Genomic DNA, 66,436 nt, shown 5'->3' with positions numbered 1-66,436 from the left:
GAAAAGCTGAAGTTGTTGGTTGTTCCAGCTTCATTGATCTTATTCTTAGTAGTACTGACTTTTGTGGGGTCATGGATATTTGAAGTCTTTGTGTCATGGGGGACTTTACATTGAGGGTTGTCACCGAAAGCATTGCCTAAATTACTTCCAAAAACAAAAGTGGAATTACCATCAAGAACAGAATCTACATTATCCCCTTGCTTCTTTAAGTGATCAGAGCTTCCTGCTCCTTGACTCTTCATAATGTTCGTTTCATCATCAACTTTCATGTTTCCCTTGAAGCTGGATTTTTTTTCATTATGAGTTCCAATATGAAAGATTCCATTGACTTTGTTGTTTCCAAATATTACTCCACTATCTACATTCCTATTAGCACTTTCAGGTGCTAACTTGTCAACCTTCTCTTTGGATTTTTGTTTTCCAATACTCGAATCTGTCTGAAAATCTCTATGATTGGCAGAAAACACAAATCCCAGATTTTCAAATTTTTTGCTATCTGATGTATTGTTCTCCTCTGTCTTTAGGTTGCTATTCATCGAGGGTGCAGCTTCACCTGATCCTTTTGATCCCAAATTTAAGAATGACATTGAATTGACCAGATGGAAATCAGGCATAGTTTTGAAGTTATTGACCTTCATAAACCCATCAATACCTGAGCTTCTAACTGTTCCACTAGATTCACTATCATCTAGATGCAATCCTACACCTTCACGCCCATGTTCATGCCCAATATTGCTTGAATTCGAGTTCAGTACACCATTATTCATATTCGCACCAAACAAAATATCCACACCATTAAGTTTTCCAAACTTATTAGAGCCTCTTTCACTAGCTTTTCTATTGTCCCCCATTTCATCATCAGCTCCAAAAACAAAATTTAAATCACCAGACTGAAAATTATTTCCACTCTTCTGTACCTTTTCTGCACCCATCTTGTTTCCTAATTGATTATTATTAGTAACTCCCATGGTAAACCGCATTAGATTAAAATCCAAAACCTCACCGTCACGCTGTCGTTCATCATTCCCATCACATCCCGTTTTCCCTAAACTCGAGCTTAACACTGAACCACTAGTAGTCGCATTGAACACGAAACCAGTAGTATCACGTGTACTATTATCAGATTTTTTACTCACTGGACCGTTACAGCTTGATTGTTTCTTCACTTTTACGTGTTTCCTCCTCGAAGAACGAACAGTGGTCGCTTCCGCTGCCGCCGCGTCATTTGAACAATCAAAGTCAAGTTTACTAGAATTCATGAGATTGAAACTATTATTGAATATACCTGAATCAGTAAAATGTCCCTGAGCGCTAGGGTTAGGGTTCTGGAAATACGAACGCTGTGTGGAGGACGATGATGGGGATAAAAAATCTTCGACTGCCGGTGACATGGAAATAATGCTACGATCTCGAAAGTAAACGAAAAAAATCAATCGGTGCGCCGCCGCCGGTGGCGAGGTTGAAGCGATGGGCGGTGAGTTAATCTGAGTTTAGCTTTTCTTCTTTTCCCCACCTGAACAATTGAATAGCTACCAATACTCGCTCTGTTTTAAAGAAAGTAAAAGGAGGGAATTCGAGGGTTATCGAGAGGCATTATAATTTACAAATGTTTTCGAATTACTTCTATAACCATTTTCGATATTTACTAATTAAAACATCGTAAATATACACAAAACAATTATCAAGTTTTTAACATACTCATTTTAATCATCTGATTATTTTGATTCATAATTATAATTCAAAGAAGAATTGTTCCAATCCATTTCCCAGTGTTCAATAAATTTACTTTGATTTGTATTTTTCAATTTTAGGGTTGAAATCAATTAGATTTGGACAAAGGAATCAGATTTGTTTATACTTAAAACTGTATTATGGTAAATGTAAAACTATTTACTACGTTTAGGATAGTTCTATGTGTCACTTTTTTTTTTACATTACACGTTTACATCCGGAATTTGTTTGAGGTGTCCACGTTACCTCATTATTACTTGTTGGTGTAGGTTTTCCAGTTTAAAAATGAGTTTTTCGGCTAAAGATGAATTTTTCGATCAAATCTCTAGTTAAACACTCAAAAACTCATGAACACACACACATTGGCGGATCCTTTAAGGGCCAGGAGGCCATGGCCTCCCAGGTTTTTGGCATAACATTTAACATCATAAGAGGAATATAAACTAAATTTTCAGAATTTCAAAGCCAAATCATAAAATGAAAACCAATCCGAACTATAAAAACAAAGTTTTAGCAAATCATAACAATAGTTGAGGTATTATTGGAATTTCTGTAACATCGAATTCTTATAAAAAAATAAAGGGTTAATGTCATAAAAATTATCAAGTTTTCAGGGTTTTGTCGGTTTTGCCCAAAGTTGAAATTTATGTCCGTTTTTACCCAAACATTTTCGAAAAAATGTTCGGTTTTACCCTTTTACCGGTGATAACAGGTTTTCCAGGTTACCATTATATTAAATTCGCAAAAAAAAACCCTTAAATTTATCTTTTTTTGCGTTTTTACCCTTAAGTTTATAAATTTTTTTACACTTTTATCCTAAGTATATTTTTTTCATAATATACATATTCATATGATTTTTCTGCTTGAATACGTATAATATGAAAAAAAAAATACATAGGGTAAAAGTGTAAATTATAAACTTAAGGGTAAAAACGTAAATAAAACTGTAAACTTAAGGGTTTTTTTTGCGAAGTTAATATAATGGTAACCTGTTATCACCGGTAAAAGGGTAAAACCGAACATTTTTTGGAAAATGTTAGGGTAAAAACGGACATATAATTCAACTTTGGGCAAAACCGACAAAACCCTAAACACTTGAGGGTTTTTATGACATTTGCCCAAAAATAAAAATCCTAACAAATTTTGGAATCTACCAAAATTTCTATATAATCTAGAAAAATTTTAAAACCAAATCTCAAACCTTTATAAACTCAGAAAACCTAACATATGGACTTTGTCTCTAGTCACCGCCTAGGGTTCTTGTTGTCACTCGTTCGACGGCGACAATATTGTTTGACGGAAATTGTCCCTCCCATCACCGGTTGAAGTCGAAGTCACTAAGGTCTTGCCAGTCGGCCTTGTGGATCGATGTATGTCCTACTATCAACTAATTCTTGCATATTCACTCACTCTAGCCATATCTCTATTTCTTTCTTTTAGAGTGTGTTTTTTATATGAAATTGATATTTCTTGTTTCTGTTTTGAAGCTACCATTTTTCTCTTTCTATATGCAAAAAGCTTTGGGAACATAAGAAAGACTTAGAGTATTGGCCTAATACCTTCCCCAAACATGTATATATTCAATTAATATATTTACTTATTTACTCGTTAGCTGTTAGCTGATATAAACTTTTGATTTTATTGGACTGCCTTCTAGATTATAAATTTGTTTGGAAATAAATAAACTATGAGATTATTAAGTTTGTTTATTTTTAGGTTGTAATCGTCTATGTTCATTAGGATTATGACATGTGATTTAATAAATAATTCATGCTTTTTAATTTTGATGTACTCATCTTTTCGATTGTTCATTAGGATTATGACATGTGATTTAATAAATAATTCATGCTTTTTAATTTTGATGTACTCATCTTTTCGATTATTAAATTGTTTGGAGATAAACAAAAACAGAAGCAAATTAATAGGTTTTGTTAGAATAAAAAATCATAATATAAAGACTTTCAAAAAACAATTATAAAATATATTTTTTCTCATATTATTATCAAAAACCTATATTTTAATTATCTTAACATTAATAAATTTTATGTATATTATAATTTGTCATACAAATTAATTTATTTCTAGATGCGTTATATATTATCCGGTCCCTCCTATTCTAATGCTCGTGTTCCGCCCATGCACACACGCATTCATGAACCCCATATTTGATGAATACACACACAAAAAAATCAAATATGTTGATTGGTTTTCAGTTGAACACATTCAAAAATAAATTTATGAACTCCATATCTGATGAAAACGCACGAACAAAATCAGATCGAGTTCTCGGGTTCTCAAGTTTAGTTATTAATCTGAAAGCTATGAACGAACAAACTCTTCTAAAAGTTATGAACGGAAATCATAAACCCAAGAGACAAAGATCTAAAATGAAATCATTCATGTGTTCATGTGTTTGAACGAATATTTGAAACGATTTCTAGTGTTTTTTTTCGATATCTACCATGGATGTGTTAAAAAAAAAAAAAAAACAAAACTCAGAGAGAAGAGAGAGGTTAGCAAACCGGAGTTCATCTTCATATGAAACTCGACAAATTAGTATTTGTGTGTTTTTTTATTAGTTTGATTTACGAAAAACTTTACAGATGAACACCTTAAATGAGACATATGGGCGGGTGGATGTGAAAATGTGTGTTTTTTTCTCTCCGGTTGAACATACATGATCACCTTAAATCGAAAAATTGTAAACTCAAATCTCTATGTTTTTTTTCTTACTTCGATTTCTGGAAACTTGAATCTATGGGTTTTCTAACTTCGAGCTCTCAGTTTGATGTAGGTTTTCTAACTTCTAACTTATCATGGATTCATGGGTTTGAGTTTCTTGAGATTTGTTTAGATTACTAGGTTTGAAAATAATAAATGTGTTTTTCTAAACATAATGAAGATGAAGATTAAGAATCCTATTGCTGAAAAAATCATGTTTTGTCAGATTGATCGGAGTTTCTAGGGAGTTGCCAAGGACACCAGAAAATTCTTTTTGTGGCCGGAAACCTACACCAACATATCATAAGGACGTAATGTGGACAATTCAAACAAATTCACTGGTGTAATGTGCAAAAAAAAAATACAAGAATGACTAAACGTATACAAAACGTAAACACTATATACATTTTTAATTCACTGGTGTCATGTGTTCATGTGTTTGAACGAATATTTGAAACGATTTCTAGTGTTTTTTTTCGATATCTACCATGGATGTGTTAAAAAAAAAAAAAAACAAAACTCAGAGAGAAGAGAGAGGTTAGCAAACCGGAGTTCATCTTCATATGAAACTCGACAAATTAGTATTTGTGTGTTTTTTTATTAGTTTGATTTACGAAAAACTTTACAGATGAACACCTTAAATGTATACAAAACGTAAACAAATTCACTGGTGTCATGTGTTCATGTGTTTGAACGAATATTTTAAACGATTTCTAGTGTTTTTTTTCGATATCTACCATGGATGTGTTAAAAAAAAAAAAAACAAAACTCAGAGAGAAGAGAGAGGTTAGCAAACCGGAGTTCATCTTCATATGAAACTCGACAAATTAGTATTTGTGTGTTTTTTTATTAGTTTGATTTACGAAAAACTTTACAGATGAACACCTTAAATGAGACATATGGGCGGGTGGATGTGAAAATGTGTGTTTTTTTCTCTCCGGTTGAACATACATGAACACCTTAAATCGAAAAATTGTAAACTCAAATCTCTATGTTTTTTTTCTTACTTCGATTTCTGGAAACTTGAATCTATGGGTTTTCTAACTTCGAGCTCTCAGTTTGATGTAGGTTTTCTAACTTCTAACTTATCATGGATTCATGGGTTTGAGTTTCTTGAGAATTGTTTAGATTACTAGGTTTGAAAATAATAAATGTGTTTTTCTAAACATAATGAAGATGAAGATTAAGAATCCTATTGCTGAAAAAATCATGTTTTGTCAGATTGATCGGAGTTTCTAGGGAGTTGCCAAGGACACCAGAAAATTCTTTTTGTGGCCGGAAACCTACACCAACATATCATAAGGACGTAATGTGGACAATTCAAACAAATTCACTGGTGTAATGTGCAAAAAAAAAAAAATACAAGAATGACTAAACGTATACAAAACGTAAACACTATATACATTTTTAATTCATTGTCAAATATTATTAATAATTTTGAAAACATACATCCAAAAAGTTGGCAAACCATTTGATGATAAGTATTGCGAACTAATTATGAATTGTTAGTAAGATTAAAGCAAACAAATCAACAAATAATATTAAGAATTATATGTGTATTAAATAATATGTTCAAATATTATTACTTGTTTACCAACCTTCGACTGAAAATCAGTTCGATCACTCATTGTCATATCTAATTGTAAGAAAGGTAAAATGTGAAGTCACATTATCAGGCGAATTAAAAAACGAGATAGAGAAAGCAATCACAACCTGAAATTGGAGATCATGTGTGCTAATTACATTGAATTAGTCATGTCCTTAAATGTTTTTACTATATGGTATATAAAGGGTCATATTGTAGTGGACGCGTGTCTTAGTTCAAATTCAAAAAAAAAATCGTGAAAGTTATTCGAATTTAAATTTAAACATGGAGGTTATCTGATCCCTGGAGATTTCCTAGAGGTTATCCATGAATAAAAGCCCCTCAGCCTACCATGCAGCGTATGATTAAATTGCAAACCTTACGTCTCGCGTCTTCAGTCCGGCTAGGCTCACGTATGGATTTGGCACATTCATTAATCCTCACAAAAGCCTTTGAATATTTAAGGCAAATTAAGTCTTATAAAGCCATAAAAGTTTCTTCCTCCTTCCACTGATGTGATATAATAGGAAACTTGTTGATTAACATTTAATCTCATTTGATTTCCAACATTTTGTAGATTAGTATTTAAAACAATTTTGTTTTGTTTTCCACCATGACGGGGTATGGCACATGTTACTTATACTCCATGTATGTAAGAAGCCTCTTGTAAGGTATATAATTATATATCAATTAGGTTAATAAGATTCAAGTTTACTCTTACACACTTGAATGGAACCAAGTACTCTTAAGAAAAAATGGTTAGTTCACATGATAAGTTAATTATAGCTCCAAGAAACCCAAATCTCGTTATCACGCTCATAATGAAAAGTAATCCACTTATTTTGCTAGTAATCCTTGCGAGGGTTTCACAATTGCTTTGTTATCAAACAAGTCATGTGATATATCATTCCCATTAATATGCAATTAACCACTTAGTAGTTAAGAGACCGTTTAAATTATTATATGAATTAAAAAAGGAAAAAAAAAATGTAACATCCCGTTTAAAATAAATAAAATTAAATAAATAAATAAACCCTAAAACCCTAAGATGTATTTTATATTTTTATTTTATTTTAGCCCTAAATTCATAATAAGTTATCAGAGTGTTAGCCATAAAGAGTTAAATGTTATAATTTCTGGAATTTGGGGTCTATTTTGTAACAATTGGACTTGAAATGTAAAGAATTTCGTGGAGCAAGGGTTGTTTGGTAATTAGTGGATTTGATTTGAAAATGAATTGTGAAGGAGGGACTAAAAGTGTAAGAAAGGGGCTTGAGTTTGAAGTTGGAGACGGGACTTAAACATGTTCCCATCCACCCTCTTGCTACTTGGTTTGTAACACTCATAAAATTCGAGCAAATTTAAAACTTTTTAAATCATTTGAAATCATTCAATTATTACGATTTGTTTTAAAAATAGTTTATACATCAGAGTTCCCAGAAATCATGATCGTCAATCGAGGAAGTGTACGGTCACGCATTCGCCTACCCGCGGCCATCCGTTGAACCTGAAACAATAAACTGAAACTGTAAGCCCGAAAGCTTAGTGAGTTACCCCCAAAATACTGATACACATACAGTCCACAACAATATCAGCAATATCATAACATAACAAACTGAACAACATGCGATGGGTCCATAACTTTACAGGCTAGATTACCCTTGGGCCGACAGTGTGAGTCTGGATTGCCTTCTGGGCCCACAGCTCACATCTGGATCGCCACCGAGCCCACAGTACGAGTCTGGCATGCCCTACCCGACCCTCAGCTCATATCTAGAATGCTCCCGAGTCCTCAGTATGAGTATGGCATGCCTTGCCCGACCCTCAGCTCATATCTGGAATACTTTAGGGTTTGTTGGCTACCGCACGGAGCAGTACAACCTCAACCCATCCCACATAACATGTCGACATATAACATAACTAATGCGCATACATATAATCATACAGTATCACAGGTAATCCTACAGATCTACTCGACTAGCATATCAACCGGCATACATCACTAACTCAAACCCAACGTATCAATAACTACTAGGATATCAAATCCAATGGGTCGGCCTTGGTGCCTTAGACCCCTTAGTATAGTGAGGATAACTCACATTGCAATGTCGGACGGAACCACAAAATCACGCTCCCAAAACACTACCCCAAACTCTAACACCTATAACCATCAATAATCCAATTCATAAATATCCACGTACCAATTATACTCAAAAGTCAAAACGGTCAACCCTTGGTCAAAGTCAAAGTCAACTATCAAGGTCAACAGTCCATGTTGACCTCAACTCGTCGAGTACCCTTAGCTACTCGTCGAGTTCCTTGCATAACTTGCCAACTCGCCGAGTCACCATGCCACTTGCTGAGCCTAAGGCAATCTTCATCGGACTCGCCGAATTGTTCATCCAACCCGTTGAGTTCATGACCATCTTCATATGACTCGCCGAGTCTACTATGCGACTCGTCGAGTCCCTTCAGTCCTTCATCCATACAGATGCTTTTTAAGCCATGCCAAGGCTCCATACTACAGATCCAAGTTCCCAAGGCATGCTTATGACGTAAAGTTGCAAACTTTACGTGCATGCAAGGCTCTAATGACTCAAAATGCCTAAACCAAGCTTCAAATGGGGTTTTACACTTAAGGAGGGGTTCATGCTTGCCAATGTTGATAGCTTTATGGACTTACAAATCAAAGAGAGTTCAGTTCTGAAGTTACAACTTAAGATCTGAGCTCATACCCAAGAATAGCTTCATAACCAAGCCAAGAAGCCCTAAACTTCATCCAAAGAGATCTAGAAAGGAATAAGGCCAAAATCATGAATTGATACCTCAAATGAAGCTAGCTAAGATATAATTCAGACCTACAAACATTCTTGCCTCCAACTTCTTGATCTTCAAGCTTCTTGCATCAAGGTCTTCTTTCCAAGCTTGAAATTTACACTAATGTGGAGCACACACACGAATTAGGGTTTCTGGACTCTCAAGGAGCTGCAAAGGAACTAAGGGAGGCTAATGATCCCTTAAATAGGGTGCCAAAACCCAAAAATTAGGGTTTCACCCTCCGGCTCTAACTCGTCGAATCACTCTTCCGACTCGGCGAGTTGGTCACTTAAACACGTGGCCCAAACCCGCTGCTACTCGACAAGTCAGGAAACCAACTCGTCGAGTAGATCTTGAATTCATGATAATTTATAACCATAAATTGGTATTCGAGAATCGGGACGTTACACGGTTACACACATAAACCCTAACCCTAGAAGTGTTCTCCAACCACCACCCTTATCACTCCTCATCTACAGACGTCGCCATCACCTATGTCATCGTCGTGAACCACCGAGCACCACCACGGTTGCTCCCACTGCCGACAACGACGAAGATCGATGCTTAGACGCCGTATCAGTAGGTAGTCGGAAGATCGAGACGTGTGGCCGTTATTGCCTCTCCCCAATAATGGCGCAACTCGTTCCTCTTCCACCCTCTTCGCTTCATATGTTGTTTCATCGGGTTTCGCTATTGCCACTCCGAGCGGCTGTCCCAATTGCCATCATTTTCTAAATGTCGCATACCACCATGAGTGGGTGGTTGTGTGGTGTTTATGTGAAACACCCCAAAAATACAGTCCAAAAGATTCATTTTAAAATCATTTAAGAAAACCATAATTCATCAAACATCACAATAAAGATCACAAGTCATGTATCTCAAATCATCATAACAAAATATTGTATCAAAATCATGTGTCAAAATATCAGAGTGAAAACATCCCAGGTTGAACAAATGGTGTGTGCACTACAATCCTCCCAAGCTCCTCTTTTGAAAACCAAAGTACCTGAAACCAACACTGAAAACTATAAGCACGAAGCTTAGTGAGTTTCCCCAAACTACTACATACCACACACAGTCACATACACATAATCGTGGGCCCTACCCTGTTACATCAGACCCTGCCCGACATCGAGCAAAGCTCGGCATACACATGATCATATCAACTATTACATACGCATAATCAGTCACATAAACATAAACATATAAACATAAATTTGGGCCTTGCCCGCTACATCGGGCCCCGCCCGGCATCCGGCCGCATCGGGCCCCGCCCGACATCGAACAAAAGTCTGGTATACATATAACATATCATCAAGCATATAATATACACATAACATAAACATAACTTGGGCCTAGCCCACTACATCGGGCCTCGTCCGGCATCGAACAAAGTTTGATATATATAAGCATATCAACATATACATATAAACATAAATACATAGCATAAACATATAAACATTCCTAGGTCCCCGCCCAAAATCGGACCGAAATCCGGAAACATACTAACATTCCTCGGGAACCGCCCCGACATTGGACAGAAGTACGGAAACATACAAATACAAACACATGCAAGAATCACAAAGACATCAAGGATACAAGCATTCCTCGGGACCGCCTCGACATCGGATCGAAACTTGGAAAAGCATATAAAACTACATCGGGCCCCGACCGACATCGGATCGTAGTCCAGAACTACTACTAACTAAACGGGCCGGCCTTGGTGCCTTAGACTCGTTCCTACTGGAGGAAACTCACCTTGAACTGCTAAAGTCCCGCGGACAAACCCCTTGCTGCTGGATGATAGATCCCCAAATTTGTCAACATGAAAATAACACCCAATTAATAATTGGGTCCCAACCCATATCTATAAGTCCATGCTTGGGGTAAAAGACTTCTTTACCCCTAACTTGGCTTGATTCAAGCCCACGGCCCGGAAGTCTAATAATGAACCAAAGTCCAACATATGGCCCAATTTTCCAAATTGGGCCCAAACCCCTACATGGTTGATATGTGCATATATATATATATATATATATATATATATATATATATATATATATATATATATATATATATATATATTACATCATATCTTATTACTTTTAGCTATAATTATGTTTATTATGGAACAAAAGGTACTTATTATGTTTAATATCTATTATGTAGCATATAAGACATGCTCGAAAACAACATGGAAGCTGGAAGCAAGAAAATGCGAGCTTAGGCAAGAAGAAGACACAAGAAATATGTTGTTGGACAGCTTGACCCCTTGTCAATATTTTAACCATATCTCATGACTCGTAACTCCGATTAAGGTGATTCAAAATGATCTGAAAACTAGACACAATTTCACACGACTTTCGTGTTTTGAGAAAAGTCGGATTTCCAACCACCATGACGTGGTGAATGAAATCTTCACGATTTTTGACACTGTCTTGGAGAGTACGAGATAAACACGAGGACCACAATGTGGTGCCATTACCATGTCGTGGTGGCCAGATTTTAGGCAAGTATATATATCCGAACATTATGATGAATTGAGAGACTTGGAGGTGACTTTCTGGAGAAGCATTGCTAAAAATAACCTCTGGAAAACCCTTAGAAGAGGAGGAAACGATTGGAGCTCAAGATTTGAAGAGATCTAGATGAAAACATCAATTTATTCGGTTTGATCATGTTTAGATTTATCTCTATTGAGTTTTTGTGTTTGATTTCTACCATGAGTAACTGAAGTTAGCTACTCCTGTTTAGCTAGATGAAGCTTCAACTTATGGATTAGTTTAATTAATTATGGGTTTGACTTGTTGGTATTGCGCTTGTGCTTGATTGTTAATACATGGCATGTTAACATTTGGTTGTTTAGTTGCTTGAATTCATGTTCTTTGTAGCTTAGTGATTATTAAATTACATGAACTTGACACCTAGTGATTTAGTGAATATTAAATTGCTAGAGCTAGGATCTGTGACAACCCGATATTTCAACTCTTTGTAATGAGCAAAATGGGTCAACTATTGTAACCACTTTTGAGTAATAAAATTTACTTTCATAATAAAATGTACAAATAATTATATTTAATTTCCTTCTATGTTTAAATGTCTTTGAACCATGATCGTACGTAAAAAGAACGCCCAAATCCGACTTCATATAGCGAAGTTATGATTTTTCCAAGTTCGGCTTAGCAACAGACAGCTAAAAACTCGAATCGGAGATCGAGCGACTTTTGGCCGGAATGACCTAAACGAGAATCGAAGGTCTCGACAATGGTATTCCAGCGGTAAAAAGTCTGGCAAAAACCGACATCAGATAAAGAAGTTATGAATTTTCAAAGAAATTCCTTAAACACGATGAGTTTGTAATAAATAATAAAAAAATAATTTCGGGATTTGCCGACGGAGTCTAAACGAAAGTTGTAGAGCGTAGTCTCACCTACGCGTGGATATAAAGACCATCGAAAACGGAGTTCGTATGAAGAAGATATGAATTTTTGAAGTTTATTAAATAAATTAATTAGTTATTTAAATCAAAATTCAGACATTATCCGAAGGGGAGTCAGCGTCCTCATCCGAGGTACGCGCTGCGTACTCCTGTACGCCCAGCGTACCCGAAGGACTTGGCCTCTGATCGTCCACGTCGCCCTATCCGAAGAATCCGACCCGTCCGACCCGCCGACCCGTCCGACCCGCTGTCCCGTCCGACCCGCCGTCCCATCCGACTCGCGTACCCAGCAACCCGTTCCATCCGAGGCCGAGGCAGTCGAGGCTTCGGTCATGCATGACGTACGCGTACGCGCTGCGTACGAGCGTACGCCCCGCGTTCCGAGGCAGACCAGCCTTCCTATAAATAGGATGCGAGGGCTTCCGAGAAAAGGGCTCATTTCTCTCCTCTCTCTCACAATCTTGCCTCGTTTTCCGTGTCCGTTCAAACCCGAAGCTCTGGTCTTTTTGGCTCAAGTCCTGAGGGTCGATTTTACTCCCGAGATTCCCGAGAATCCCGAGGAAAATCCGTTTCCCGAGACGAAACTCTGCCCGGTTTTCCATCTCGCTATCTTCAAACTTTCAAGTGAGTTTCATACCACTTAATCAACCTTTTTAAATATTCTAAATGCTTTTATATGCTTTCAAGGGGGGGGGGGGGGGATTACAAGTAAAACACACGAGTATTATTGTGTGTTACATAAAGAAACTCTTTTATATGCTGTTATATATTCAAATCACATGCGATTTATAAACCTTTAAGGAACTTTTATATATATATATATATATATATATATATATATATATATATATATATATATATATATATATAACATATGTTAAAATAGCATTCTATCTTTGGAAATATAAATTTGTTGCAATGCATATATAAACTAAACTTTTCTTAGATTATTCTTGTCTATCTTAGACTCTACACCAAAAATCTATGCTTTCATAAACAAGTGATTTCTTTTCTAGGTATTTCTAAACAAACAAGACACCCTTTTAGAAAACTATAATAGGTATAGTTTTACGAACAAATTTCTAACTCTTATGTACTAGAAACATGAATTTCAAGAAATTTACTTTCGTATACAAGAACAAACGTAACATTTTAACAAGTAGATCTGTTTTTATACCACGGTTTTGTGAGACACTAACTTCATGTACGTTCGAGTACACATTTCAAGTCCTGTATTATATACCAGAATCCCTTGGAGGGGGAGCATGGTGTTTGTGTATAGATCTATACGGGCTTGACAACTCGCGCCCTGACTGATAGCTGCAGTCCACCGTTTGGGGTGACAAACGTCATAACATTCCAACGCCTGAAGAACGTTGTGTATAGGCATTCCGAGTCAATAGTATGGTTATAAAACTCACAAGGGGTATTAAAAATGCATTGATTTACAAGGTTTTCAAACTCATTGGTTATTTTACACTTACATACATTTTGGAGACAAACATTGGTCTTGAGTGAAGGCTACTTTTATACTAGTAGAAAATATAGGATTTTCTAAACACAAACAAACAAAGATAAAACATTTCATTTCATTCAAACATTGTCACTTAAATACTTATGAAATTCACCAACTTAAATGCTGATCTACTCTTTCAAAATTACTTGTATGTCCCAGGAAATCAGTAATTTCAGGTATTCATTACGCTTTTGATGAAGGGATGCTGCGGCGCCAGTTTAATCTCGTATTTTTGACATCATATTGTAATTGAGTTTTGAACATGTAACTTTTGACAAATGTAAACTTTCAATTATATATATGATGGTTGTATTTTTTCTTTACTATGTATTCATTTGTTACGTTACCACATGAAGTCATCCGCCCCCGAACGTTTCCGCCGTTCAGGTTTGGGGGTGTGACAGATTGGTATCAGAGCAATGTTTATAGTGAACTAAGTATATCGAACCACATAAGATATACAAACTATAAATGCTTAAGGGACTAATACTCTCTGACAAAACAAATTTTCTTTTTACGCTTAAGCAGTTTTGCGTTCAACTTAAATTGATAGTTCATTTAAGTACAATTACATGCATACCACAAACTATTTTCATGTTATACAACTACACAAGTATTTAGACAAGTTGACACTACGATTGAGACTCGATATATGTAATCAGATTTTGGACAAATATAGCGTGATCAACTATATTTGCCCGAGATTGGACCAACGTATATCGAGGAATGATCGTAGTAAGCAACAAGTCAAAACTTACCAAACCATTACAAGAATCAAACACAAGAATTTAAATACTATAGGAATATTTGTTATCTAAACTAGTTTAACTTACATGTTTTGCATGTTCCGACTTTATTCCATTCTTATAACCCTATTTCTCGTACAGTCAAATGGCTGGATTTCACCACCCTGGCGACCCCTACTTTCCCAACCAAGGCAACGGAGGATGGATTGAAGATGATCCCGAAGAGGACGAGGAACCCATAGATGTGGGTGATGACTCCGGTACCGACTCAGAGCCGGAAGTTATCGATCCACCACCCATTCAACCTCCCGTCTTCGTAAGGAACTTTCAAGGACCGACTCCCGTCTGGGGAAGTCACCTCCACCATTGGAGCCAACAGCAAAACCTACGCCCTCCCTACGGCATATGCCGGGACTTCTATGATGTCCGCGGCGGAGGTTCGGCTGATCGAGCACTCCCGGTAATGGTGGGTAAGTTAGCCAATCAGTCCTATCAGTCTGGAGTTCAAGCTAGTCGACTCCGGGATATCAACGTGGAAGTGCAGGTTCACACTTCTGACATCCGTAGGCTGGACAAGATGCAAGACAACGCTCAATTCCAAACCGAAGCATTTCAAGCGCAAATGATTGCAGCCCTCGCCGAACTAAGGGAACAACAAGCCGCTTTCAATAGGCGTCTAATGGAGTCAAAGCAATCAAATGCGGAGTCAAGCTCCAAGCGCAACCTTCGACGCAAGTAGTGCTTGTCAAGGACTCAAATTTTGTTATAGCTTAGGACCTCAGCTAAAAGTCTTTAAATTTCTCGAACTTTGTAATCGGAGACCCTTATAGGGGTCAGATTTTCATGATTGTTGTAACAACTTTTATATTAATATAAGTGGCACTATTACTACTATGTTAAGTATTTCGTTCGAACCTTGAATGGTCTTTGTGAACCCAAATACTTGTTTCATACCTTCAGTCTTACAAATAACTTTCATTCTTCTATTTTAAGACTCATACTATCATCTGTTGTTGAACTATAGCGATTTAGTTCATGAGACACATACATTTTCCATTCTATGAAATTCTTATCCTTGTCTTTTCAATCTATAGTTGAAGGATGCCTCCGCGTAGGAATCCAAGGCGAAACAACGGTGAAGAAGCACCTGTACCACCACCACCTCCACCACCCCAATTTGATGCTGTAATGTTTCAAGCAGCAGTCACCGCAGCGGTGGCAGCTGCCATGTCACAGATGAATAACTCGAGTACTAATGGCTCGGGATCTGGCACACACCTATCCAACCATGGCGAGAGTCATGGACCGCCTCGAGAATGCACCTATAAGGACTTCACTAATGCCAAGCCCCGAATGTTTTATGGTACTGGTGGTGTGATGGCCCTGAGGCAGTGGATTGAAAGGACGGAGGCAGTCTTTGAAATCTGCTCCTGTCCCGAGCACAACAAGGTCAAATTTGCAACTTTCACCCTTCTCGATAAAGCTTTAACTTGGTGGAATGGCCACGTTAAAGTACTTACCCTAATTGTGGCAAACTCCATAAGCTGGGAGAGCCTGAAGGCCATGATGATGAGAGAATACTGCCCACGGGGAGAGATTCAAAAGCTTGAACACGAGCTATGGACTCTCGGAATGGTTGGTACCGACATCGCTACTTATACCAACAGATTCTGCGAGCTGGCAATCCTTTGTCCAGATATGATTGCTCCCGAGGGCAAGAAAATAGAAAGGTACATCTGGGGACTGACGCCCCAAATGCGGTCAAGCGTGTTAGCTTCTAAACCTGACACCTTTGAAAGTGCTAAGGAACTGGCACAATCTCTGATCGACTACGGAGGTCATCAGAACTCAACCACTTCTGCGCCAGCACCACAGAAAGGAAACAACAACAACAACAACAACAACAACAACAATGGCAGGAAGAGAGCGTGGATTAAAGGGAAGGGTGGGTCTTCCCAAGAATCTGCAAAGAAACAACTGGTCTCAGTGAATGCTGCCACTGTACCTGCTACAGCCCCTACAAATACCTACCCAACAAAGCCTTATATAGGTAACCTCCCAAAATGCACCAAATGCAATTACCACCACCATGGACCTTGTCGAGAAATGCAGTGCGCCAACTGCAACAGGAAAGGACACACAACCCATTTCTGCAAAGAACCCGCAAAGCCGATCACTCAAGTTCCCGGTGCGGGTGTAGGGAAGGCTTGCTACGGTTGTGGCGAGGTGGGCCACTACAAGAGGAACTGTCCTAAGGCAGCAGGCACCGGAGGTGTGGGACGAGTGTTGGCAATAGGCCACGACGAAGCTGTAGCTGACCCAACTATAGTTGCTGGTACGTTCCTTCTCGATAATTCATACGCATGCATATTATTCGATAGTGGAGCGGAGATAAGCTTCGTGAGTCAAAACTTTATTCATTTACTTAAACCTAAACCTAGCAAGTTAGAAAAATCATTCACTGTAGAGATGGCCAATGGAAAAACCGAAAACACAAATTGCATATACATGGGCTGTACGTTAACATTAGACGGCCATTCTTTCCCAATCAACCTCATGCCGGTTCAAATTAAAAGTTTCGACGTCATAGTCGGCATGGATTGGTTGAGTCTTCTTCGCGCCGACATCATGTGCTTTGAGAAAGCAGTCCGTCTTAACCTCCCTAACAATGAAACATTAGTGATCTACGGCGACAAATCTAGTACAAACCTTCGCATCATTTCGTGCATCCAAGCTCGAAAGTGCTTGCGGAAGGATTGTCGAGCATTCCTAGCGCACATCGTTGATACAAGTCAAGAACTGAAGGACATCAAGAGCATCTCGGTAGTACGCGACTTTCCCGATATCTTTCCAGAAGAACTACCAGGATTACCACCACAACGCCAAGTCGAGTTCAGAATCGACTTAGTTCCAGGAGCTACCCCGGTAGCGAAGTCGCCTTACCGTCTCGCATCAGCAGAGATGCAGGAACTTTCCAGTCAACTTAATGAACTCCTTCACAAAGGATTCATAAGACCAAGTTTCTCACCTTGGGGAGCACCGGTCTTGTTTGTAAAGAAAAAAGACGGATCGTTCCGTATGTGCATCGACTACAGAGAGCTGAACAAACTTACTGTCAAGAACCGCTATCCTCTACCCCGTATTGACGACCTATTCGATCAACTTCAAGGGGCGAACTACTTCTCCAAAATAGATCTACGATCCGGATATCACCAATTACGAGTTCTAGAGGGGGACATTCCAAAGACAGCTTTCCGAACTCGTTATGGACACTACGAATTCGTGGTGATGCCATTCGGATTAACCAATGCACCAGCAGTATTTATGGACCTAATGAATAGGGTATGCCTCCCTTACTTGGATCAGTTCGTCATCGTCTTTATCGATGATATACTTATCTACTCTCGAAGTGACAAAGAGCATAGTCAGCACCTACGAAAAGTCCTAGAAGCACTGCGAACGGAGAAACTCTATGCGAAGTTCTCTAAATGCGAATTTTGGATTCGAAGAGTCGAATTTTTAGGTCACGTTGTTAGCGAGAAAGGTATACACGTGGACCCCTCCAAAATTAAGGCCATCGAGAACTGGTCGGCACCAAAGACACCTATAAAAATTCGTCAATTTCTAGGTCTAGCTGGCTACTATCGCAGATTCATAAAGAACTTTTCGAGCATTGCGAAACCCCTTACCTCATTAACCCAGAAAGGTGTGGCCTTTGACTGGGAAGCGAAACAAGAGAAGGCATTCCAGACACTAAAGCAGGCCTTGTGCACCGCACCGATACTATCCCTCCCCGAAGGGATAGAAGACTTCGTAGTGTATTGCGATGCGTCAAATCAAGGACTTGGTTGTGTTCTTATGCAGAGAGGGAAGGTTATCGCTTATGCCTCCCGACAGCTTAAGACACACGAAGTGAACTATACGACACACGATCTCGAGTTAGGAGCAGTGGTATTTGCTCTGAAGATCTGGAGGCACTACTTATACGGAACAAAGAGTACTATTTTCACCGATCACAAGAGCCTTCAACACATTTTCGATCAGAAGGAACTCAACATGCGACAACGACGATGGGTTGAGTTACTGAATGACTACGAATGCGAAATTCGTTATCATCCTGGCAAGGCCAACGTAGTAGCTGACGCCCTCAGTCGAAAGGAATACACTGGTCGGAGGGTCAAATCCCTAACCATGACTATCCATTCCCATTTATCCACACAAATTAAGGAGGCACAAATGGAAGCTTTGCAACCTGAAAATGTGGCGGGTGAATCCCTGCGAGGAATGGAGAAGAATCTAGAAGTCAAGGGTGGCGGAGCCTACTATCTCATGGACCGAATCTGGACCCCAAAACATGGTGGTTTCAGAAATGTAGTCATGACCGAGGCTCACCACTCAAGATATTCCGTTCACCCGGGTTAAGATAAAATGTATCTGGATCTTAAGAAACTGTACTGGTGGCCTAACATGAAAGCAGAAATTGCTACCTTCGTGAGTAAGTGTCTTACTTGCGCTAAGGTTAAGGTCGAGTATCAGAAACCGTCAGGATTACTACAACAACCAGAGATACCAGAATGGAAATGGGAGCGGATTACTATGGACTTCATAACCAAGTTACCCAAGACGAAAAGTGGACTCGATACCATATGGGTCATTGTCGACAGATTGACCAAATCCGCGCATTTCCTACCCATCAAGGAGACTGACAAAATGGAGAAGCTTACAAGAACTTACTTAAGGGAAGTAGTGCGACTGCATGGTGTTCCGATATCCATTATCTCTGATCGAGATAGTAGATTCACTTCAAGATTTTGGCAGTCACTACAAAGTTCCCTGGGAACTAGGCTAGACATGAGTACAGCCTACCACCCACAGACAGACGGACAAAGTGAGAGAACAATACAAACTTTAGAAGATATGCTGAGAGCCTGTGTGATTGACTTTGGAAAGGCATGGGATATTCATTTACCCCTTGTCGAATTTTCATACAACAATAGTTATCATACAAGCATAAAGGCTGCTCCGTTTGAAGCCCTCTATGGTCGAAAGTGCAGATCCCCTCTGTGCTGGACTGAAGTTGGCGATACCCAGTTAGCTAGAGGAAGAGTTCCTGAAAGCACTCTCACCGGTCCGGAAATCATACGAGAAACGACAGAGAAGATCGTTCAGATTCGTGAACGATTGAAAGCCTCCTAGAGACCGACAGAAAAGCTACGCTGACCAAAGGAGGAAACCTTTGGAATTCCAGGTAGGAGATCACGTCTTATTAAAGGTCTCACCGTGGAAGGGTTTAATACGATTTGGAAAGCGTGGGAAACTAAATCCAAGATACATAGGGCCTTTCGAGATTCTTGCCAGAATCGGCCCTGTGGCTTACAAGCTTAACCTACCGCGCGAACTTAGTAACATCCATCCAACCTTCCACGTCTCAAACTTGAAAAAGTGTCTGTCCGATGAGACTCTTGTTATTCCACTCGACGAGATCGAGATCAACGAGAGCCTCAACTTTGTGGAAGAACCAGTAGAAATCATGGACCGAGAGGTCAAACAAACAAAACAAAGTTGCATACCCATCGTGAAGGTTCGCTGGAACGCCAAGCGGGGACCTGAATTCACATGGGAACGCGAAGATCAGATGAAACAAAAGTACCCTCATCTCTTTCATGTTCACTAGTATCTTTACTACTTTAAATTTCGGGACGAAATTCTCTCTAACGGGGGATGATGTGACAACCCGATATTTCAACTCTTTGTAATGACCAAAATGGGTCAAGTATTGTAACCACTTTTGAGTAATAAAATTTACTTTCATAATAAAATGTACAAATAATTCTATTTAATTTCCTTCTATGTTTAAATGTCTTTGAACCATGATCTTACGTAAAAAGAACGCCCAAATCCGACTTCATATAGCGAAGTTATGATTTTTCCAAGTTCGGCTTAGCAACAGACAGCTAAAAACTCGAATCGGAGATCGAGCGACTTTTGGCCGGAATGACCTAAACGAGAATCGAAGGTCTCGACAATGGTATTCCAGCGGTAAAAAGTCTGGCAAAAACCGACATCAGATAAAGAAGTTATGAATTTTCAAAGAAATTCCTTAAACTAAACTTTTCTTAGATTATTCTTGTCTATCTTAGACTCTACACCAAAAATCTATGCTTTCATAAACAAGTGATTTCTTTTCTAGGTATTTCTAAACAAACAAGACACCCTTTTAGAAAACTATAATAGGTATAGTTTTACGAACAAATTTCTAACTCTTATGTACTAGAAACATGAATTTCAAGAAATTTACTTTCGTATACAAGAACAAACGTAACATTTTAACAAGTAGATTTGTTTTTATACCATGGTTTTGTGAGACACTAACTTCATGTACGTTCGAGTACACATTTCAAGTCCTGTATTATATACCAGAATCCCTTGGAGGGGGAGCATGGTGTTTGTGTATAGATCTATACGGGCTTGACAACTCGCGCCCTGACTGATAGCTGCAGTCCACCGTTTGGGGTGACAAACGTCATAACATTCCAACGCCTGAAGAACGTTGTGTATAGGCATTCCGAGTCAATAGTATGGTTATAAAACTCACAAGGGGTATTAAAAATGCATTGATTTACAAGGTTTTCAAACTCATTGGTTATTTTACACTTACATACATTTTGGAGACAAACATTGGTCTTGAGTGAAGGCTACTTTTATACTAGTAGAAAATATAGGATTTTCTAAACACAAACAAACAAAGATAAAACATTTCATTTCATTCAAACATTGTCACTTAAATACTTATGAAATTCACCAGCTTAAATGTTGATCTACTCTTTCAAAATTACTTGTATGTCCCAGGAAATCAGTAATTTCAGGTATTCATTACGCTTTTGATGAAGGGATGCTGCGGCGCCAGTTTAATCTCGTATTTTTGACATCATATTGTAATTGAGTTTTGAACATGTAACTTTTGACAAATGTAAACTTTCAATTATATATATGATGGTTGTACTGCTTTCTTTACTATGTATTCATTTGTTACGTTACCACATGAAGTCATCCGCCCCCGAACGTTTCCACCGTTCAGGTTTGGGGGTGTGACAGGATCGACCCAACCTTAGATAAGTGACTGAAGTAATTGAATTTAGTTGTGCTGGAGAACATAAATTATGACCATAATTATGCTTGCATAATAAATCTTACATAGCTTATTCATAATACATAACTGATTATGTGTTTGATTGTGTCTGACCATGCATAGTTTTACATGAATTAGTTAAATATTAGTAAACTAGGTGTGACACCCATGTATTACATAAGTTTATTTAGAAAAAATTAAATATGAAATTTTAACAATTAGAAAAAGTTTGAATTTATAAGAAAAATGAGAAAAATTTTGAATTATTAAAATTAATGAGGTTTTAATGTATTGAATACATTACATATATAAACCTTTTTAATAAATACCTTACATATATATTACCTTACATATTAAATGAAGAATTTTAATTTAATAAAATGAAAAATACAATAAAATGACAAGCGGAAAATAGAAAATTCATAAATTCTAAAAAATGACATGTGTCCAAATGAAGAAAAAGAGGACATGTGGCAAAAAGTTCTTTATTTATTAGGGAGGATTTGGACTTAAATTACTAATAATATAATATTAGATAACCAACTTTGATAGTCCATAACTGTTAGCTAACCATAAAGAAGAAGTGGATTCGAACTAAACGAGAGTGATTTTAGTAATTGATTGAACATTTGTTTAGTAATTAAGTTTATCTAGACTTGCAAAATTAGATAAAAACCTTTTTAATTATTGTTTGATTTTAGATTAATTTAGAGTAATTATTTTAGCTAATTAAATTCGTTCCCTATGTTCGACCCCAACTTACTTAAACTACACTACAATCTGACTAGGTACACTGCCTAGGTGCATATTAGTTAGTTAAGTTAAGTTAAGTTAGTTAGGATATAAATTTAAACCTAGTAGGTACTTTTGTGCACATCAAACCTTTTGGCGTTGTTGTCGGGGAACGGCTATTTTAGTTGTTAATTTATTTGTTGTAGGTTAATCGATCCTTTTTGCGGAGTAAAATATGCAAAAAGTTAATTTTTCAGCTTAGTTTTTTTTTTGGTACTCAACTCACGACGTAGGTTCAGTAGTTTTTCATTTTTCTTCGTTTTTCTTTTCTGTTTGAACTTTCTGCAACAACACGAGGTGGTGACTTTTACCATGCCGTGGTGACCAGTCAATAGACTATTTCTAGTTAGTTTTTGTTAAGTTTTGCGTTTTTATTTTTGTTTTATTGCATTAGTTCATGACCAGAGGTTCTAACACGCCCTTGGTGCCACCACTTGAAGATCCAGAGTCGATCCTTCACAAAAAGACGGATAAGAATGCAAGAGTGAATGAAACACCAAAGAAGTCACCTTTCAAGGATCTCAAATTAGTCTCTGGAAGGAAGACAGGAAATAAAGTGGGAGAGTCAAGTACATCATCAAAGGTAAAAAGAAAGGTTGAAAGATGTGATCAAATATCTAACCCACAAGGATTCGAATACGAATCCGAGATTGAATTCGAATTAGAAAAGAGTGAACCCGAAGACGAACCAGAAAATGAGATAGCGAACATTACGAATATGTCCATGGGAGCATATAAAAAGCGGATAAGAGACGATGATGGTCCCGATTTAGTACAGCCTACAGTTCCTGCAACTGCCACATTTTAGCTAAAAGGACACACCCTTACTGCACTTAAGGATGTACCATTTTATGGAAAGGATCATAAGGATGCTTATAAGCATTTAGATGAGATCAATGACATTGCAGAGTATTTCAACGTCCCAAATGTTCCTAGAGAGACAGTCTTACTAAGGATGTTGTCGGCCACTTTTAAAGGAGCTGCAAAAGATTGGTTGAAGGCACTACCGCATGGAGCAATCACTACTTGGGCACAGATGCGCGAGAAATTTTTAAAACAATTCTGCCCACCATCCAAGATAGCTAAACTCAAGAAGTCAATAGCCAACTTTAAGCAACAATCAGGAGAGTCGCTTTATGAGGCATGGGAACGATATAAATGGTTACTCAGAAACTGCCCTTAAAATGACTTTAACATACAACAAGAAGTGTTTATATTCTATGACGAGGTAAATGTCATGAAGAGGCAACTCCTTGATTCTCAAGGACCGCTTACAAAGAAAAATCTGGGTGAAATAAAATAGTTAATTAAAGAGTTCACAAAGCATTCCCGTGAGTACCACAATCCAAGGAATTATGGAGTTAAAGGCATTGGGGGAGGAAATTCTGAAGACATGGCTGCTGTGCTAGCCATGCTTAATACTATGGACAGAAGAATGACAAAAATGGACCACTCAATTCATGCTATTAGAGTTGGATGTGAAAGATGCAATGGTCCACACTTGACCAAGGAATGCCACTTGGACGAGATTAATGGAAACAAGCATGCTCAAGTTTGCTATTCGAGCGGGGATAAATATGATGAAGACTGGAGAAAACCAAAGAAGGAGTGGTTGCCATATGAAGAATACAAGAAGCAAAAAGAAGAGAAATATAGGCAGAATGGTGAGGCTTCTACCAAAAAGAGCAACCACCAGCTGAAAAGAAAGTTGACTTAGAGACCATGCTTAATCGTTTTATGGAGGCTTCAGAAAAAAGACATGATGAGACAGATGCAACTATAAAAGATCAAAGATTGATGATGAAGGATCAATAAGCCATGATGAAAGATCAACAAGCTATGATGATTTACCAGCAAGCTTTGTTATGAAATCATCAAGCATCAATCCACAATCTCGAATCACAACTTGGTCAACTAACAACTTTGGTAAACGAAAAACTATCTCCACAATTTCCTGAAAAGAAGACTCAATCACATGTAATGGTAATTGAAACTGAAGAAGAGGCTATTTCTGAGTTCTTAGAAGCACTAGAAGTGGAGCCAAATTAGCCCGAACCAAAGCCGATAAAGTCGAAAATCCATGAAAAAAATTATGTTGAACAACCAAACTCACGACGTGAGCCTTTAAAGCCCACGACATGGGCTAAGTCTGAACATAATAATTCAGCAAATGTTCCGGCTTATCGTCCTCCTTTACCATTTCCGTCCCGAGCTAATATTCATCCAATGGAACAGGAGCATTTGGAATTTTTGAAGCAAGTAAAGGGCATTTCAATAAATTCTCCTTTTATTGAGTCGTTATCTAAGGTTCCTGAATACGCGAAGTTCTTACAAGACCTGATAGATACTCACCAACAGTTAAAGAAAAATTCTAAGTTGATCCTTAGTGAGCAGAGTTCTAAGGTGGTATTGGGAGAGTTACCAAAAAATATGGGAGATTCAGGACGCCTTACTCTTCCATGTGAATTTGGGAATAATTTGAAGACTTATGCTTTAGCTGATTCTGGAGCTAGCATAAATTTAATGCCTTTCTCATTTTATCAAAAGCTTAATATTTCGAAGTTGAAGGCTACAAAAATGACAATTCATATGGCTAACCGTTCAGTGACACATCCTAAAGGCATTGTAGAAGACATCTTGGTAAAATTTGGGAAATTTGTTTTTTCAATATATTTTGTGGTTATGGACATGAAAGAAGATGCCAATGTCTCGATTATTCTTGGTCACCCTTTACTCAACATTGCTCGAGCCTTGGTTGACATTCGTGAGTCCAAACTTACTTTGAGAGTTGGAGATAAAGAAGCTAATTTTGGAATAGAAACCCAGAAAAGTATATAAACCTACATTGGGCCCCGCCCAACATCGGATCGTGGTATGAAACTACTACTAACTAAACGGGCTGACCTTAGTGCCTTAGACCCGTTCCTACTGGAGGAAACTTACCTCGCACTATTGAAGTCCCATGGATAAAACCCTTGTTGGATGACAGATTCCCAAATCTGTCAACATGAAAATAACACCCAATTAATAATTGGGTCCCAACCCATATCCATAAGTCCATGATTGGGGTAAAAGACTTCTTTACCCCTAACTTGGCCTGATTCAAACCCAAGGCCCAATCCAAAGGCCCAGAAGTCTAATAATAAACCAAAGCCCAACATATGGCCCAATTTTCCAAATTGAGCCCAAACCCCTACATGGTCTTACCTTAAGGCCCAACCATTTATTCTGGTCTAAACACTTGGCAATCTAATGGTCCAATATCTCTTAATCATCAAGGCCCAGTTATGGCTCATCTATGGCCTAATTTTTCCAATTGGGCCCAAGCCTGTCCAATGAGCCTTATCCTAAAGCCCAATCCAAATATTCCAGTCCATATACTTGTTCTTGGATGGCCCATCAATAGTCCAAACATTTAGGCCCAATAGAAAAGGCCTAACTCAAACCCAACACAAATAGGGTTTTCACATGAAATGACAATTAGTGTTAAGTGTTTCTTACGTAACCCATTAAGGACTTAATCCATTAAGTCCATCAATCTATTAGGTCAATCATGTAGTGTGGTTGGCTTAGTTCCTAATCCCAATCTGGTCATCCAAAATGCAGTCCCGACAATCCATAACCCATATATCCAAAATTAGGGTTTTCTAAACCCTAATTAGGGTTTCCAACCCAATCACAACTCAATAGGCCCAAAAGCTAAGTCTTTAGATCCATTATGGTTTTATTGGGCCCACTAGGGTTTCATAAGGCCCACTAGGGTTGCATAAGTCGGGCACCACCCACTACCACCTCGGGCAATGGTGATTGGCGGCGGTCCGTGGCGGCAACCACCCATACACAGCGGTAGTGGCGGTTTCGAGTGATATATCCAACAACCAAGCACACATAAAATTTCTTACATCATACATACACGCACTAGCACCAAAAAGAATACAAAAATGCCCTATCGCTCTTTAATGGTATGATGTCGTATGAATATTGCTTGGCCGGAAAACCGAAGAAAACCCACCACCACCACCGTGATGTGGTAGCTGCCACCTCCTGCCACCGTCTCGATGGTTTTATTGGGCATTTTTGTATTCTTTTTGGTGCTAGTGCGTGTATGTATGATGTAAGAAATTTTATGTGTGCTTGGTTGTTGGATATATCACTCGAAACCGCCACTACCGCTGTGTATGGGTGGTTGCCGCCACGGACCGCCGCCAATCACCATTGCCCAAGGTGGTAGTGGGTGGTGCCCGACTTATTAAAAATTAAATTACCTAAACATCTAACTTTATTCCGAGTGGCGCGTGTTTGGGTTGGAAATCCTAATTAGGGTTTAGAAAACCCTAATGCCACGAAAACCCTAGTTTTGGAGTTTTGTCGGGACCCGCATTAAAACTATCAATTGAACATTAAATTATACTCGGTAATTCCCTACAATTAACTTAATGCAGTATTGGACCTAATGAATTAAGTCCTTAATGGGTTAAGTGTATAACACTAACCCTAGTTATGATTTTATGTGGAAAACCCTAGAATCAGGGAGCTCTATTTTGGACAATGATCAAGCACGTATTTGGGCTATTGCTTGGATTATTATTATACCCGAGAATAACTAAGTCAATCCTTAATCAGTCCTACCCTTAGGTGATTAAGTCCTTAATGGGTTAAGTGTCCTTACTTAACTTTAATCGTCATTTTATGTGGAACCCTAATTGCCATTTCATGTGAAATAGTCATTGTTGCAAGTGACTATGACTTGTGATTGGAGATTGACTCTAGTATCTTCATGTAGGTGATTGGAAGTGAGTTGAAGCTGGTAGAGTTCTTCGTTTCTACGGTGGTTTCCTACACACATATCGATGTGAGTTTCGCCTTACTGTACTTGTGGTCGAAGGCACCAATGTCGGCCCACTACTTTTGGTTATCTGTTAGTAGAGGGATGCCTTGGGGGTTGTATATAGTCATGTAGGATAGACTGGGGACTCTTGATCTAAACTCTCTTACCGACTCATTTTTTAGTTGTGGTTCTAGAGTAGGATCACATGTCCGGGTGACTATCCCACCTCTGAGTATATACGACCATGCATTCCTTAGATTGTTGATGTTTAGTATACTTCTATGCTGTAGTGATCTGTTAGATCTGTGTTCTGGTATTGAGTATGATGCTATGATGTAGTGATATGTTAGATATGTCTCCTGATATTGAGTATGTTGCTTTGTTGTAATAATCTGTAGAATTGTATGTTATATGTGCTTGTTGGTTGTCATATATGGAGTGCCTTTAGGGATTGTCTGTGGTCATGTAGGATAGCCTGAGATATATTGGTCTGGGCTCTCTTGCATGTTCCTTGTTTGGTTGTGACTCTAGAGTAGGATCATCTGTACGGATGGCTATCTCACCTCTGGTTACTTATGGTTACACATTTTATGGAGGTTAGTTGGTAGCAGGACCGTATGTTGTGAGAGTACTAGTAGACAATAGTGACATGTATGATTGATGTTGTCTGTATTATGTGCCTACTTGATCCTTGATTGTTCACATGTCGACATGTTGTGTTTGGTTTGGGTTGAGGCAATCTTGCTTTGTGTTGTAGGCCAAGATACCCGGTGCGGGCCGACTGTAAGTCGTAGGCACGGAGGCTCGAGAAGAACAGTAGGGTTAAGGCGGTAGGCCAACAAACTATGGGTATTCCAGGCCGATGACTAATTGGACCCGTTGTATATTGGCATTCCAAGCTGGGGTAGAGGATGATTGGACTTGGAGGTTGACTGGGTCTAGGGTATTCCAACTCGATGGTTGATTGGACCCGACATGTTTGATTGTATATGTTATCCATTTGTGTGGTGGTATTTTTTTTTTTGGGGGGGGGGGGGGGAATCACTAAGTTTTATACTTATCCAGTTGTTTATTGTTTCAAGTATCATCAGTGTCTATGGGAAGGCGAAGGCAGGAGTGTACACACTCATCAGCAACATTGAGGATTTCGCATTTTCTATGATACTCCGATTTTTAATAAATGTAAGTTGGAATAAACAATTTTCTTAATAATACATATATAAATTGGGAAGTTTTACATTAATAAAAATGAAAATTTTTGGTTGTGAAAATTGGGTGTTACAAAATATTACGTGGTTTGTCTTTTTAGTTTTCCAAACACACCGATTCAATATCAAACACGCTATACATTGGTTCATTGTGGTTTTATTTTGCATGATTGGTCCTTAATGCATATAAATTACTTTACTGCCCATTTTTATTATTTTTACACTTTTGTTTATTTTTCGATAAAAATAAGAAAAAAAAACTTTTTATCTCCCCTTCCCCTCTCTACTCTTTTCCTACTCCTCTTTCTCACTCTCGTAACACATTAGAGAAGCCTAACACTTACTTCTCTATATACAACTAGCCACAATGAACTCCATGATGTTCATGATGAAACCCTACACCATCACCGCCCCTCTTCCCTATCCTTATCCTCTAACTTTGAAGGCCAAATTAAAATGCCTCCCACTACCTATGTAGGCGACTATGTTGCTCATGGTGGTCATGAAGCTTCAAAATCACCTTCACCAACAACTAGTGGTTGAGACAAAGGTTGCAGGTTAAACCTCGTCCCGTTCACCTTTATTAGCCTTCAAACCCACCCTTCATTATGTTGGCTTCTCCTATAGTTTATTAATATTTGTGTCTCTTCCATTGGAGAATAGGCGGCGGTGGTATTCTTGAAAAGAGGAAAAAATGTTATCGTAAAGGTTCTTCTTCTCTCTTTTGATTCTTATGTTTTTACTTGATTAGACTATGTTCAAATCCAATCAAATCTAAAAAATCACATATCCAAACACGTAACCGCATAAATAAATAAAAGCATGTTTTATTTTTTGATGTTTGGTGTTCATCTTCTCTACCATACCCAAATGTCTGTTAATTTTATCTGGATTCACAAAAAAAACAAAGAACATATCCAAAAATTGATGATATTCCTCTTCCTCGATAGATACCAAAAATTAATTTGTAGTTCCTTGCATCATGTAATGAAATTTCATAATTTGTGATTTTGCAATCGTATTGATTTGTTTTGATAGTAATTTTAGCAGTAAATTAATGATGGTGGATGATGGTCGGTGATAATGGTAGAGTACGATGACTTGTGGTGGTGACGGACGATGGAAGAAGAAAGAGAAAAAATTTGATGGTGTTGATAGTTAGATGTAATAGGTTATAATTTAAATTTTTATATTTCTAAATATTAAATTAAAATTAAAAAGAAATAAAAATTAATAATAAATCTAATCCAATGTAAAATAATAATTTTAAATCAATTATGAATAAATTTAATGTAAAATAAAACCATAAGGACTAATCATGCGAGAAATAAAAACCTTATGGACCTAAAACACTTATTTGATCATTGTAATGAATAAATTTAATATATATATATATATATATATATATATATATATATATATATATATATATATATATATATATATATATATATATATATAGAGAGAGAGAGAGAGAGAGAGAGAGAGAGAGAGAGAGAGAGAGAGAGAGAGAGAGAGAGAGAGAGAGAGAGGTGGGTTCAATTGAGAAAATAAAAAATGTTGAAAATGGGGGAATCATTCTCAGCCACTCATTTTATTCAAACATAAAAAGACACTGTGGCAAACTTGTAAATATGAGAACAACCTTCAATCTCAAATACGTATCTGTAGTTCAAACTCATTCATCGTTCATCATCTAAATTTCTTCTCCAACTTTCAACAATCATCCAGATTTCTTCAATTAAACCATCATCAATATCATCCAGTGCTAATCAATCATCGATCTTCGTCAATAATCAACACGATTCAACAGTTAACAGCAAAAATTCGTTTTTGGTTCTTTTAATTCAACCTTCAATTGTGCTTGGATACGATCAGATTTTCAACATCTATGATTAATTATACTCCCAATGTTATTAGATCAACATCATCGATAATCAACAAAAAATCCACTTCATATCATTCATTCAACATCGATTATCAAATAAAACTTGAAAATTGAGGTTAGAAAAATATCAAATCGTTTTTTTTTGAAAAATTTCATATAATTCTCTATCAATCTACTCTTTTGTAAGATTTAAATAGTCAAAATATCATGTTTTTAACATTTTTAAAAAAAGTTAAATTGTATGCACTCCAACTGTTTGATGAAATGCATGAACTAAATTACCACTTTATATTCATATATGAATATGTTTTCTCAGTATATGATTATTAAAAAAAAAAAACAAATATACAAGTCTGTATGTTATTCATATGTGAATAACATATAAAAATTATATATATTTGTGAAAATACCTTGTAATATTCATATGTGAATATACTGTGTAATATTTATTTGTGAATATACTGTGTAATATTCATAAGTGAATATATCATCTAATATTCACAAATGAATATACTATATTACTATGTAATATTCACATGTGATATACCATGTAATACCATGTAATATTCAGATATAAAAATATTATCTAATATCCATAAGTGAATATACCATCTAATATTCACAAGTGAATATACTATGTAATATTTATAAGTGAATGCATCGTCTAATATTTAAATATGAATATACTATGTTTATTATATGCTATATTCATATATGAATGATACTTAAATTGTAAAAAAAAAAAAATTAATCATAGTTTTTATTCATAACTGAATAACGAATGTACTGTAGTAAAACTTGATTCATTTTTATTCACTTATAAATAATGATAGCTGAAAATATAAAAAAAATAAATTTTTTATTTTATCTTAAAACTATATCAATATGGATGTCTATTTGTAGAGAATAAAAAATCATGAATTTTGGTATATTTAAAATCATTTTTCGTTAAAAATAGCTTCTTAAAAATTAAAAAAAACGAAAAAACTATGTTTTTGTATATATTAAGGTAATGATTAACATAGTTTAAAGAAACATGTTTTGTTGGAAAACACATGTCTATTCCTTTCCCATTTCTGCTGGTACGACGGAGGCTTTTGCGGCAAAAATAAATGAGTGGCTGAGAATGATTCCCCCATTCTCAACCTTTTTTTTTCTCAATTGAACCATCATATATATATATATATATATATATATATATATATATATATATATATATATATATATATATATATATATATATATATATATATATATATATATATATAACTTTATCTTAAATCCAAATATCAAATTTTAATATTATAATATAGAATTCAAGCAATCAAATAATCCGTTTCAAAAAGGAGCTCAAATGAAAACCCCCAACAATTGACCTTTTAACTCATAATAGATGCATGTGCCTGTAATTGCCTTTGACGCCACCATTAAACGATGATGATGAAGAAAGCATGGGCATACCGGTGGAGGAACCATTAGTAGTGCAGTACCCATGATCAAGAAACGATATCCTTCGTCTTGGGGTGCTCAGTGATCGAGCCTTTGCCATGAACGACTCAGTAGTCGCCATGTAAGCCGGAAAAACTGGTGAATTCGGCAACGACGTCTCATCTGACCGATCAGGCGATAAATGGTAGTGCCTTTTGCCATTATTCGACATTCGGGATCTAAAAGATGGTGATGAATGGTGTTCTTCTTCTATATGATTTTTATCCCGAAATCGCAGTTTCTTCTGTGTTTCATACATTTGATTAGACTTTATTGGATCTTCTAGAACGTTACCGTTTCTCCTGATCGACATTCGTGGGCTACAAAGATCTTGTTTGTCTATACCGATCTTACAGATTTTATCGAATGTAGGAACCCATATTTGATGAACTTTAGATCGCTGCGTGTTTTTCAAAATGTTTAAGAATTTTCGTCTCACGATTTGACTGCGAATCACAGCTTGAAGCTTCACTACTCCCCTTAATCCGATCAAAGCTTTCCTTGCCTGCGTCAACCCCATGGAATTCGATATATTATACTTCAAAATCCGTATTCGTTTATTCTAACAAGATATTATAACTTTTAAGACAATAGAATCTGAAGTAACTTAGTGTATGTATAATATACCAGGTGTGAACGATAAAAAGATTGAATTTTAATGGCTGCTTCATAGCGGGTTCTCCATTCAAGGTCTTGGGGAGACCTGACGAGCCTGGCAAGCTCCGCCGCTGCATTAGCAGCTGCCACCGCTGCTTCCGCCGCAGCTGTCATAGCAACGGTAAGTGCCAATGTGTGTTGTTTCTGCTCTTCCTTATGATCGTTTACTTTTGCCTGATCCGGTGTTTCGAGTGCATGGTAATGGCGACTCGTCTTTAACATCCCAAAGCACCATCTGCTTTTTTTTGCTCCCTGTAAATTGTAATCCAGCTCAAAAAAACGTAAGATTATGATACTATTACAGGCTTAATTACAGCATATATATTGACAATGTTAGTTTTTAACAGATACATAGTATAGCGATAAACACACCTTCTCTTTGGTTGATTGGGCCTTGCAAATCAATAATCTCTTCAAGAAACCAAACCAAGACCTTTTCTTTCCCATCGGAACCTGGAAATGACTGATGATATAACCGAAAGGTTAACTAATGTCTATGGAACATACCTTTGAAGCGTTTCATTTGAAGATATGAAACAGCAAAGTGAATGGCATGATCATATCATTTAGAACGATGTAACTGGCTATCTGAAACTGGTTGTTTTGAATTAGGAATGAAGCGTTCGAGCCAGTACGCAGGTTCGTTTAATCGTTTTAAAGGTAAAGGGATTTTATAGGAGAGAATGTGGAATTATTACCGTATTTTAGATAAATTTAAAAATACTTTTTTTTAAAATAAGTTTCTCTTCTAAGTTTTAAGTTTTATACTACATAATTGGTCAAACAGAATTATTTAATGAATTATTTATACACTTTGTGTGACCACCACATTGATGTATTATCATGTGCAATTGGAGTGTAATCGAGTAACAACGTTTTATAACATAAAAAGAATATATATATATATATATATATATATATATATATATATATATATATATATATATATATATATATATATATATATATATATATATATACTTTTTGCTATGAAAATATTATAAAAGAGTAATTAACCTCATTTTTTGGTATCTTTATACGGTTAATATATTGTTGGCAGTGATCTCTGTCACAGTCTCAATCGTCTGGAGAAGGTCTTAAAACTCCATCACCAACTGTTGCACCTCGATAGCAGATGCTAACTCTGCCCTAAAGTGACTCACAAACTCCTCCCGAGTCATCGTCTCAATGACACCACCTCCCAAAGTGAAGTTCACATCCTCTCACTAATCTCGGGCTCCTTCTTTCAGAAGACAAAAAGTAATCTGACCTTTGACCCCCTGGGGTAGAAGCTCGACCGAAAAGCATTTACCATGTCTGCTAACCACCCCCTACTAACAATGGGGTCCTTCTCCCCAAAGAACTCGGGAGCTCCACAAGCACGAAACTTGCGGAAGGAAAGAGTGCGAGCCCCCACAATAACCAAGATTTATGTGCGTAATGTGCCCAGACACTCATCCAAAATCTCCATAATCCCTTCCTTGATCGAACCAAAGATCACACGAGTCTACTCCAAAATGTTGCGGGTGATCTTCGACGAGATGAGTCTCGTAATTGCTCATCCATCGGTTCAATGCCAGCACTTGAGCCTGAACCAGAGCCTAAACCTCCTCCACGAGTGCTCATCACCATACTAAAAAGCAACCATACAATAATTGGAACATAGTCAATGAATCTTCTTCCCACATGCTTCCTAGATTCTCCGTGACCCCCCTTGATTCGAGTATGGATCTTGTGCTTTCAGTAGTACGGGCCTAATACTACATTCCACACCTACCCATACTTTCCTTAAGAGTTATCCTGAATCCTCCAAGTCACCTCCTCAAATCGGTACTCCAAGTACCTGCTAAACAACACAACCTAACCCACTAAAGCACTTCCTAGGCTCTCCTAGGTTCCCGACCTCACTCTGCCATCAACTGTTGAAAAACTTCAAATTAATTTCAGCTAACCACTTTATGAATACAATATCATGCAACAAGGCTTAGATAATCCTTCGAGTAAAAGACCCAACCCTACAATGGTTGGACTCAGACAAGAGCTGTGCAATAGATGCAAATGCATCACTCTTAGATTATTTAACCTTTGCAACATGTGGCTTAACATATTCACTTAATATTTAACTCACATCGCTAAGAGTTCCACAAAGCACAAAGCAAGCATCATTCGTGTAGTAACACTCCAAGCCATAAAACAAACAAAGGCATCCCACACTCACTTGCTACTACCATACTAGGAACTTCTAATCTCACTTCCGGTTGCCTTATGCATGCAAATTATACACAATCCAGGATCAAATAGACTATCGAACAAAAGATTCTACCCTAGGACCACAACCAGACAAGGAACATGAAACAAGGCCAAATCAATAATTCTAGGGCTATATGATCCTAACCATATACAATTTTTAAAGCATACACTTAGCAATTACTGTTATCAATACATATTCCCAATCATAGCATCCCATGCTTCCTAGGCTACAAGGTGTCACATATCAGGCCGATCTATCATGCAATTCCTGAAAGTATCCCTAGCCTTATCCTAGCATGTGAACATTTATATCATATATCATATCAACATATATGACTATATGAGTATTCTGGGAATCACTTACTTGAGCTCGGCTGATTGCACGCATCACACCCCTTTTTTCTTTTAAAAAAATATTTGTCATAAAATTATTATTTTTTTTATAAAAATCTTTTTAGAAACTTATTTTCTTTCAAAAGATTACCAATTCTTCAGTTTGAGTTTAGACATACCCAAGAGTGTGTCAGAATCCCTCAAACCAAGGCTCTAATACCAACTTGTAACTTCCCGAAAATCCAAGGTATTTTTTTTCATTTTAAAACAATAAATCATACAAACGATTTGTTCAAAAACCGATCAACTGAATATATCATTTAAGCATCAAAGTAATATCATTAATTGCAAATGCGGAAAACTCTGGGGGGATGTTGTGTAGTCACGTCGGTCCCTTCCCTTTCGAACCGAAAGTACCTAAAACCATAAATATGAAACCATAAGCATAAAGCTTAGTGAGATCCCCAAAGTACCACATACTATACATACAACTGGGCCTAGCCCTATGGTATACTCCAACCCGATCATACAAGCACAAATATATATATATATATATATATATATATATATATATATATATATATAATAACACAACAGCTAGCATTCTACATAACCGAATAATAGGTCGACATTGGTGCCTTCGACCCATGGATACATGGAGGAGACTCACCTCATAGTCTAAAAGAATAACTACACTGATCATTGCTCTAAAGGCTATCTCTACCGGTCACCTATACAATTAATAGGAACCCAAATCTCAAACTATAAATCAAATTACCCAAAATTCCCTTAGGTCAAACTTGGTCAAAGTCAAAGTCAACGGTGAAGGTCCAAAAGTCAATATTTATTCCTAACGGAGTACGTCCTGCGTACCAAGAAAGTATGCCCAACATACTCTTATTTTTACCAAAACCAGGGCGCTAACCATGTACACGCAACGTGCCACCAGGTACGCCCAACGTATGCAACCCAATCCCAAAACTCCATTAAGAGCTTATTCCATCAAGCTCTTATGTCCAAATCTCAGATCCAAGCCCAAAATGATGTCCTAAGCCATAAAGTTTCCAACTTTATGACTTTTCATGGCTATAAAGTGCTTAATGTTCAAAACCCTAAGTTCTTAACTCAATAACACACCACAACTCTTGTATAGAAGGGATAGAAGGGCCAATATCACATTTTTATGGTTCGTACTAGCTTCATAATGGATAAAGTGCATCTTTTTCAACTTAATCCATTAAGTACAAGTCTCCAACCTTCATATCTGAATCAAAATGATGTTTAGATGGATAATGTGACAACCCGAAATTTCCATTCAGTCAAACCCTAAAAGTCAATCACTCGATATTATAAGTCAAGTTCACTTTTATTGGTTTTTAGAAAATTTAAAGTTCGTTTGATTATTTTATTAATTAATCTTTAAACGAACGGGTGAACGGATGGGTCGTCTCGAATCTTGAAATTTCAAAGCCGCAAACACCTTGTGTCTTAGAAGTTCACGGCCAAACTTTTATGTTTGGGCCGAAAAATCTTCCCAAAAACGTAAACTCATGCTTAAACATGAGTTTACTCCCCAAATTACCACACTTCTCATTTTCACCCTAAAAGAGTAAACTCCAAACTCTCTCAAGTATCATCCCGGTTTTCGCTCGATTTCCCGAAAACGTAAGTGTTTCTCGACTTGATTAGTTGATATAACATAACATCTAGTGATTATACATCCTTTAATCCATCAATTTATGTGTTTTGACTAGTTTTCCAAAACACCAAGAACACACACTAGTGTTCTTAGGCCCTTAGCACCGTTTCAAGCTTCGAACTAGTAAGTACTCCAACCCTAGTGTATTGATCAGCTTATTAACTTATCATACATCAAGAAAATGTCCCAAATACACCAAGATCATGGAGTTTATGGTCCAAGGAGTTCTTGGACCGTGAACCCCAAAGAAAGGTGCTAAAGTGTGCTAAAGGGTGCCAAAGTGTGCTTTATCTTATCCTAAGCCTTGGGTATTAACTTAGAATCCTTCCTTGAGGTGTTTAGCACATGAAAACCACCAAAACCCCACATAAATATGTGTTTACAGTATGGGATCTCCCAAAACCGTAAACACCCCAAAAAGTGTTTAAATGTCCCATATTTACTCCTTAGGCCTAGAATCTAACCTAGGCTATTACCTTGAAGTGTTTAGGGTTTGAAAACACCAAAAATACCTTAGTCCATAAGAGTTTACGGTAGTAAAATCATGGAGAAATGGTCCTTAGACCGTAAACTCCATTTAGGAGTGTTTTGATGCCACACAACACTTCATAAGGCTTAAACATGAAGTAGGAATGCTTGGAATAGCTTAGAAGACTTCAAAACAACAATGGTCAAAAGGTTAGGAGTTTACGACCATAAACTCAAGGGGTGTTGGTCTTTAGGGAGTAAACTCATTTTAGGAGTGTTCCTTGAACCCCAAACACACTAGCCTTTCCCTATAACACTTAGATGCACTCCTTAACACTTATAACACTTATACAAAGTGTTTGTCATGTCCTAGAGTGTCTTGACTTGTTTATTAGTTGTTTAAAGACTAATTGTTTATATACAAATGTCCTTATATGTTATTAGGATCTTTGTGCATGTCTAAGTCTTCACTTGACACCAAGCACTTATTCGACACTTCCTTCCGATCCACTTGCTACAGGTGAGTTCATACCCCTTAATCAATGTTTTAAATGTTTTTAAATGCTTTATGGGGGGGGATACAAGTAGAATCATGCTACTTATTATATCAATCACATGTGATTAATAAGCAACATTCAAATGATTTACTATTCATTAGGCGTTTTACCAAACAGTTTCCTTCAAATGATTTTCATAAACACTTTATATGTTTAAAACTCCTTATTAAACTGTACATTTTACTCTGTACGTTTCATTTCAAACTCATTTACAATTGTGTTTTAAACGAATGTTTCTTTATACTTAAACTGTTTTATCAAACCCATGCTTTCAAACCGTTTTATAGATTCACATCAAGTCGATCTTTGCTTAGATAATAATTATGTTCAAAGGTTTTACAAAACTTATTTTATGCTTTTATATTATCAATTGCATGCCTATATATGTATAGTTATATAAGAAATGTTTAAAAGACTTAGGAAGGCTATCCACCCTATTTCCTTTTCGCGCTTGAGATGTGGTCTAGTGGGATATCGGGTACCCGTCCGAAGGTCGTTTAAATATTAGTTATATATCATGTGTACATATATAGTCATAAAGGTTCTTCCAGTCCATTCAGTACCCTTGGGTAGCAAGGGTATACTTCCATATTCATACATACCAGTTATATTACTAGTAAGCTACCATATGGGTAGTTTAGGAAGATACTAGAACTATTACTAGAACGCGATATCATACAATGAGTTAGTTCATTCATGAGTCAATACTTGCTAGATAGATAGAGAACACACATTATAGCTAGTGCACACAGTACATTACTATACTATTACATAGATACATCTACATGAGTACATTTACGTGAGTACATTTACATGAATACGTTTACATATATACACTTACATGAGTACATTTACATAGATACATCTATATGAGTACATTTACATGAGTACATTTACATGAATACGTTTACATATATACACTTACATGAGTACATTTACATAGATACATCTACATGAGTACATTTACATGAATACGTTTACATATATACACTTACATGAGTACATTTACATAGATACATCTACATGAGTACATTTACATGAGTACACTTACATGAGTACGTTTACATAGATAGCATATGATGAATTACTAGTACATTTTATATGTATAGATTCTGTTATAATCCTCATTCTTATCTTCACTTTGTGATACAATCACATAATCGGCGAGATAGATTGGATTTACTATCCTAGTACCAAAGGATACTTTGCGGGATTAACCATTCCTAAAATCTCTGTTAGCTACAAAGGTAAAAGCACATCCACGGATGTCAATGGTTGATACCATTACATGTATACTTTAAGGGACTAACTATTCCTATACCCAACTGTTAGCAACAGAGGTAAATGTACATCTACGGATGTCTTTAGTTGACACTGTTAATTATCGTAGTACAAAAGGATAACACTTAGGTTATTTATATTATTACCCCTATCTTGTGACTCATTCACATAACCGATGAGGTGAATTATTTGAGTATCCTAGTACCAAAGGATACAATTTCTTATAATAATAATAATAGTAGCACAGTTAAGTCTTGGTAGAAGACTACATTTAGAACAGTTAGGTCTTGGTAGAAGACTCCCTTATATAATAATAGGAATCATAGGGATTTCTAGGGTTTTTCAAACGTTTACAATTGTTTTACAAACATTTTCATACTTACACGAACTTTCTTTCAAAACATTTTCAAGTCTTTCATTACATGTCACACAAATACTTACATTTCAATTACATACAAATACTTACATTTCATTCGTACAAATACTTTCATACAAATTAAGACACTAAAATACTTATGATCTCACCAGATTTAAGCTGATACTCGCTTTCAAAATAACTTGTATCCTCAGGTCAACGATAGATAGGTACCGATGCAAGGTTTAGAGAAAATGGAGCTCGTTCAAGACTCATCTTTCATTTTGATTATACTTTAGTGTTTATCATAATTTGTCAGAACACACTTGTATTAAAATTATATTATTAATGCAATGGATGATGTTGTTGCTTGTTTACTACTTTTCATTGTTGTGATACTGTACATGACGTCCTCCGCCCCAGAACGTTTCCGCCATTCTTGGTTTTAGGGTGTGACAGATAGAGTTTCCAACTTTATCCATAATAAGTTCACAAACTTTCAAGATCTAAACTTTATGCACTTAAAGTGACCAAAAGCTCAAAACACCCAAAACTAGCTAGATTGAACAATTTCATCATCAAGATTCAAACTTTATACCTCTAGAAGAAAGATCAAGGTGAACAAAGTCTGGATCTATAAGCTCGAATACAACCAACACTTCTTTAATGAGTTCCTTCTTCTCCAAGGTACACCAAGAACACTCCAAAGCACTTAAAACACCTCATTTTTGCTCACAAGGCTCAATCTAAGGTTAAGGTTGCAAGTGAGGATTTTGGAGAGATGGAGGATGAGAATGGAATGGGTTTGGGGGAGTTAAGGAGCTTAAATAGGGATCAAACCATGAAAATAGGGCTTGGGCACTGATCGTAAACACCCAACGTACTTAAATTACACCTAGCGTACTAGGGATGCCCTAATACGCCCAGTGTACGCGGCTCAACTTGAAAACTGCCCTAAATCCAAATGGTCATAACTTCTTCGTTTCTAACTCTGTTGTCGACGATCTTTATATCCACGGAAAGGTATTGAAGAGCTATAAAATATTATCTAAATATCTTGTACTAAAAACTTCTCAAACAAAATCCATATTTCATGTAAGAACCCAACCTATGAATTTTCCCGATTGACCCTTTGACTCCAAAACACAATTCAAGAGTTTAGATCTAATAACCATCATTACCTCCTTCCAAAAGGTCTAAACATCGCCTCCTTAAGACCCAAAGCCTTTACACAATCGACTTCTGATGGGATATGAGCACTACATCATTCCTATGGTGTACATGCAAACCATAAAGCTTTGGATCTAGTTTGTCTAATGAACATGAAATAATCATCCAAAGCCATAGACCCTAGATCTAGCATATGAATACCGAAATTAACATGTAAGAACAGATCTAGATGAATACCTCTTATTGAATGGCTTGAATCTCGTGTCCTTAGAGCTTAGAGTCACAAATGTCACTACTCTAATGGTTTACAAACACCACAAGCAAGAGGATGATACATGAAAGAGGAGAGGAACACCAAAATCGTCCAAGATCTCTACTAGAAAGCTTAGCCAAAGTTTTTAGGATCCCTAGGGGTCTATTTATACTTGTGTGAGCTGCTAGGGTTTTAGGAGAAACCTTAATTCTCTACTTAGGCCTTAAGTAACTCATGGAACCTTTCTAGAAGGCCCTTGGACGAAAATCATATGGGCTTCCCATAGATTTCGTCCAAACCTCTTACCTTTAGGAATCCATAGCCCACACTACAATTATCTTATAATTATAATATTAGTCCCCCAAGTCTAATTAATCTTTTTTAGCCACATAATTAATTTCTTAATTAATTCTTGTGTTTCACTTTGCATGTTTTGACTTCCTGGGTAACTAGGTTATTCAAATTATCCACAGTCGATCATACTTTGGAAGTAGGTATTGAGGCAAGACTGTCATGAATCCGTCTGTAGACTGTCTGAAGTGTTTCAGACATAGCACAAGTTTGCTGCAGTGTTCATGAGTACTTCTGGAATGAGATTCGAGTATTGGATTAAACCCATGCTCATCTGAATCACTTCATAGATTTTATCATGAGTGATTATGAGACGATAATATCTTATTTTCTTGAAACCAAGACATGTGAGTTGTAGTTTACAAGTCGGTTGCACATTGACATATGTAAACGCACCAGTAACTTGGTGTTATAAAACATATTGTTGTATGTGATTTGATGAATAAGTACAAGCAAAAATTTGAGTCGAAGTTTATCCATTCATTTTACCCAATATGGGATAATAGCGATATATGTTGTCCCCTTGATGATTTAGTGATGACAACCATAAGTGCTTGGCCAAGCCTGGACTGATTTGATTTATTCAATTAGTCGGTCGTCATAAATCGGAAATCGGGAAACAACACATGTACAGAGAGAATGATTATAACCCATGTCTCGGTTCATACGATATCTAGAATGGAGGAATATATGATCATTTATCTATTGGACACGTCATTTGACTAGGTCAAAGTTCGACAACGGCTTTTGAGAGCTATGATTGCTAGTCAAGATTTTGGAGTCGTACTTGCAATAATAGTTATTAGACTTATCCAAGTGGGAGACTATTGGATTAGGTGTCTAAGAGCATAACTGCAATTATATGTACTTGACCCGAGATTAGCATGGTCCATTTAGGTTGCCTTTACCAAAACAATCTGACAGAATGGATATTTGAGAAAGAGGTTATTTATGATTTATTAATATATTACAAGTATAATATATTAATTGTGAAATCATATTATTTATTTAGTATTGATCAAGAATTAATTTAGTGATCAAAAGAGACTTATTAAATTAACGGGGACTGATTATGTAAATTAGTGATATATATTGTTTAGGCTATTGATCCATGATGGGCTAAGTTTATGTAAGTATCCATGAAGAGTTAGCCCACATGAGATATGGATCATAACCCAAGTGTATGGATTAGGGTTTACTCATGACTCTTGGAATCCTACACTATATAAATGTTACCTCTTAGCCAAAATCGATCCACCTATGCATTCTAAGAGAATCATAACCGACTTGAGTGTGTCTAGCCTCTCTCTCAAAGTATTCCTTTGTTCATAGTGTTTGTGAACCATTTTAGGCATCACACTTGAGGTGCTAAGCTCTTGAAAGGCCAAAACTGCAAGCTACAATACAAAGGTATTATTCTAACTAGTTTTATGATTCATGAACCAAAATTGTATGCTAGTTGTAGGCTTCATGCTTTGGAAATTTTATTGCATGTATAAATAGGGAAAACTTAGATCCAAAGCTATTAGGGTTGTATGTGCACCATAGGAGTGTTATAGTACACAAAACCCAACAACTTAGTCACTACGTTGGGCATAGTCGTGACTCACCCAAACCACGGGGTTGTAACCCAGTACTCGCATTGTACCTCTTGGTACGCCCAACGTACACCGCATGGCGGCATGGGTCCAAATATTCTCATTAAGTGCTTATTCCTTAAAGACCTTCCATCCAAATTCAGATCTAGACCCAAAACATCACTCTAAGTCATAAAGTTTCCACTTTTATGATTTTCCCTGGCTAGAAAAGGTCCAAAAGCTAAAACCCTAAATTAATAATCAATTAAGACATTATAACTCTTGCATGGATAGAAGGACCAAGATCACATTTGTAGTGTTATTAATAGCTCCATAATGGATGAAGTTTCCAACTTTATCCATTAGGATGGTCCAAACAACCAACATCTAGTCTTTAAGTCTCAAAGGGACCAAAAATGCATCTTTCTCAACTTAATCCACTAAGTCCAAGTCTCAAACCTTCATATCTGAATCAATATGATGTTTAGATGGATAAAGTTTCCAAATCTATCTATAACAAGGTCAAAAACTTTCAAGATCTAAACTATATGCTTTAAAGTGACAAAAAAGTGACAAATATGAAAATTAATAAGATCTATGAAACTAATGAGCAAGTTTGAAGTTTTTTACTCACAATGGTCCAAAAATGATGTGATCTTGTTTGGATCTATGCTTAAATCATTCTTCCATATACTTTGTCACCACCTTGTTCTTCAAGATTACACCTTCTAATGGAGAAATAAGCTCATAAATGATGTCAAGTCTCAAAATAAGTGACAGAAGACTAGGGTTTCAAGTTTGAGGCTCAATGGGGTGGAGGCTCATGATATGAAGGACCCCCAAGGGGTTAGAGACCTTAAATAGGGCTTAAAAACTCGAAATTAGAGATTTTACACTGCAGAATTACGCCATGTGTACTCCACTGAAAACGTGTCACGCCCTCAGCATGTACGCTTTACGTACTCCCTTATATATGCCCTACGTACTCCCTTATATACGCCCCACGTACTACCAGACTCCATTCTGCCTAACTTCACAGCCATAACTTCTTTGTTTTAACTCCGTTTTCGATAATGTTTATATCCACGGAAATGTGTCGACGAGCCCCACCACTCTATCTAGTAAAATAGAATTTAAAGAGGGGCCAAAGATGAGTCGCTCTAAAATTGAAGTTCTATTTTACATTTTAAAAAGAAAATTATTAAAATAAAATGTAATTGAGGATGTTCTTATGGGTGAGCATTTGGACCTTTGTATAGGACCAATCGTGGACCCGTTAAGCCTTAACAGTTCCAGTTTAATGTCTACAAATTTCGGACAAACCGGTTTGGTCCAAAAGTCGGTCCGGTCCGGTTCGGCCCTAATATTCAACCTTACGAGTCATAATAGATAAACTAATTTTTGGTAGGGCTTCAATGAGTTGTATTGTATTCCCTTAAAATTGTACCGGTCCAACGGGTATAAGAATCGGAAAACCAGAACTTGAACATGGACTTGATAAGCATCAACAAATCCGGTCAAAAGTCCACAAATTTATGTCAAACCTATCCGGTCTGGTCCAAATGTTCACGATTAGTATACATGTATAGTATAATCTCAAATAGAAACAAAAGAATATGTGCGGTTGTCATTATTATCAGAATATAAGTATATAACCGGTAGATTGTCTATCTACATATGTTATATATCTTTTTTTATATACTTGGTTGTTATTATTATGAAAATATAAGTATATAACCGGTAGATTGTCTATCTAGACATGTTATATATCTTTTTATATATATATACTTCCTCACTCCGTTTATAATATGTGTGGAAACTGGAAAGCATCATTTCACAAGTTTTTTATTAAAAAAAAGCCGCCCAACAGAATTGTAAATTGCTTCAAAAAGTAGCCCATGAACCTTCTCTTATCAAAGTGATCGGTTGGCATACTTTTAACGAACTAAAGAAAACTTTTATATTTACTGATTACGCATTTTTATCTTTACACAATTATATATTAAATATTTCATATAAATCATTGATAACGACGGTAATGATGAGGCATATTATCTGTTTTTTTAGTATTATTGTTCCGAATTATTTGTTTATCCTAGTTAATTTAATTAAAATTGTGCAAAATAATGTAGATTGTATAATTGTAAATGGTTAATGTAAATACAAACATTTGCTTTTTCCGTTACCAATCTTTCTAATTGTACCAAATCTATATCTATATAATCTATCTAGTATCTACATCTATATAACTCAAGAGGTCATATAAATCATTTAAGTATTTCTTCTATCTTTAATTATATTGATTTGAAACTTTAAACTTTTCAATTTCTTTTACTTAATTCTTTTAGTCATATTTATTTGTAACTTCATGGCTCTTTAACTTCTTCAACTTAATTGAATGATTAAATATAATGTTTTGCTTATATAAGAACATGATCTTTCATTTTTTGTTATTCATATTTTCTTCTCTTTCTCTTCTTGTTTTTGTTATATAGAGTACTTGAGAATGAAGAAATAGATTGTACTTGTTTGATGTGTAAAAGACAAAATTCATTCTAAATGAAGAAGTAGATTGTGGTTTATACATAAAAGAAAATTTTATTTTAATAATGAAATATGTCGCTAAGCTAACCCTGCATATACATGCACACACATAAGGAAACCCAATGATCACATACAAAACTAGATCAGACTCCTACTCGTCTCTAATAGCCCTACCCTGCTATCCACTAACACCACTCAGGCTTACCCTTGATCCACCAACTAACAACACCACTCGGGCTTACCCCGTTCCTCCAAGAAACAACAGTACTCGGGCCTCAACAAGACTTAACTGACCCTACCAGGTCTTCAGGTCATGACTCATACTACCAAGTCCCAACCAAGCAAGAATAGACAAGGAAGCCCTCATCACATCCCTCAACTTAGGTTTCTAACACCCTAGAGTCTAAAGCATAAGCACGCCCAAAAGATGCTATCACAACTAAAACTAATACGAAGGGAAATCCAACGGCATACAAAGATCTTGACGCGAAATCAGAAGATTCAACAGTTGTGCGAATGTAACATTCCAAAAATCAAGGGTAAAAATTTTGTTTCTATTATGACCAAAACATTTATTAACCTTTAATCCAACATCTAGAAGAGTTTCAAAATAAAAAAATTATTAGAGTTAAAATCCGAAAATCACATATTGCGGAAAACACGAGTGTATGCGTTACGATCAAGTCGGACCCTTCCCTTTTGAACCAGAGATACCTGAAACCAAAAACCACAAATTGTAAGCCCGAAGCTTAATGAGTTCCCCAAATATCACATACCATACATACAATAAACATATAGTAAACACATAGTGGGCCCTGTCGGGCATCAGACCCCGTCCGACATCGAGCTGAGCTCGGTAAAACGAGCCCCGCCCATCATACAATAACATATATCAAATAAACACATACACATGAAATAATCACCTACATACATAGCATACAAATATTCATTAGGCCCCGCCCGGCATCGGACATTAGCCCGAAAAACATATGAACACCGACATATGGAAGAGTCACAAAGACAGATAGCATACTAAAAACACAACATAAACATGGGTCGGCATTTGTGCATTCAACCCGCTATACCCGGTAAGGAAACTCACCTCGAATGCAGAAGCTCACTAAAAGAATTCCCTAGTTGTCGCCCTAACGACGCCTCCGAACTATCAGATCAAAAATAACACCCAATTAGCAATAGGGTTCCAATCCATAACCACGACTTCATACCTGGGGTAAAAATACCATTTTACCCCTAACCTAGCCTTGTCTAAATCCATGACCCAAACAACAATCTAAAAGGCCCAAAGTCCCACTAATCAACCAATCGCCCAATTTTCCAAATTGGGCCCAAACCCCATACTTGGCCTTGTGTAACACCCCGAGATTCAGGTGCATTTCTTTCACCCTTATTCTTTGTCAATTGGTCATGATTAGTCCTTGAGTGGAGGGAACCTAGCAAGTGAGTACGTTGGGCGTACCAGAGGGGTACGCTGCGCGTACTCATGCGCTTAGTTTGGACGCGGACTTGCCAAGGTACGCTGGGCGTACCCAGAGTTACGCCGGGCGTACCCGACCCAGGTGCAAAAACCCTAATCCGTCTTGTGCACTATTTAAAGGGTGCTAAGGCTCATTTCTCAGCCTCCATATCAGTGAGTGAAACCCTAAGAGAGAGCCTCCCATCGTCCTTAGTGTGTGTGAGTGTTGTTGGAGCTAATTGTGTTTTGGTGACTAAGTGAAGAAGAAGGAAAGGAGCTCTTGGAAGCTAAAGCTTGAAGTGCCAATTTGGATCTGAGATCTACAGAGAAAGGGGCTACACTTAGAGGTATAAAGTTCAAAACTTTCCTCTTCTTTTAGTTGTTGTTGCATGTGCCATTTCTAGGGTTAAAAACCCCAAAGATGGAGACTTTATGAGTGTAAGGTGCTCCATGGTCCAAGATCTGTCCCTTTTCAGTGGTATTAGTGATTTAGAACCATAAAGTTTCCATCTTGGTTGTTAGTTTGAGGTCATGCTTGAGTAATAAGCCTTCTAGAGTTAGAGGATGGAATATTATGGGAGTTGGTGGCTTGTTCAGCCATGCAAAGGCTTAAAGTCATCAACTTTATGGATTAAGAGGCTTAGATGTTGTCAGATCTAGAATTTGGACGTGGGTCTTAACTGTTTAAGACCTCAAGAGCTAAGGGGCTGAAGTTGAGGAGTACGCCGGGCGTAATCCCAGTACGCGCCGCGTACTGGGTGGCGTTCCCCGATTTTGAGAGGCAGTCGGGTACGCTCAGCGTACACATCTGGTACGCGCAGCGTAACCCGGAAAGTTGACTTTTGGTTGACTTTTAAGGTATGGTCTATTGTGGGGCCTTTTGAGTTATGAGAGGGGTAAAATGGTCCTTTACCCTTCTGAGAGTGTCATAAGAGGACATAGTCGAGCCTTTGAGAGTTATATTAAATGGGGTATTTATTTCATATGATTAGGCGGAGGCTAGGCCAGCGTTTACCGAGACAGAGATTTACCGAGATACCAGAGGTGAGTCTTCTCACTATACTTTACCTAGAGTGGTAACAGGGTTATGTGACAATAGATTTTAGAGCTATGTGCCAGTGTATTTGCATGCTATTTATGTATGATAATTGTTGTGATATGTGATATGCATGATTCAGAGTTTACAGGGCTAGGACCAGTGGGTCCATAGAGTTAGGACCTTTTGGTCCACAGAGTTAGGGCCAGAGGGCCCACAGAGAGTGGGGACTAGAGGTTCCCACTAAGACACATTGACCAGAGGGTCAAACAGAGTTATAGCCTCGAGTGGCTAAAATGTGTTAGAGTGGTATTTTGGGGAACTCACTAAGCTTTATGTTTACAGTGTTACGTGTTATGTGTTTCAGGTACCAGTGATGACCGCGGGAAGGCGCCGACATGATTTGTACACACACATGGGATTTTTTGTATTTCGATCTTGGGGGATGTTTTGTGAAACAAGGATATGATACAATGACATTTTATTAATAAATGTGTTTGGAAAATGTGTTTTGAAAATGCGAAAATTTGTTTTAATTTTTACGGTGTTACACCTTGCCTTAAGGCCCAACCATTCTCTCTAGCCAAACACTTTGTATCCTAATGGCTCATTAATAACTCAAGCCCAAAATACCAGAAACTACTAGATTCATCAAAGCCCACTAATGGCCCAATTTTCCAAATTGAGCCAAACCCCATATGGGCCTTATCCTAAGCCCATAATTCCCTTAATTACAATTCAGATTACCTCAAGTACCCCTTGGGACAAACTTGATCAAAGACATATCGAAAGTCAAAGTCAACGGTTCAAGTTGACCTGACTCGCCGAGTTGTCCTTCAACTTGTTGTGTTTCTCCATCAAGTGCACAGATTGGGATAAACCAAGTCAACTCACCGAGTTCTCCCAAGAACCAACAACTTAATGCATTAAGTTACCTTCATCAAATCTAAGAGCTCTAAAGCTCAGATCTCGACCAAAATGAGATCAAGAAGGGTAAAGTTTCCAACTTTACCCCCATGAACCACCTAAATGGGTCCAAACCCAAACCCTAGACTTAAAAGTGTGATAGCTCAATCATTAATCACTTAATCATCAAAGACAAAAACCCAAACTGCAAATCTTACCCCATAAGGCTAGTTGGCCACGTAAAGTTTCCAACTTTACGCTTAAGCATGACTACGAGGAGATCAAAAGCTCAAAAAGGGATAAATGAAAGACTTAATGAATGCATTAAACCCTTAAATCCATGAAGTTGGCACCTTTATGCCAAAAGAGTTCATGTAGACCTTAGATCTGAAAGAATAATCATTTAGGACATCCTAATCCCCCACATCCACCCAACCATGGCTAAGAAGCATAAACTCTAACCCAAGAAGATATCTAAGAAACTAATAAGCAAGGTGAGAACTTGATACCTCAAAAACTTGGCAAATGAGATAGAGATTATGGATCCAAGACTTCTTTAATCCAAGCAACTCCAAATTCCATAGCTCCTTCAATAAGAACCAAAAATGAACTCTCAAGGCTCACCCCAAGCTCTCACACTCAACAATGAAAGATAAGGCTCGATTTTAGGGTTTCTGGTGAGAGAAGGCTTGTTAGGAGGCCATCCTAAGAACTTAATACCTTTAAATAGGGTGCAACATTCTAAAAATTAGGGTTTCTCAATCAACGTCCAACTCACCGAGTTCCCTTCACCAACCCGCCGAGTTGGTTCACAAAAAGCGCATCCCAAAAGCCTCCAACACGTCGAGTTTCCCACCATGAACTCACTGTGTTGGTACCTAGGAAAGAGGATTTATTTCCACAATTAATCTTCTAGATTTTGGGCGTTATGTAACACTTGGTTTAGAAGGTGCTCGGTTGCGACTTCGGAGGCCAAGGGTATAAGCATAATCTACAAATTTGGCCTTTTATGGGTCTCGGGTATTATTCGGAAGGTTGTAGGGCTTGGGTGTGGAGCTGGGAGCGTAGGGTTTCTCATCAGCTTTTCGTGGATATGAAGTTAATAGGAAACAAACTTAGAATGAAGAAGTTATAATACTTTGAAGATATTGGCATTATTGGTTCTTAGTAGAGAAAAGTGGCAAGGAGATCCCATGCATGCAAGGTGGCCAGCTCAAGTGTATGCCCAACGTAAGCTGGGGTACGCCCATCGTACAGGGGATAAGTGGTCGCGGGTGTTGGAGACGTACGCTGAACGTACGCTCAGAGTATCTAAACCCTAATTTTTAGGGTGTGCCACTATATAAAGAACATTATACCCTCAAGGGTCAGCCTCCTTCTCACTCTTATACAGTTTTCACGAAACCCTAATCTTCTTTGAGTGTTCTTGGAGCTTGGAAGGCTTTGTGAGAGCATTTTGGTATTTTGGATCCACCCTTCAAAGAAGCAAAGGTCAAGACAAGGTGTTAGTGCAAAAGAGAAGTTTCAGATCTGGGATTTCTACTTCACTTCAAACCTTTTAAAGGTATAAAGTCATGAGCTTGATGATTAATCTCTTGGATCAAACTTAGGATGAGTTTATGGACTCTTTTGGTCCCAATAATGGATCTTTATGACTCAAGCACGTTTCTAAGTCCAGGGTTGCCACCCTTAGTACCATATGATTCCCATAAGAAGTAAAGTTTCAATCTTTAGGGATCATTTGTGGCCATGCATGAGATCTAGTCCCTTTTCATGAAAGTTTGTTGTCACATTTCTAGTTTGGGCTCATTTGGTGGATTGCAAGCCACCAAGTAATCAACTTTATGGAATAAGATGTCAAAGAGGACATGGATCTGTAATTGTAGCCACTGGAATGGAGTATTAAGCACTTAATGGAAAAGTAACTTAACAGAGGAGTACGTTAGGCGTACATGCAGTTACACGCATGTATACACCACCTTCAGCCAGTACGCTTTGAGTACAAGGGAGTACGCCCCGCGTACTCATCAGTTATGGGCTTGGAGAGTTTTGGGCCTCGGGTTGGGCTAGGCAGTGAACTTTGGGCCTTGGTGGACCATCAGAAGTTAGATGTTGTGGGCCAAGAATATATTTGGGCTTAGGGTAAGGCCCATTAGAGGGATTGGGCCCAATTTAGCAAATTAGGCCATTAGTGGACCACTAGTGGGCTTGGAATGCCCACCTAGTGTTTGGTTTTTGTTTTGGGGATTAGGCCTTCGTTCGGATCATACTGGGCTAGGGGTAGAATGGTCATTTTACCCCCATGCATGGATTAAGGATTATGGTATTGGGGCCCACTTGCTAATTGGGTATGTTGATCGGTATTGATAGTTCAGGAGGGGGACAGGGCAACAATTATGGATTTCTTTCAGGAAGCTTCTACATTCGAGGTGAGTTTTCTCACCATACAAATGGGTCTAAGGCACCAAGGCCGACCCATTTTGTGATAGTTGGTGGACTTGCTATGTAGAGGCGTGTGGCATATTTATGCATTGATATGTGGTAGAGATAGCTTTTACAACTAATGGTAGAGGTAGCCATTTATGGCTAATGGTAGAGATAGCCTTATGGATAATGGTAGAGATAGCCTTTATGGCTAAGGGTAGAGATAGCCTTTATGGCTAAGGGTAGAGATAGCCTTTGTGGCTAATGGTAGAGATAGCTTTATAGCCAATTGATATGTGATATGTGGTAGATGTAGCTTTTATAGCTAATTGATATATACTATATGGTAGAGCTTTTATGATCGTATGAAACTTGCTATGTGTATGATTTTAAAATTGTATACGGTTAGGAGCTTATAGCCTCAGAATGATTGATGTGGCCTTATTTCTTGTTCCTCGTATGGTTGTGGTCCTAGGGTATAATCTTTTATTCGAATGTCTATTTGATCCTTTTTTATGTATAATTTGCATGCATAAAGGCAACTTATTTATGATTGGTCTGATTGATGTGAGTAGAGCAAATCTTAGGACGACCTGGGATTTGATGAATGCGGTAGTTTGTGGGATATGGTTTAGTTTTGGGACGAATTGGAGTTATCAGGTAGAGCATTAGGGAAAGGTACAGGTAGGTGTGGAAGGTAGTATTGGGCCCGTACTACTGAAAGCACATGACATGTACCCGAACCAATGTTAGATCTGACGACTTCAAGGAGGACAGATATGGGAAGATCCCTTATATGGAAATCATGATTGTTGTGATTTATGGCATTTCGGTTCAACATTGTAATGCCCCGTTCTAAAAGTAATTATTTATGGATCCCCGAGATCAAGAGTAAGGGCGTTTCGGTCTTTTATGGGCAATGGGTTATATTCGAGAAGGCTTCGGGTCAGGGTGTGTTTCTAGAAGTGTAGGGTTTCTCTCCACCTTTTCATGGATATAAAGTTCGTCGGAAACGGACTTAGAATAAAGGAGTTATGACACTTTGAAGATATTGACACTTATGGTACTTAATGGAAAAAGTTGTCAAAGAAAGGCCATGCATGCTTTGGGACACGCGTGGGTACGCCTAACGTAGGCTGGGTTACGCCTAGCGTAATGGAATAAATGAACGCGAAGTCCCTCGACGTACGCCTAACGTACGTCTATCATCTAGAAACCCTAATATTTCGGGTGTGGAGGCTATTTAAACAACTTTAAGAGCTCATAACCCTCCCAAACCCTAGCCTCCAATGTTTAGAGCCATTTTCCCCAAAACCTAGACAACTTCTTGAGTGTGTGAGCTTTTGAAGTGACTTTGGAGTGTTTTGAGAAGAAGGTGTTGCATCTAGTGAGTAGAGGAAGAAGGCCAGCGTGTAGATCTGAAGTTTTCTGGTGGTTCAAGAGCTCCTAAAGGTATAAAGCTTCTTGCTTGACATCTATTTTGTGTAGATCTATGTATGGTGAAGTTTTGACACCATTCTTGTCCCAAAACCCCCATTTTGATGCATGATGTGTTTTGGTTAAGATGAGCTGTCCTTTCAGACCATTGGAGAGGTCTTAAGTAAGAAAAATGAGGTCCCAATGGCTTTGGTTGTCCCATGTAAGAAGTAGGAAGGTCTTAATGGGTTAAGACCTTGAGTTAAGAGCTTTATAGACTTCCAAAAGGATAAAGATTGAGACTTTATGAGTCCTATGCCTTTTTGGTCACTGGATCTAGCATATGGACTTAAGTGCTTAAGCCATTAAGCACTTGGAAGGATTTTTGGTACAGACGAGCGTACGCCCCGCATACCAGGGGAGTACGCCGAGCGTACGCCCTCTGTTGGGTTTTCAATTTTAGGCCATGAGTAATTGGCCTCTTATTGGGCTAGCTGGGCTTGGGCCGTGACTGAACAATATGGATGGAGTAAATTGGACCCAATAGTTATCATGGACCTTGGATCTAGGCACGTTTGGAAAGGTGGGCCCAGTTTAGTAAATTGGGCCAATATTGGGCTTTAAATGTGGATTTGGTTTTGAGTCTTGGCCCAATAAGAGGATAACGGACTTAATGGGTGTTGTGGGCATTTGGCCAAGAAAGTCATGTTGGATTCTAGTGTGATGATTTGCATGTGATAGTTGGGATTTCCAGTGTGTCAGCAGTAAGAGATTTGCAGGATTTCGGCAGTTACAAGGTGAGTTATCGTCACTGTACTAAAGGGTCTAAGTCACCAAGGCCAGGCCTTTGAATTTTTGTTTAGAGCTTGCTATGTTGTGTGATGTTATGCTTTCTAGTATCCTGGTATATAGGATGATGATATGAGGATATGCCTTGTTTGCTTAGTATCCTAGACGAATGGATAGTTAAGAGATGGCTAGTTATGTTGGATCATCACCCTGGTAGTTGGGTAGCAGTTATGAGTATAGACCTATAGTTGGTCTTGCCTTTTGTATGCTGGTAGGAGGTTACCTGCGGGTTACGTATGTTGAGCAGTAGCAGTGGGTATTCCATCCCGGTAGGATGATAGGGCCATAATATGTTGGTTTTGTAGAGTATTATGTGGTTGCCTGTTATGTGTGCATGTTTGCTAGTGTGGGGCATTCCGACCCGATGGTTGTGGGCCAGGAGTATTCCATCCCGGTAGGATGATTGGACTCATAGTAGGTTGGCATTCCAACTCGATGGTTGTGGGCCTGGGGTATTCCATCTTGCAAGATGATTGGACCCATAGTAGTGGTAGTTACTGTATGTATAGGGAGTGGGGCATTCCAACCCGATGGTTGTAGGCCAGGAGTATTCCATCCCGGTAGGATGATTGGACTCATAGTAGGTTGGCATTCCAACCCGATGGTTGAGGGGCCTGGGGTATTCCATCTTGGGAGATGATTGGACCCATAGTATTTATTGTTGTACGTATAGGTGTTTGGGCATTCCAACCCGATGGTTGTGGGCCGAGAGTATTCCATCCCGGTAGGATGATTGGGCTTGTGTATTGTAGGCATTCCAACCCGATGGTTGAGGGCCAAGGGTATTCCAACCGGAAGGTTAATTGGACCCGTACTATGTTATTCTTTGATGTATGTGTATGTTTATGTGTGTATGGGTACTTTGGGGGAACTCACTAAGCTTTCGGGCTTACAGATGTGGTTTATTGTTTCAGGTGCTTCCGGAGATCGTGGCAAGGCGAAGGTGTGATCGTACCGCTCCTCATGTTTTATGATTTATGTGATATGGTTATGGGGGATACTTTGATTTTTTAACTATTTTGAAAACAAAATGTATGAACGTAATAAAATGTTTTAAATTGGTTTAAATTCTTGGTCGTTACAAACATGCTGATGAGTCAATTTGGAGCAGGCGGATCAGGATCGGGATTTGGATCCGGGGATGGATCAGGCGACACTACCGATGTCATTGATGAGAGGCTGCGCGAGCTTATCGTAACCGAGGTTACCAGGGGCATCCTTGACGCTACCCCGGTCATCTTTGGGACGGTCAAGGAGGGTATGATGGAGATTATGGAGGAAAGACTCAGGGCATTAAGGGTTGAGATTGTTGAGGGTCATGTTAGGGCCCAAAGTCCCTCATTCCGGGAGTTCAAGGCGTGTGGGGCGCCAGAGTTTTATGGGGTCAGGGAACCCATTGTTAGCCGACGCTAAGTGGCGGATATCGAGAACGCCCAGCGCACGAGTTCTTGCTCGGATGCGGAAAAGGTGGGATTTTCTTCGTGTATGCTGAGAGATAGGGCCTGTGACAACCCGATATTTCGAGACAATGTAATGTAACACCAGTCAAATTTAGGTCAAAATTTAACTTTCCTAAAATCTTATTTGGTTTAAATAAAGTGGTAGGAATCGTATCAAGGTTTTCATACATATAAAGAACACTAAAATCTGAGTTATAACGAAGAAGTTATGACCAATCTAAGATTCGCAGCAAAAACCGGCAACACTGATAGATGTAAAACGCAAAGTTTCAATACAGTAATTTTTAGCCTTAGGTATCTAAATTAAAGTTGTAGACATCATTAAACCATAAACGTACGTAAAAAGAACGTCCAAATCTGACTTCGTATGAGGAAGTTATGATTTTTCCGAGATCCAGATATAGCAGTAGACAACTAAAAACTCAAAATAGAGATCGAGAGACTTTTGGCCGAAACAACCTAAATGTGAATCGAAGTTCTCAACAATATTAGCGCAACGGTAAAAAGTCTGACAAAAACGGACGTCGGATGAAGAAGTTATGGATTTATGACGGAGTTTTCGTGTCCCGTCCTACTAGAAATATATATTAAAAATAAAGTCAGAATTAGCCAACAGAGTTTAAAATAGAGTTGTAGAGCATAATCTCACCTACGCGTCGATATAAAGAACGTCGAAAACGGAGTTCGTATGCGAAAGTTATGAATTTCTGAAGTTCGGGGCGCGAACCCCAAAGTTGCGTCAGACACCACGACGTGGTAGCAGTACCACGACGTGGCAGGTGCTCTAGAGTCTGTCAGAACCACTTGCAATGACGCATGCAGTGATGACCAGCCACCACGACGTGGGAAAATGTGCCGCGACGTGGCGAGGGGCAAATTCAGCCCTATAAATAGAAACCGAAGGTCTTAGGTTTTGGTTGTTCGATTCTACCTTCCTTGCTACTTTTACTCTGTGTCAAGCATCCCGAGACTACCCCGAAGCCCCGGTAACACCTCCAACACACGACGCAAGTCCCAAAGTCCCGAGATTTCCGAGAAATCGACTTCTTTCTAGTCGAAGTTCTGCCCGACTTTAGTCTCACCTTCTTCAATCTATCAAGTGAGTTCATACCCCTATAAACTACACTTTCAAATGCTTTATAAATGCTTTTTATACACTTTTAAGGGGGGGGGGGGGAATACAAGTAAACACACGATTATCCTCATGTGAAAGACATAAATCTTTTGTATACTTTTTATTATATAATCAGTCATATGTGATTTATAACTGTGTTTCAAGCAAATGATTTCATATACTTTATAACTGCGTTTAGAGCAAAGGTCTCTTTTACTTTACACTGTCTTATCAAACAAACTACTTTCAAATCATTTTATAAACTGACATCAAGTCATCATTTCTTAGTTATTAAACTTTTCAAAGGTTTTACAAAACTTCTTTTATACTTTTATATTGTCAAATGCATGCCTATATATGTATAGTTATATATGTAATGTTTAAAGGACTTAGGACGGCTAGTTCGCTTTAATTCCTTTTCCTCGTTGGGATGTGGCCTTAGGGTATCGGTTATTCGTCCAAATGTCGTCTAAATATTAGTTATATATCATGTATACATATATAGACATAAAAGTTCCATCAGTCAGTTTAGTACCTTTGGGTAGCAAAGGCATACTTTCGGTTATACACGTACATTAATAGTAACTATAATAGGTATAGTTAGGAGATGCTACTTACTATTCCAAGTACAAGGAATCACACAAGAGTCAGTTCATTCATGAGTCTATACTAATACATTACATACTATATGAAGAGATACGATTACATACAGTTACAAGACATACAATTACAAGACATACAATTACAAGAGATACGATTACATAGATACGTTTACATAGATACGATTACATAGATACGTTTACATTGATACAATTACATAGATTCTATTACATACGTTTTGGGACTTACAATTCCACACCCAAGGTTGTTAGCTACAGTAGGGAAAATACTCATCGACGGGTGTCTACGGTTGTACTGTTCGGCGAGTTACCACGCCGTGAATATCCTAGTGCAAAAGGATACGATTTTAGTTATTATATTATTTTCCTTCTTACCTTTACTTTGTGAAACATCCACATGAACGACGAGGTAGAATATATTTGATATAGACAAACTATTTTCCTTATTACCTTTATATTGTGACACATACACATAAACGATGATGTAGACGATAGTTTTAAAATAATAAGAGTTATACAAGGGAAAAACCGTCACATTTACAGTGATGCATACTTTCAAAACAGTTGGGTCTTGGTAGAAGACTACTTTTTATACTAGTAGGGAATTTGGGATTTTCTATGGTTTTCAAACGTTTACAATTACTTACAAACATGTTCATTGATACAAACTTTTCTTCAAACATTTACAAGTGTTTATTTACAGTTTTACAAATCAAAGACACATAAATACTTATGAATTCACCAACTTTATTGCTGATACTCTCTTTCAAAATAACTTGTATTCTCAGGTCACAAATAGGCAGGTACGACAAACAGGTTTTGTGAAGACAGAGCAGTCAAGACTCGTCTTTTATTTTCATTATTCATTATGTTGTTTTATACAATGAAAGAACACACTTGTAAATAAATTATACTATTAATGCAATGGATGATATTGTTGCTTGTTTACTACTTTGCATTGTTGTGATACATTATATGGCATCCTCCGCCCCATAACATTTCCGCCGTTCTCGGTTTTGGGGTGTGACAGATTGGTATCAGAGCATTGTTTATAGTGAATTGAGTGTATCAACCCATAAAAGATATACTAACTATAAATACAATGGGATTAAAATACTCTGACCAAGAGTTTATACTTTTAATAATAAAATATTTAACTAAGTATTCATACTTGCATTCATACTAAAATCCGTGTCATAATGACAAGTACAAAAGTATATATTACGATTGTTGAATATCACAAGTAAGCTCGGGGATGTATGGTCAGTCTTGGGAGTGGCGTAGCCTGATCAACTATGCTGGTCCGAGGAGTGATTAGCACATGCCCAAGAATGGTTGTAATGTGGCAACAAGTCTAAAAACTTACCAACACTACCACAATGAGAACATTAGAACAAAACATAAGTCTAAAATACTATAGGAGTATTTTGTGTTACTATAATTACTTACTTGAGAACTAAAAAGGATATTCATTACTAGGTCAATATTTGTTAAGTGGATACACTAAGGTTATATGTAACTAGGATGTCATACACTTAAAATTTGCGAAATTTTGCTTTACCCCTGTTCCTTGTAAATTTGGAGTTAAGGTCACTTATTCGAAGGCCTATCCTATTTTGATCACATACAACTGGTATGCACTTTACGAATAGTGATGTAACTAATGAAGATTATTTAATAATTATCTAGTTAGTTCGTCTAATAATTATTTCCTTACCCTAATTCTCGCGTAGATAACATGGCTGGACTCCATCCCCACGGCAACCCGTACCTTCCGAACGAAGGCAATGATGAATGGTTTGGAGAAGAACCAGAGGATGATAATCCAATCCCTTTGAATGATCATCATGCTGAAGACCTTTCGGATGATGATAACTCCGAACCAAGGTTGAGAACCTACCCCCGGTAGCTCCTATTCCAAATCCTAACCCTCGCCCGGCTTTTCATGGCCCGACGCCTCCTTTGGTAGAATGCTTGGAAACATGGAGCGAAGATCAAGATCAACCTATGTCATTTAATGGAGACCGAAGCTTCTACAACTTAAGCGAAGGGGGCTCAGCAGACAGAGTCCTACCAATCCTAGTCCGTAGAGTTGCCCGAAACGAAATTCAGGGTAGGATGGCTCTCCATCGTATCGAAGAGGTTAATGCCAATGCAAGAATGCATACCATCCACACTATTCATCTTGAAAACACTTGTGACAGATTTGAGAGAGACCATGAGACCCTGTGGCAAGCACTAGCTGAAACTCGAGCCGAATTCATAGAGCTCCGAGTACGCCAGAGGGTGTACGAAAGATACCTGCTTGATATTGAATGTCAACTAGCTGAACTAAGGGTTCACCATAGGGGTGACCGTCGTCAGTAGGAGATGCTTTACTTTCCTTCGTTGTTTTAAAGAATAGTGTTCCTGTCTATGTTCTGTGTAGCACTTTTCTATGTGACTACCTTGTACTGTAAGTATTTTTAGTTAGGCCTTATGCTGTCAAAGACTTTTCTACTCCAAATATGATGTAAGACCTTCTACAAGGTCAATTTTCCAAAACTTATGACATCATGAATATCATTGATATTGACAGTCGACTAACTTCTGTGTCACTCTTTGTTCAAATAATTTCATCATACTATCGTCAGAGTCTATCTGAAACCCACTCTAGTCAAGTTATTGGACTAGGGTAATTTAGCTATGGGATCATTCCCAATTCTGTTTTAAAGGTTGGATCATGTTATTCACCAACCAATGGTACCCTGTTTTGGACGACAAATGTCTTATGACCATTCTATGAACTTACTTCTACTCTGTACTAGGACTACATCATAGGGATATAGGTCAAACCCACGAGAACATACTTCTACTCTTTACATGATCGATTGAAATACATCTAGGTTCAACTGTACTCGCTCACAAATTCATTTTTCTTTCTGTGTAACAGAATCATGTCGCCGAAGAAAAGTGATCAACCCATCAACCAAACACCAACTCTTCAGATTGATGCAACTACCTTTCAAGCTGCAGTTTCAGCTACTATGACAGCTGTTCTGACTCACCTTAACGCTAACAACGCAAATATTAGCGGGATTTTTAGCAATAATTCCAATCCAAGTAACAATCAAGTACCTCAGCAAGTAACAAACTACCACGACACCCTGAATCTCAAGCCCAAGAATAAAAAACGAAAGTTTTGGGCTAAAGTTGAAGGCAAATCACCCCAAGGGGAGAGCAAAAGACAACAACCTGTGGCAGCCTTCGCGGCCACGACATCTGTACCTCCTACTACCATCCCTTCTAGTATCCCAGTTATCCCTAACCCGGCCAGACAGTATGCTGGAAATCTCCCAAAGTGCAACAAATGCAACTATCACCATCATGGACCTTGTCGGGAAACGCAGTGCTTAAACGGAAATAATAAGGGACACACCGTCCGTTACTGCAAGTCTCGGATCCAACACATTACTTCAACCACCAATGTCGAAATTTCTCGGATATGCCATCTATGTGGCGTAATGGGACACTTCAAAAGGGACTGCTCAACATAGAAGAATGACGGTGGAACGGGAGGATTTTGACCTCAGAATGGAAAAGGCAATGAAGGACCCTACTATCATATGGGTTCACTTCCACTCGTCAGTATTAAGTATGCTTTTAAACATGTTTAGAACTAGTACAACTAGAGTCTTATCTTTTGCAAGATCCCGTCAGTAAAGGGACCCTCGTGCTGCGTATACTTGCTTTTTGTAGTATACCTTGTTCGCAGTAATAGTCTTGTAGTTAATCTAAAGTACTATAGCTCTGTTAAAAGTTGCACTGTAGGGTTTTGTCTGTAATGCCTTTATGATCAAATCTAATGCCTTTATTTCCAAGTGATTCCGATATTATCATTCAACTTAATTCAATCCTCACAATACCAGTTTCGTGCGTAAATCTCTTTCTCCGTATACGTCTTTCTAGCAAAGCCGTCATTTCAGAACTCCAAAGTACTCATGCGTAGAGTACCTCCTGTTTCTTATCCTTTCAAAGAAACCTCAGCACACGTTCCCGAAGTACCACTCGTACAGTACGTCAAGTTCAATCCAAAGACCCTTACGGTTGATCTATCGCTGAAGAATGTATACACAAGGGTGGTATATAATCAAGGTTCTACATGTTTAGAATTGATGATTCACCTTTAACTTCTTTTCCTTGTTTGGATGTGAGCTTAAGGAAGAATCATTTAATCGACTGCCTTTTCAATCTTAATTATATACGACTCGTATACGCGAAACTGTGATTGATTAACCAAGTATGAGTTCTAATATGAACATCAGGATGGAGACTGCTTAAGATTACGAGTGATCGTGCTGCCATGCGAATAAACTTAGAAGCCAAGCACATGCCCTTCCCGCTGATCGGGACAAGAGAGACAGATGGAACAAAAGTACCTATCCTTTTCCTTAATTCATGAGTAATCATACTTTCTTTTAGATCTTCACAACATCTAATCAACCACAAGGTTTTGACGTCATAACCAGTATGAATTAGTTGAGTCTACATCAAGCACTTTGAGAAAGCAGTTCGTCTTAACCTCCCTATCGAAGAATCTCTAGTTATTTACGTCGACAAATCAAGTACGAACCTTCGCATCAGTTCGTGTATTCAAACTCAAAAGTACTTACGAAAGGAATATCATTCATTCCTTGCACACATCATCAAGACGAGCCGAGAAGTGAAGGACATTCAGAACATCCCAGAAGTATGCGACTTTCCCGACACCTTTCCAGAAGGACTACCGGGATTACCACCACAACGTCATGTCGAGTTCAGAATCAACTTAGTTCCAGGGGCTGCCCCAGTAGCCAAATCACCTTATCGTCTAGCTCCAACTGAGATGCAGGAACTACCCAGTGAGCTTAACGAACTCCTTAGAAGGAGATTCTTTAGGCCAAGCTTCTCACCTTAGGGAGCATCGGACTTGTCTGTAAACAAGAAAGAGCGTTCCAAACGCTAAAGTAAGCCTGGTGCACCGCACCGATATTATCCCTCCCAAAAGGGATATAAGATTTCGTGGTGTAATGCGATGCATCCAACCAAAAGGGATATAAGATTTCGTGGGGCGCCAGAGTTTTATGGGGTCAGGGAACCCATTGTTAGCCGACGCTAAGTGGCGGATATCGAGAACGCCCAGCGCACGAGTTCTTGCTCGGATGCGGAAAAGGTGGGATTTTCTTCGTGTATGCTGAGAGATAGGGCCTGTGACAACCCGATATTTCGAGACAATGTAATGTAACACCAGTCAAATTTAGGTCAAAATTTAACTTTCCTAAAATCTTATTTGGTTTAAATAAAGTGGTAGGAATCGTATCAAGGTTTTCATACATATAAAGAACACTAAAATCTGAGTTATAACGAAGAAGTTATGACCAATCTAAGATTCGCAGCAAAAACCGGCAACACTGATAGACGTAAAACGCAAAGTTTCAATACAGTAATTTTTAGCCTTAGGTATCTAAATTAAAGTTGTAGACATCATTAAACCATAAACGTACGTAAAAAGAACGTCCAAATCTGACTTCGTATGAGGAATTTATGATTTTTCCGAGATCCAGATATAGCAGTAGACAACTAAAAACTCGAAATAGAGATCGAGAGACTTTTGGCCGAAACAACCTAAATGTGAATCGAAGTTCTCAACAATATTAGCGCAACGGTAAAAAGTCTGACAAAAACGGACGTCGGATGAAGAAGTTATGGATTTATGACGGAGTTTTCGTGTCCCGTCCTACTAGAAATATATATTAAAAATAAAGTCAGAATTAGCCAACAGAGTTTAAAATAGAGTTGTAGAGCATAATCTCACCTACGCGTCGATATAAAGAACGTCGAAAACGGAGTTCGTATGCGAAAGTTATGAATTTCTGAAGTTCGGGGCGCGAACCCCAAAGTTGCGTCAGACACCACGACGTGGTAGCAGTACCACGACGTGGCAGGTGCTCTAGAGTCTGTCAGAACCACTTGCAATGATGCATGCAGTGATGACCAGCCACCACGACGTGGGAAAATGTGCCGCGACGTGGCGAGGGGCAAATTCAGCCCTATAAATAGAAACCGAAGGTCTTAGGTTTTGGTTGTTCGATTCTACCTTCCTTGCTACTTTTACTCTGTGTCAAGCATCCCGAGACTACCCCGAAGCCCCGGTAACACCTCCAACACACGACGTAAGTCCCGAAGTCCCGAGATTTCCGAGAAATCGACTTCTTTCCAGTCAAAGTTCTGCCCGACTTTCGTCTCACCTTCTTCTTTCCAGTCGAAGTTCTGCCCGACTTTGGGTGAGGCTATGAAGCCTAAGACCTCAGACACTTCCATCAGGGGTCAGTAGGGTCAGGGCCGGTGTGCCAAGTGCAGTAGGGTGCATAATGTAGCTTGTCGTATCACAGGCTCGGGATGCTACGCATGTGGCCAGCAGGGCCACTTGAGTAGGGATTTCCCTACGAAGGGCTTGATTTGTTTTCACTACAACCAGACCGGCCATAAGTGGTTCAACTATTCGAGGTTGCAGGGAAGGGGAGGAGTGGTGGCGGCGCCTGCACCCGCCACGATGAGGATTACTGATGGCCGCCCTGCCAAGGCGGATACTCCAGTGGTTAAGAGCTGCGCATTCCAGTTGACCACAGAGGAGGCTCGGGTAACGCCATACGTTGTGGCTGGTACGCGTTTATTATTCTCTGCTCTTTATTATTTGTATGATTTATGTGTACATTATGTTTGTATGGGGATCTTTTTGGTCAATGGTATGTCGGTGCATGTCTTGTTTGATACGAGTGCTATCCGATCAATTGTGTCACTTGCGCTTTGTAAGAAGTTACGGGACGTGCCGGGAACTCTAGATTCCCGCTCGAGGAAGAGACTGCAGATGAACACATGGTGAGTGCTGCGAGTGTGGTATTGGTTTGAGCAGCTAGAGTCATTGACATTGTTGGGATTCAAGAAGCGTTAGCTGGTTTTCAGGAAGTGTGTTGTTTGGTTAGGGATACTTTTGGTGTGCTAGCTTTGGTAAGCACCAGTCGTCAGCAAGGTGAACATTGGAAGGCAATGAGGATTAGGAATCCTTCAATTTTCGTGTGCCGAGCAGACTTAGTTGAAACTAAGTGGGGGAGAATCGTCCAGGTATCCAGGTCGGAAGCAAGGATGAAAGTGTTGTAAGGCTACGGGATCCGTAACATTCACTAATGTTCAATTGTGGTGAAAGTGATGTAAGACTATGGGGGAGCCGTAACATTCACTAATGGTCAGTTAGGGTATAGTGTTGTAAGACTTCGGGGGATCCATGGCATTCACCAACAGTAGAAAGTGTTGTAAGACTGCGGGGATCCCGTAGCGTTCACGGGTTCTTTCGGGTGATTTGGACTAGGGTAGGCTAGTTCGAAGGGTTGTGGGGGAGCCAAAACTTAGTTAGGATCAGGACCAGAGGTGATTGATCGACTAGTTATCCGGGGGCGAGCCCGGACGAGTATGAGAATTCAGGTTGGAACCGGTAGAGACTGTTGAGACAAGGGTTGTATCTTGATGTACATGATCATATGGATGAGTAGTGCATGTCACAGTAGGGTTACGTCTAGGTAGCCCTGATATTGGACCTCACAAGAACCTGTTGGTTGGACCGCGTGTGAGAACGGTAGTCTCAGGAATTGGCTAAGGGTATTTGTTAATCGGTCGAGTAAAGGTTGACGAGAAGTCGAGGTGCGTTATGCAAATACCGATTTGAGGATCTCTGGATAAGAGCGGGGTAACAATTCGGATTTGGATAGGGACCCAAATTGGAATTCGTGCAGGATTTTGTTCCAGTGAGATGGGATGTGGGGCATTTATATGCCAAGGGCATCGAGGGCAGAATTCCAGGATGATGTACGGGTTGGTTTGATGGTAGTTTAAGCCATTATGATGTGTCTCGGGTAGCTCTATCCGTAATAGAGCCATGACATGTCAGAATCAGGAAACGGTAGGTCGAAGGAGATCAGGTATGATGTAGGATTACAACTATTCTGGTAGTATTAACCCTTTTTGCGTCGGATTCAGTGGTGACAGGTTGTCACCCTATCATGATCAGATGGATCAAAGGATTTAAGGTGTCGTGAGTAGCAGTATAGATAGGGCAGTTATTGCCAAACGAGGTGTCTTTCGGAGGTCATGTGGGGTTGCGGTACGTGTGTTCCTAGCTCAGCAACCGGGTAGGTGTCCAGTGTTCCGGATTGTTGGCAAGCAAGTTAGGACCAGGGAGGTTCGAGCCGTTCTCCAAGAGAGAAGCCATGTGGCAACAGGAGGAGTTGAACTAAATAATATCAGGCCGCGATCTCATAGCTATAAATCTAAATATAGAAATATTATATAGATATAAATTAATCTTGATCCTGTAATCAAAGAAAGATTCAGCGATTAGGGGTCCGTGTGTGGAATTTCCTGTCATTCGGGGCATATGCTAAGTGGCATACAGTTGGACCAAAAAATATCAGGATCTGAATAGCTAGTTGGGAGGTAAGTGTCATGATCTCGACAATGATTTGACGTGGGCGGTCTGTCAGGGAGACAGACCATCTCGAGACTTCAAGTCTCAGATTGAGTAAACGAAATTATGTTGTAAGTAATTCGTTTTGCCTTCGGGTCTTAGAAACCTGCGGGGTTGGTCTTAGTTGCCTTGGAAAGGATGTGGTAATCTCGGGCTTATGGTCGTGTTGCTAAGGTTGTTTGGTATGAAGGGGATGGAGATGCATGATTTCAAGGATGAAATCTAATTTAAGTGGGGGAGAGTTGTAACACCTGGTTTAGAAGGTGCCCGGTTGCGACTTCAGAGGCCAAGGGTATAAGCATAATCTACCGATTCGGGATTTTATGGGTCTCGTGTCTTATTCGGAAGGTTCTAGGGCTTGGGCATGGAGCTGGTAGCGTAGGGTTTCTCATCATTTTTTCGTGGATATGAAGTTCGTAAGAAACAGACTTAGAATGAAGAAGTTATAGTACTTTGAAGATATTGGCTTTATTGGTCCTTAGTAGAGAAAAGTGGCAAGGAGATCCCATGCATTCAAGGTAGCCAGCTCAAGAGTACGCCCAACGTAGATGGGATAAGTGGTCGTGGGTGTTGGAGACGTATGCCCAGTGTACGCTCAGAGTCCCTAAACCCTAATTTTTAGGTAGTGCCACTATATAAAGAACATTATACCCTCAAGGGCCAGCCTCCTTCTCACTCTTAGACAGTTTTTACGAAACTCTAATCTTCTTTGAGTGTTCTTGGAGATTGGAAGGCTTTGTGAGAGCATTTTGGTATTTTGGATCCACCCTTCAAGGAAGCAAAGGTCAAGGCAAGGTGTTGGTGCAAAAGAGAAGTTTTAAATCTGGGATTTCTGCTTCACTTCAAACCTTTTCAAGGTATAAAGTCATGAGCTTGATGATTAATCTCTTGGATCCCACTTAGGATGAGTTTATGGACTCTTTTGGTCCCAATAATGGATCTTTATGACTCAAGCACGTTTCTAAGTCCAGGGTTGCCACCCTTAGTACCATATGAGTCCCATAAGAAGTAAAGTTTCAATCTTTAGGGATCATTTGTGGCCATGCATGAGATCTAGCCCCTTTTCATGGAAGTTGGTTGTCACATTTCAAGTTTGGGCTCATTTGGTGGATTGCAAGCCACCAAGTAATCAACTTTATGGATTAAGATGTCAAAGAGGACATGGATCTGTAATTATAGTCGCTGGAATGGAGTATTAAGCACTTAATGGAAAAGTAG

At 38.4% G+C, this 66,436-nt stretch overlaps 3 protein-coding genes and 1 non-coding gene across 6 annotated transcripts in view; 1 reads left to right on the top strand and 3 right to left on the bottom strand.

Moving 5' to 3' along the window:
* The window catches only part of LOC111888018 (uncharacterized), a 4,742-nt gene extending 3,178 nt beyond the window's left edge, over positions 1 to 1,564 (bottom strand). The window contains exons 1-2 of one of the 3 annotated variants that reach the window (XM_023884135.2): positions 1,004 to 1,564; positions 1 to 940 (exon numbers count right to left, since the gene is read on the bottom strand). The exon at positions 1 to 940 is cut by the window's left edge and continues 537 nt beyond it. In XM_023884135.2, coding sequence (XP_023739903.1) covers positions 1 to 940; positions 1,004 to 1,391 — 1,328 coding nt within the window. In that variant the 5' untranslated portion in view covers positions 1,392 to 1,564. The other 2 variants (XM_023884136.2, XM_023884133.2) reach the window with 2 other exon arrangements.
* A 21,996-nt stretch (positions 1,565 to 23,560) lies between these two features.
* Positions 23,561 to 23,667, bottom strand: LOC111888021 (small nucleolar RNA R71). The gene has a single exon (XR_002849004.1). It is a non-coding gene; the product is annotated as a small nucleolar RNA R71 (small nucleolar RNA).
* A 1,035-nt stretch (positions 23,668 to 24,702) lies between these two features.
* On the top strand, positions 24,703 to 25,314 carry LOC111888015 (uncharacterized). The gene has a single exon (XM_023884130.1). The coding sequence runs from the start codon at positions 24,703 to 24,705 to the stop codon at positions 25,312 to 25,314; it is 612 nt and encodes a 203-aa protein (XP_023739898.1).
* A 6,423-nt stretch (positions 25,315 to 31,737) lies between these two features.
* On the bottom strand, positions 31,738 to 33,164 carry LOC111888014 (protein IQ-DOMAIN 12). Its single transcript, XM_042897296.2, has 3 exons — positions 32,918 to 33,164; positions 32,516 to 32,797; positions 31,738 to 32,393 (listed from the first exon to the last, which is right to left on the bottom strand). The coding sequence occupies exons 1-3, from the start codon at positions 32,990 to 32,992 to the stop codon at positions 31,785 to 31,787; spliced, it is 966 nt and encodes a 321-aa protein (XP_042753230.1). The 5' UTR covers positions 32,993 to 33,164; the 3' UTR covers positions 31,738 to 31,784.
* Between the last annotated feature and the right edge of the window lie 33,272 nt (positions 33,165 to 66,436).

The sequence above is a fragment of the Lactuca sativa genome, chromosome 8, assembly GCF_002870075.4.
Source record: "Lactuca sativa cultivar Salinas chromosome 8, Lsat_Salinas_v11, whole genome shotgun sequence".
NCBI lineage: Eukaryota > Viridiplantae > Streptophyta > Magnoliopsida > Asterales > Asteraceae > Lactuca > Lactuca sativa.
This window is presented reverse-complemented; position numbering and strand designations above follow the sequence as displayed.

Bases quoted from the DNA above. Each gene is read 5' to 3' on its own strand.
- LOC111888015 (XM_023884130.1), top strand. From the start codon at position 24,703: ATGGAACAGGAGCATTTGGAATTTTTGAAGCAAGTAAAGGGCATTTCA.
- LOC111888014 (XM_042897296.2), bottom strand. From the start codon at position 32,992: ATGGGAAAGAAAAGGTCTTGGTTTGGTTTCTTGAAGAGATTATTGATT. The intron at 32,798-32,917 runs GTGTGTTTATCG...TACAATTTACAG, and splicing joins CCCAATCAACCAAAGAGAAG to GGAGCAAAAAAAAGCAGATG. The intron at 32,394-32,515 runs GTATATTATACA...GGGTTGACGCAG, and splicing joins CTTTTTATCGTTCACACCTG to GCAAGGAAAGCTTTGATCGG.